The sequence below is a fragment of the Peromyscus eremicus genome, chromosome 8a (genome assembly GCF_949786415.1).
Source record: "Peromyscus eremicus chromosome 8a, PerEre_H2_v1, whole genome shotgun sequence".
Classification (NCBI taxonomy): Eukaryota; Metazoa; Chordata; class Mammalia; order Rodentia; family Cricetidae; genus Peromyscus; species Peromyscus eremicus.
In genome coordinates, this window is record NC_081423.1 from 26,912,942 (window position 1) to 26,981,162 (window position 68,221).

The window sequence follows — 68,221 nt, forward strand, 5'->3', positions numbered from 1 at the left end:
TTAGGGCTGGCGAGAAGGCTCAGCAAGCTCTTGCTGCCAAACCTGAGTTTTATCTCGGGGGCCCCCTGGATGAAGGCAGAGAAGAGACTCTCACACGTTTTCCTCAGACCTACACACACACAATAAAAAATGTTAAGTTATCCAGGTGACTGTGGCACATGCCTTTAATCCCAGCACTCGGGAGGCAGGAGAATGTCTATGAGTTCAAGGCCAGTCTGGTCTACAAAGTGAGTTCCAGGATAGGTTCCAAAAGCTACTCAAAGAAACCAAAAAAAAAAAAAGCTAGCTTTAGGCTCTCTGAGAAGCCAGCCCTATGAGCAACAACCACAATGTGAGGAGGGACTAAAGTTAGCCAGCTTCTGGGGAATGTAGGCATTAAAAAGAAAAAAAAAAGCTGTGTCCATGGTTGGGGGGTAGGGGAGGAGTTCCTCCCTTCCTGGAGTCACACGAAGAAGTGGACAGAGATCGGAATCTTGGAGGTAGTCTCTTACCCCAGATGAACGTGGCCTATGCTGCAGGAACTGTAGACCCACCCTAGCATCACCAGCAAAGCATGGTAGAGAAGAAGGCTGCTGCAGAGCATCCTTGAACGGCAGAGAATGTGGTATCCTTTCCCATCCCATTACCACAGTACTGGGGATCATTGACAGGTGAGGATTTACCTGAACTTAAGACTGCTGCTTCCAAGGCCAGAAATGTTTCAGTGTGGGACACCTGCTACCGTAGCCCCCGCTTGGAGCTTAAAGATCCTGAAGTGGTAGGAGTCTTCCCTGGTTCTCTGAGGTGCTCAGAGTACTGAAAGGACCTCAGGGTTGTGCATGAAAGGGCAGGTTAAAAGGGGGCCCCTTGTGGTGGTTGATTTTTGTCAACGTGATTAGATGAAGAAACGCCTAAGGCATTGGTGAGGACTATTGGAGTGTAACGGAGGGAGTTTCCAGAGATTAATTTGGAGAGACCACCCACTCTAGAATCTAGGAGGCTCCATCCTATTGACTGGGGTCCTGGATTGACTAAAAATGGGGAGAGGGGAAAGCAAGCTATAGGCACTGACAGTTTTTTCTCTGGTTCCTGATCCAGAGATGTCACCGCCACCATAGTCAGGAGCCACTCCAGTCATCGTGCCTTCCCTAGTATTAGACTATAAAACTGAAATGTGGTACCAAGACATGGAGTCATGGCCGTAATAAACCTGTCAACATGGTCTTAATAGACTTTGGGGGATGCGTTCATTTCCTGAACAAAACAGGAAGAGTTTAGAGATGCAGGCTGAGGAAACCCTAGCTTCCTTAAGCACAGCTTAATGGATCATTCTGGTAGGAGTTGAGACTAGAATGCTCCTAGGAAGATGGACACTGAGGTCTGCTCCCTCGGTTATGGGGAACAAGAATTTTTAGTGGAAACTGAAGGCCTCTTGTGTTATATTTGGCAAAGAATGCAGCTTCATTCCAATCATTTTCTGAAAAAGTTGAGTGGGGCTGAACTCAAGTGGACTAATTTAACTGGTGGGTAAAATCAGGACAGCACAATATTCACACTGTGACAATGGTTACTAGCTCGCTTGCTTTACCCATCCTTACAGTGAGAGCGGAAAGTACAGAAAGATGAGAAATGTGCCATTTCACAAGGAGTGGAGTTGGAACCCAGTTAAAGCTGAGGACAGGACAGAGGTGATGCAGACATGACTGCAATCTAGAGATCACTACCACCAAGGAGGAGCCTCAGACTTTACACTCCAATATGAAATGTGTCTTGTTGGGGGATATTCAATCCCACTGTGAACCCCAAGTTTGCATTTGCATTAAATAAAATTAACCTTGGGTCAGGAGGCTGTTAGTAACTAGTTGACAGGAAGTAACCATAGAGTATCAGAGGGCATCTGGAAGAGATAGAGGGATGCACCAGAAGTAGTAGGGAGGGATTTGGAGTGGCTTTTTTTGTTTGGTGGAGCGGAAGGACGCTCTCTTTGAGAGACACCAGCAAGGACAGAGGGTCAGCTAGCTACTACTCAGCCTCTCTGAGCTAGCAGGTTTCACTCCAGCCTTTGAATCTCAAGTCTTATTTATAAAAGAACGAGAGAATTTTAGTTAAACTACCTTTAGCAGCAGCGGCAGAGCCAATGCCTGTGGGAACAGAAATCCCGCCAGGCTGCGGCCTGAGCAGCCAGGGCACTGCCAGAGAAGCAGGCCGTAACTTCAGAGTCGCAATTGCTAGCTGAAATAGCAGTAGATTAAGGCACAGCCACTGTGCCACAGATAAAACAACAGTGTCTCGAGGGCATGACCCCATCCATCCAGAGCTCCACAGAATGACAAAATCCACTTTGAGGGAGAATGCCTGAAAAGGAAAAGCCTTCTAGGTACCCTGCTGAACAATGGCTGTCTAGGAGTGTCTTCCCAGCTGTGGAGCACACCAGAGGACTTCACTTTTCCCTGCCCTAAAGAAGCACCTTTCTCCAGGCTTCCGTCACTCTTCATTCCCACAGGTATCTTATACCATATCCTTAAATGGCATGTGCAGATGTGAGGCTCCTCCCTCCTCAGGACTAATGTAAATAAACTTTCTCTTTTGCAAAACTTGTCACACTTCAGAGACTGGCACACTGTGCCAACAGACAAAACATATTCCCTTCAAAAACAAAGGTGCCAGCTAAATATTATAGACTTAGATGTTAAATGCATTAATGCTTATCAAATACTTATGTCCACTAATGGATAAACAACCAATTCCTATTGGAGGGGAGTGATGTTCTCAGAAGAGTTAGAGCCTTTCAGATTCTGGTTACTGAATACTAAAGGCATTAGAACTAAATAGAACTGGTGATAAAGAATGTGTAACAATAAATACTTAATGAGCTAGAAGTGACTCTTCTAATTAAGAGATCTAATAACTGTCACTAGTCAATAGCCACAAAAAGGCAATAGTGAAGGTTATACTTTCAAATGAAAACAGTGGTACCTTCTAATGCCAAGAAATACCAATGAGTTAGTAAGAATTCACGTCACCCATACACATACACGCACAAATGCTTTATTAATACAATATACATAAACTATAAAGGAGTAAGTTTAAATATCTGCATCGTAACAAACAGGCGGCAGTTCGACATCCAGGGTGGAAAGAATGCTGGAAGGAGATTGCAACGGATCTGGAGGGAAAGGAATTTCTCATTAGAGTTCTGCAGATCCTGTAGCCGTTATCCATAACAAACACTAGCTGCTACTTCCATCCTAGATTCATTTACCTAACGACTCTCATACAACATGCAGATGTCTTAAACGTGGCGGTGGTCTCAGAACTGACCGTCAAGAAGTAGGTCTTGCCAGGCGGTGGTGGCGCACGCCTTTAATCCCAGCACTCGGGAGGCAGAGGCAGGTGGATCTCTTTGAGTTCGAGGCCAGCCTGGTCTACAGAGTGCGAGATCCAGGAAAGGCGCAAAGCTACACAGAGAAACCCTGTCTCGAAAAACCAAAAAAATAAAACTAAATAAATAAATAAGAAGTAGGTCTTAAAAGTATGTGAACCCACTTGTTCTTTCAAGCATCAGGAAAGTCTAAGTCCTAAAATAGGACTGACCACCCACGTCATCAGAGCACATGGTCTGATGATGTCTTCTGACCGCCAGTTCCAGCTAAGACCTTAAGCTTTGGGACAGTAAGGTCTACGCTGCAGCACAGGTGTCCTGGTCCTGGTAGCCATGGATGGAACCTGGATTGCTCAACCCATCATGGTTACCACAGATGTCAACTCATCGCCTAAGAAGCTGTATGTTAAATTTCATCTTCTGCTATAACTAAAGGCTGACCAGATTCCAGAATTACTTCATTTGTGATTAAAACATTAATGGCTGAGGAAAGTTCTTCTTACTCTGAAATTCTGCCCTAGTAGTCCCAAGGACAGAAGCTGCACACAGGCTCACATGTACAACTCTGTCCCCACGGCAATCAAGTGTCATGTAACAAGTTGCTCACAGCTTTTCGAGGACACTGCTCACTTACTAGATTCCCATGGTAGAAAGGGTGTCTTCAGAGGCGAAGGGGGGTCCAGGTGCAGCAGCTTCTCAAGCCCGCTCTCCTCATTCAGGATCATGAGAGGCACTCCATTCAAGGGGAGATGTGCAATCTGGTGCTCCTCAGGCAGGTCAAAACTCTCAAAATCTGTCACAAAGGAAAGCAAGCATCAGGGCCATGCTCCTTCAGCCCAGTCAAGGTAACAGCAGTGAAGTACATTAAGTCAAAATATTCTTCACCGCTACTCGTAATTCAAAAAATAGAGCCAATTTAATAATAGCCAGTTAAATAATTAAATTACTGTCTTAAGGTAAATATTACTTTTACCATACTCAGCAAAAAGTGTAATTGTGCCAGGCGGTGGTGGCACACGCCTCTAGTCCCAGCACTCGGGAGACAGAGCCAAGCAGATCTCTGTGAGTTCAAGGACAGCCTGGTCTACAGAGTGAGATCCAGTACAGGCACCACAACTACACAGAGAAACCTTGTCTCGAAAAAAACAAACAAAAAGTATAATTGTAACAGCTCTTGAAGTCTCTTTAATAAACTGTGTGTTTCAAGTATGGCGGGTAGCACAAGACTATAATCCCAGCACTTGGAAGGCTGACGCAGGAGCATCACCATGAGTTTGAAGTCACCCTGAGCTACAAAGCAAGGTCCCATTCCCTGTCAGAGATTCAGTAATAACCTGAGAACTGCACACCAGAAGAAAATATGCCCGCAGTGAGGTCACAGAAAAGGGATTCGCAATGATCTGAGTTGTAAGTCAAGCCAGGATTTTTTCCTGGAAGACACTTTTCATCTGAAAAGAGAGTGTATTTGTCTAATAACCTCTCAAGGAATGAGGGAAGTCTATCACACTTCAAGGAAAATTTTGTCACCAATGACAGAACTCAGAAACATAAAAAGTTTAGAACTGTGGAACACTCACCTGCAATAGTTAGCATGACGTTAATTTGAAATTTTCTCTTGCATTACTTTAGACTTGCCCTTTTCTTTTTGTTTGAGACGGAGTCTCTCTACACAGCCCTGGCTGGCCTCGAACTCAGATCAGTCTGCTTCTGTCTGGGACTAAAGAAAGCTATCCTTGACCCTTTCTAATGACATCAGAGGTGATATCAAACAATACACTTATTTGAGACAGGTCTGTTTATGTATCCCTGGCTATCCTGGAACTCGCTGTGTAGACCAGGCTGGCCCTGAACTTACACAATGATGACCTTGAGCTTCTGATTTCCCCCAACATCTTTGCTCCCATTCTCCCTCTGACCGTAGGTGATACCCTGGCAAGTGACTCCACCTGAACAAGTCTGTAACCCAGGTCCAGACAGTTTCAGAGTCTGCGCTACACATCACAGTCACAGGGCATTACAGTGAGAATCTCCAGCTGAGAGCGTTTCCGCCATACCAAAGACCTTACCTAGAGGATTGAAGGGGAAGAACTTCTCTATTTCTGGGTAAGTGTCATCAGAAGCAGGAACAGAGCCCTGTGTCTTAGCAACCTTCTCGGAGATAGGGACAGAGCCTTGTGTCTTAGCAACCTTCTCAGTGATCTAGAAAAACCCAAGAGAAAAAGCACCCGTTAGAAGTCTTGCCACCTACATGGTAACATGAGGTTGGAGGGCCTCTTCAAATGATGAGGCCACACTTTACAATTTGTCAATTCCATGTGACAGTTCTTGGTTTTCATGATTCAGTCAGAAGATAAGGAGAGAACTGACTCCTAGCAGTTCTCCGACGTCGACATACATGCCATCCCATGTGCAGACCCTGCCCTCCACATACACTCAAACACACAAGCTAAGGGGCTGGAGAGAGGACTCAGTGGTTAAGAGTACTTGCTCCTCTTACAGAGGACCCAAGTTCCATTCCCAGCACCCACAGGGCGGTCACAGCTGTCTGTAACTCCAGTTCGACGGATGATGTCCCTTTAAAGTCCTCCTCAGGCACATGGTACACTTACATACTACACAGGCAAACAACCATACACAAAACTAAGACTATTGTTTTTCAAGTTAAGCCAGAAATTTTAGCACCTATCCACATGTATTTCCAAGAACACTGAGCAGGGTTAATTTGAGGCTAATTAGCTCGGCTGTTCAAACCCAACAGTAGAGAAGATAGGCTTGAGGCACCCCAGAATAGTAGCTAATCCTGGGAGTCATTTTTACCTTATAAAAGTATGATTGTTCCGTCACTGTTACCTGAATGATTTGCTTGGCTAATATTAACAAGTTTGTTTTCCTTAAATATATGGGATTAAGGAGGAGGAAAACATAAAAACATCTGAAGAATAATACCAGGGAGGCAATCAATAGCAGTAGGCCAAAACAGAAGCCTGGGCGCTCTGGATCTTACCTCATCTATGCGTCGGCCAGAACTGGGGGGGTGGAGGGGGCTAGCTCAGGCTGGCCTTCAACCAGCCCACCCTCCAGCTTCAGCTTCCCCAAGCGTGAGGGTTGCAGGTGTCTATCAGACCCAGCTAAGTACTTCACACATCTGCTAAGTGGCATCTAACCAGCTGCTTCCGGGTACTAGTTAAGGACAGCTGAGGCAAAACCAGCACTAGCTACTTCTAAGAGTTACAATCTCAAGATACTGAGCAACCTGAAGTAGTGCAGCATACCTCTCCTCTGCTCATTTGTTTATGGACCTCGAGCCATCTCCTACATGGAAGAAAGCCAAGTACGAAGTCCTTTTTTAGGCATCAAAAGTGCCACAGTGGGGCTTGAGATGGCTCAGTGATTAAGAGCACTTGTGGTGGTATTGTGTTCCCCAAAATAGTGTGCACCCTAATAAACTTATCTGGGGTCAGAGACAGAACAGCCAGTAGATAGATACAAAGGCTAGAAAATGATGGCACTCACACCTTTAATCCTAGCATTCCAGAGGTAGAAATCCCTCTGGATCTCTGTGAGTTCAAGGCCACATTGGAAACAGCCAGGCATGGTGACACACGCCTTTAATCCCAAGAAGTGAGCCTTTAATCCCAGGGAGTGATGGCAAAAACAGAAAGATATAGAAGGCGTGAAGACCAGAAACTAGAAACATTTGGCTGGTTAAGCTTTCAGGCTTCTAGCAGCAGTTCAGCTGAGATTCATTCTGGATGAGGACTCAGAGGCTTCCAGTCTGAGGAAACAGGATCAGCTGAGGAATTGGCAAGGTGAGGTAGCTGTGGCTTGTCCTGCTTCTCTGATCTTCCAGCATTCACCCCAATAACTGGCCTCAGGTCTGAGTTTATTAATAAGACTCTTTAAGATTCCTGCTACAAGCACTTGCTGCTGCTTTTCCAAAGAAGCTGGATTCGGTTCCTAGTACCTATCTAAGTCAGCTCACAACTGCCTACAGCTCCAGTTCCAAAGGACCCAGCGCCCTCTCTTCTGCCCTCCTAGGGTGCCCCCACACATGCAGAATTCATGTACATTGAAGCCCACACGAATGAAAATAATCAACTTTTTTTTTTTTTTAAGTGCAAAGTACATCATCTTCATATCATTTACTCACCTTTTTCACCGTCAAAGTTGGCTGTTTTTGTTTGAGGGGTCTATTAGTCTTCACTGGCTTTTCTGTAGCTCTGTTGACCGTTCCCAAAGCCTTTCTGCTGGCTTTAGGCAGGGCTGGAGCATTGAACACTTTGCCACCTTGTGGCTTTGAAACCTGCAACTTCCCATCTAAGGCCTTGACTGTTGAAAAAAAAAAAAGTATAATCATAAGAATATCAAGGGCTCAGTGGGTAAAGCTGCCAAAGCTAACCACCTGAGTTCAGCCCCCAGACCCCACATAGTGTAAGGGGAACCGACTCTCACAGGTTGTCCTCTGACCTCCACAGGCACACCACGGAACGTGTGTGCCCCCATGCATACACAAACAAAGGTAACGTATACGGTGTTCTTAAAGATTAGACCAAATAAACACCTCATCAACTTGACCCAATTCTCACCCACAAATCCATACTGCTTTTTTTGGGCAATGTTTTAGCACACTGTTAAATAACCTCTTTAAGACAATAGGCTGACAGCTGGGTGTGGTGGAGCACACTTTTGATGCCAGCACTCAGGAGACAAGAGGAAGGTGGATCTCAGGTGAGTTCGAGGCCAGCCTGGTCTACAAATCAAGTTCCAAGACAGCCACAACTGTTACAGAGAAACCCTGTCTCAAAAAACAAAAAACATAGCCAGGCAGTGGTAGCGCACGCCTTTAATCCCAGCACTTGGGAGGCAGAGGCAGGTGGATCTCTGTGAGTTCGGGGCCAGCCTGGGCTACCAAGTGAGTTCCGGGAAAGGCGCAAAGCTACACAGGGAAACCATGTCTCGAAAAACCAAAAAAGAAAGAAAAAACAAACAAAAAACATGAAGCCAGGCACTGGCATGTGCCTTTAATTCTAGCACTTGGGGAGGCAGCAGAGGCAAGTGGATCTCTGAGTTCAATGCCAGCCTGATCTATATAGCAAGTTCCAGACCAGTTAAAGCAGCACAGGGAGGCTCTGCTTCAAAAAATAGAGCCAGTGGACTTAGCTTAATAGGTAGAATGCTTGCCTAGCATTTGAGAAGCCCCGAGTTCCATCCCCAGCATTGCACAAACCAGGCACTGCGGCCCACACCTGTAATCACTGCACTGGGAAGGGGGGGGGGGGGGGGGCAGAAGGCTCAGAAGTTCAAGATCATCTAGGTAACGTAGGGAATTAAAGGCCAGTCTGAACTACATGACACCTTTTCTAAAATTAAAACGATAATAAGCATGAAAATGTATCAAGCCTGACTCTAATCAACCACAAAGGACACTAAGGCTAGGGGTTCCACTCGTAACCCACCCGCCACTCCTGTATATTTGAAGACAGACCAAGGCTTACCACCAGACCCCAGCTTCAGCCCATCCTTAGATGCCAAACGGCTGCCTGGTTCTTCGTTATCCTTGTCAACAAAGATCAGAGTAGCCATCCTGGATTACTCTAGAGGAGAGAACTACACATCAGATACTGGCATTGGGGAAGGCAGGAAGAGCTAAGTGGCAACCGAGACCGAAATTTGAGGGTACATGTGCACCAAAAAATAATAATAATAATAGAATTAAGATGGAGAAGCCAACAGGCTTCATCCAGATCTGAAATCTTCAAGCCAGGGTCAGAAATACCAAACTCCTACAAGAAAGGCAGTTGAAGCTGGCACCCAACAAAACTATGCCCAGGCTGTAATCTGAGTTATAGGGGGGAGGAGGAGGAGGGGGAGGAGGAGGAGGAGGAGGAGGAGGAGGAGGAGGAGGAGGAGGAGGAGGAGGAGGAGGAGGAGGAGGAGGAGGAGGAGGAGGAAGGAGGTTCAGAAGTTCAAGGTTGGTCTCGCGTACACAACAAGTTCGAGATCAGCCTGGCTGCTTGAGACCCTAAGAGGGAGGCAGGGAAGAAGGAAAAGGAAAAACAGCGTCGTCGCGGGTCGAGCCCGCCAACAGCACCCAGGGATGCGGGACCGAGTGAGGCTCAGATCCCGACCCTGCTTCGGCCTCCGGTCAGCCCCCCGCCACCCCAAGCTCACCCGCAACATCCTAACCGCTAAACTCACCCAAGACTGCTCCACCAACGACCCCGCACACCGCGGTTTAAAACACAACTCGCGCCTCAATTGGTCCATCCGAGAGGAGGCGGGGCCTGGAGTCTGAGAACCAATGAGAGCAGCCGAAGTTTTCAGCCACCGCCCCCGTCCCGCGCCTCTCTCCCAGGAATTAAAAAACTAGGATCCTACATTGTCCAAAACTCCTGATAGGCTTTCTGTTATCCACAGCGTGGACCTTCGAGGAGGCACAGGACAGTAACAAAATCGTCGTTTCCTTAAACTTTAAAGTATTTTTTTTTTTTTGTAACAGAGTTTCATGTGACCCAGGCTGTCCTTGAACTAGCTATGTAGTGGATGGTGGATGATGACCTTGAACTCCTGATCCTGTTTCCTGTCTCCTAACAGCTGGGATTACTGACTATGCCACCATTCCAGGCTTACTTTTATGTTTTTGGCTTTTTTGAGATATGCCGCTCAGGTTTGCCTGGAACCCACTAGCCCAGGGATACTGGGATCAGAGTAGCCAGAGTGGATCCTCCAAGGGACAGGCATACATGTTGTATTTTAAAACGGCGGGAAGGAGTCACACCATACAATAGGGTCCATGTAGGAAGTTTATTAAGAGAGGAGAGAAAAGGGGCAGAGAAGGGCGCAGGGATCCGTCCCTGGGGACGAGGAAGGAGAAGAGAAAGGTGGGCAAAAGCCCGTCTTTTATAAGGAAACGAATACAGACAGGAGGTGCTCTTAGTGGCTGCAGCTGAGGTATTTCCTGTCAGGACCCTAAGGGCAGGCCAGTACATACGCCTAAATGCTAATACACATTAGATATTAGCATTTGGGAAAGGCTAAAAAGGGTAAGTAACCGTAGAGACCAAGCTTCATCCAGGACACATGTGCACTAGAGAAGCCAAGAGGTTTATTCAGATGTAAAATCTTAAAGTCAAAGTCAGAGGCACTCAACTACTGAGAAGATGGTTTGAGTCAGCACCCATCAAAACAGTCACCGAGACTGGAGAGATGGCTCAGCAGTTAAGAGCATTTGCTGCTCTTGCAGAGGACCCTGCTTGCCCTGGAACTCACTATGTAGACCAGAGATCTGCCTGTCTGTGCCTCCTGAGTAGTAGTGATTTCTGCTGATTTTTAAGTATTGTGGAAATTCGGCAGGTTTGAAGACAAATGGAAATCGTTTGAGAACCTAGCCCTTCTCGTTGAAATAAGCATTATTAATATCATTGGAGACTTTCCCTACTCCCTTTTTTCCTATGAATGTTTGATTACATTTAATTAGTAGAAAAGTTCCTTAGTCTGCTTGATGGGCCCATTCCAATGTCAGCAGTGTTGTATATTCCTAAGAACATTCTAAAGTTCCATGATAGTGGGATATACGTCCTAGGATTTTCACCCATTCTTTGCTGCTGGGTACTCAGATTCTTTTTAAAATGGTAGTGAGAGCCTGCAAAGTCCTCCGCCCTACAGAGAGCCGCAAGAGACAATTGATGTGTGAGTGGTGGGTGTTAGTTATTTAGCAGCACTCTTACCCTCCGAGGAAATGTCACAAAACACGACAGACTCCACTAACAAGAGTTTTATTAAGATGAGAGAAAAGGACAGACAAGTGCTCAGGCCTCACCGGTCCACACAGCTGACCTGGACTGTTCTGCCGCAGGGATTCAGTGACAGTCCACACCTATTTGGTCAGGCTCTGGCCCCTGACCTGTTTTCTCTGTCTCTCCCTGGCTCTAAACTAATACAGTATGTAGATGATATTTTACTGTGTAGCCCGTCCTTACAGGTTAGCCAAACTAACACCTCTGCTCTCCTAAATTTCTTATCCAGCCAGGGTTAGAGGGTATCTCCTTCTAAAGTTCAGCTGTCAAGTCCCCAGGTCACCTATTTGGGTCTATCCATTACTCCAACTCACAAGGCTATTACTGTAGACAGGAAGCGTCTAATCCAGTCTCTTACAGTCCCTTCTACTAAACAGGAGATTCTGTCTTTCCTAGGAATAGCTGGCTTTGTACGGTCCTGGGTTCCATCTTTTTCTCTCCTTGCTCGCCCCTTATACGAGGCAGCTCAGGGCTAGTCACATGAGCCCCTCCTCCATCCTGTCACTAAACCTTTCCAAAAGCTCCGACAGGCCCTTCTTCAGGCCCCAGCGCTCCATCTCCCAGACTTAACCCGTCCCTTCTCCCTCTATGTAGCAGAGAAGGAGGGATTTGCCCTGGGAACTCTAGGGCATCAGCTGGGACCCTCCTTTGCACCTGTAGCCTATCTGTCAAAGAAGCTAGACCTTACCAGTCAGGGCTGGGCACCTTGCATCCGTGCCTTAGCAGCTGCAGAGCTCCTTATTCGGGAATCAAAGAAGCTAAGTTTTGGGTCATCCATTACTGTTTTCTCTCACCATAATCTGTCCCATATCTTAACTTATAAAGGCCTACAAACTTTACCTCCTTCCCGGGTTCTTTCTCTCCAGGTGGCATTACTAGAGGATGCCACACTTACTTTCCGGACTTGTCCACCTCTTAGTATTTCAAGACTCCTTCCTCAACCTAACGCTGACTATTCTCCTTCTCATTCCTGCACTGAAACTTTAGAAGAGCTGCTACCTCACCCTTCACACATACAGGAGGGCACATTGCCTCAGGCTACTTATACCTGGTACACAGATGGCAGCTCCTTCTTATATGAAGGGACCCATAAAGCAGGTTATGCCATAGTGTCAGATACTGAGACAGTAGAGGCACAGGCATTACCCACACACACCACTAACCAGCAGGCTGAGCTGATAGCTCTCACCCATGCCTTCCAATTGGCACAGGGACAATCTCTAAATGTTTACACAGACTCCAAATATGCTTTTCATATCCTCCTGTCCCACACTGCTATTTGGAGGGAGCGTGGTCTTCTCACAGCAAAAGGGGGATCAATATCTAACTCAGGCCAAATAATGGCCATGCTGGAGGCTTCCCACCTCCCCAAGGCTTTAGGAATTGTCCACTGCCGGTCTCATCAGACCGATAGCTCCATCATCTCTAGGAGAAACAACCAGACTGACCAGGCAGCCAGAACAGCGGCCCTCCAGGGCCAAGTCTCACCTCACCCACCACAGGGAATTCATACAGTACAGCCTACACCCTCACAGGGAACTCCAGACACTAGACAAATTCTTTCCTATCTACAGCAACTCTTTCATCCTAATAATCTTGCTCTGTCTCAATTCGTAAAAGCTCACCTGCAGCCCACCTCTGAGGACTTACAGTTCTTAAGAACTATTACTGCCTCTTGTGAGATCTGCCAAAAAACAGATCCCAATACTGAGTACAGGAGTCAGCCTTTTCCCACCCACCAGGCTACAGGTTCCCTTCCAGGGACTGACTGGCAGCTCGATTTTATCCATATGCCCACTGTCAGGAAAGTTAAATATCTCCTCGTGATGGTAGACTCATTTTCAAATTCAGTGGAGGCATATCCGGTTTCTAATAAGCGGGCTCAGACAGTTGCAGACCTCCTTCTCCGAGAAATATTCCTCGGTTTGGGGTTCCTGCTTCTCTTCAGTCTGACAATGGCCCAGAGTTCACCTCTCAGATTTCTCAGACACTAGCTAAGGCTCTTAACATTCCTTGGCATTTTCATATCCCATACCATCCTCAGTCCTCAGGAAAGGTGGAGCGTACCAACCGGTCTTTAAAAACTATTCTTACTAAGATGTCACAGGAACTTCATCTCGACTGGGTAAGATTACTGCCTCTAGCTCTTCTCAGGCTCAGGGCTCTTCCTAAAAAGCCTCTTTCAATTTCTCCATTTGAACTAATGTATGGAAGGCCAGTTCTAACACCAGGTCTTTTATCCAACCCATCAACTGTTCCAGATAGCCTGTTAACTCCCCTTTTATGTCACCTAAGGTCTGTCCTATGGAGCTACGCAGACTGTTCATTACCTCAGCCATGTGACAATAATTGTCCACCTCCAATACACATCAGGGATCAGGTTCTTCTCTTCCCAGATTTTTTAAAACTTTCTTATAAAAAGCATTGCAAAAAAAAATACACTGAAATGAACACGATCCAAAGACTATACAATTCAGTGACCCTTCAAGGTAATTCTTGTGACTCCTACAGCTGCTAAACTCGAGGGCTTTCCTCACTGGGTCTACCTGTCTCATCTAAAACCTTTTTTTGTTTTTTTTGTTTTTTTTTTTGTTTTGTTTTGTTTTTCAAGACAGGGTTTCTCTGTGTAGCTTTGTGCCTTTCCTGGATCTCGCTCTGTAGACCAGGCTGGCCTCCAACTCACAAAGATCTGCCTGCCTCTGCCTCCCAACTGTTGGGATTAAAGGCGTGCGCCACCACCGCCCGGCCCAGGAATTACTTTTAATTGGGGGTTGGGGGGACAAATCTGAGTAAGTCATAGACTCAGCTGACCTCTGATCTTCTGTCATCAACTGCCATGAATAATCAAAATTCCTTTTACATTCCTAACTTCAGGCACTTCAAGTTCTTTTAAAAAGATCTCTAACTTCGGGCTCTTTGACTGAGGTGGGGATGTTATGTATATTCATCTATATTTGAAAAGGAATTCCTGTGGAGGAAGTGTAAATAATTGTAAGACAGCAAAAAGAAAAATTTCCAGGGAATGGCTCAGTAGTCAAGACAGCTTGCTGTTCTTACAGAGGACCGGGATTGATTGGGTACTCAGCATCTTCATGGTGGCTCACGATGTGTACACATATATATATATTTCCAGTTCCAGAGGATATGATGCTGATGATGTGCAAACTCAGGCAAACTCATACATCTAAATTAAAACAATAATTTTTAAAAAAGAAAAAAGTTCCACCAAAATCACTTTTTTCCAGTAGTTTGTTTGCTATTTTCTGTTTTATAAGGGACTATTTAAGTTTGTTTGTTTAAGACAGGGTCATATTATGTCACTGGCCAGGAACTCAAAGATCTGCCTATCTCTGCTGGGATTAAAGGCGTGCGCCATTACGCCTACCTTTTTGGGTTTCTTCAGTAAACAGTTTTGCTAAAATTCTACTGTTCTAGAAGGAACAAAGGTTCCCTGCACGGGGCAGAAAGATGCATTACCAACATCTCCCTGCAGGGTGCACTACGAACTACTTGTTTGGACCGCGGTCTTCTTTGAAAAAAAAAAAAAAAAAAAGCCTTAGCCAAGCACTTGGAAATGCGCATGTGCCGTCCTTCCGGAAGTTATTGCTGGGCTGCCGGAAGAAGGCAGGGAACCCGGAAGTAAACATTACCGGATCGCTTCGTTCGTGGCGGATGGTTTTGGCGTGGTCTGTGCCGGGACTGGGTAAGGTAGGGTTCCCAGACTGAGCGGACGAACTGGGGACCTCGGGGAGCGGGCATTCCCTGCAGGGACTCCTCCCGGTGACCGCGGACCCGGAGGAAGACAGACTACCGCCCGGGACGCAGGCGCCACCCTCGCGTCCAGCCGAGGACAGAGGGCCGAGTCCTGGCCACAGTGGGGCGGACTTCCTGAGCGGCCCTTACCCAGGCTGACCCCTCTGACCCCAGACGAATGCCTCTGAGCTTCGGTTTTCTCGTTAATGGGGATGATCTAATTTGGGGGAGGTGATGTGAGGGTCAAATTAGAATGTCTATCTTGCATTCAGTGAGTGGGAGTTGTCACTGTTCCCGACCTGTAGGCCCCTCCGCAGAACAGTGTAATCGAATGACAACAATACTTCAGTCTGTCTTAATCTTGAATGTGGCAGGCCTGCATTCCAATGTCCTGTGGTGTGTAACATGATTTAAAGGACCGACAATAAAGTCAGGTTTGGGTTTGAGATCTGTCTCTCTCGCTGATGTGTTGTTGGCTGGAGTTGTTAACTTCCCCAGACTTGTTTCCTCGCTGTAGAATAGGGTTGCTGTTGAAGATTAGGTGACGGTATATATGGTAAAGAAATGGTAATTGTTAAAACGAAGACGATTAAATCTACAAGTGTCCTCTTTTGCCTCCCAGTATACTTAGGCTACCACTGATTTCTAACACTTCTATTTTTATTTTTTAAATCTATTTTAATTATGTGTATAAGTAGGAGGGTGGGTATGTGCCCTTATAAGTAAGTACATGTGCAGTCTTCTTGGATCCCATGGAGCTGGAGTTACAAACAGTTATGATCCATCTTATGTAGGTGCTGAGAACTGAATTATGGTCCTCTACAGGAGCAGTAGATGCTCTTAGCTCCTGCGCCATCTCTCTTGCCCCTTGCAAAAACTTCTACAGAAGACCAGGCATGGTAGTGGCACATACCTATAAATCCAGTACTTGGGAGATAGAGGCAGGAGGATCAGAAGTTTATCCTCTGCTACATAGTGAGTTCAGGGACAGCCTAGGCTGTGAGATATCCTATCTCAGAACAAACAAACAAACAAATCTATGTATATTTTCAGTGGGTCAAACACAGAAGAGAACACTTTGAGCAGCATCATTGACTTCTGGTCATTAAGCACTTAGTATTGGTAAAGAGTAGTGTAAATATCTATTGACCACAGGCTAAGAAAGGCTAAGAAAACCGGGGAGTGGGGAGAGTTGAGGGCGAGTCAATCAGTTAGTTGTGAGGCTAGAAACCAGGTACTAGACCTTGGCTGATGTTGTCGGGGTTGGCTTTTAGAGTAGGAGTGACAGTATCCATTGGCTCGTCGATGTCTACTGTGGTAGCTGCTAGTTGCTAGTGACTGTTGAGAATGGAAATGTGACTGGTCCAAATAAGTTTAAAACCCATAACAGCTTTTAAAACTAAGTTGATTTTTTTGTTTCTTTCTTTTTTTATATTTTTTTAGTTTTTTTGAATTTGAAATTACCCTGAGTTGAGGAATATTTAGTTAAGAAATTTGCCAGGTGGTGGTGGTTCATACCTTTAATCAATCCCAGCACTGGGAAGGCAGAGGCAGGCAGATCTCTGTGAGTCTGAGGCCAGCCTGATCTACAGAATGAGTTCTAGGACAGCTGGGGCTACACAGAGAAACCCTGACTCAATAAACAAAAAAGGAAAAAAGAGAGAAAGAAATTTCTATGAAAGTTGATTTATTTCCTTTTGTACACATTTGTGGCAGAGTCTTGCTATGTAGACCAGGCTGGCCTTGCAGATACGATCCTCCTGGGTTATAGGCATTTACCACCGTTGGCCCTTTTTATTTCTTTAATATTGTTACTCAGAACCAAAGAACTGCCTATATTGTTGGCATTTAGTTTTCTCTGGGACCATACTGCTTTAGAGAGGTTTTGAGCTTGAGCAATGGGGCGTGTGATCAGATTTGTATTTTGAAAAATTAAACTGTAGTATGAAAAAAATTAATTGGGCCAAATTAGAAGAGACAGGTAAGCCTCAAAAAAATTACAACATGTACTAAAGTGGTAGCATTCAATATGAAAGGAATAGGTAAATAGCAGTGATATCCAGAAAGTAAAAATAATTGTTAGTAAGCTGAAATAGAAGAGCTGTCAATGAAATGAGCCTGGATTTCACAGGGGAGGCCAGGAGTTTTAGGCATGTTGAGCTTCTAGGTAGAGATGCCATAAACCATAGGTTACGTGGATTTGAAGATCAAATGAAAATTCTGTAGCAGAGAAATAATGTGGAACCCCAGCAGTGGGCTACTGTTCCTCCTGAATCCTTGGAAACTGGTATTGTTTAGAGTGATGAGTGAGGCTCTGCGATACCATAAGGAATCAGTCTCTGAATAAATGTGTAAGATAGATGAGCCTACAAAGGAGTCTAGAACAGGAGAAGGAATGCAGGAGTAACCAGTAACACGTTCTAGAAGCCATGGAATTAGAATCTACGACAAAAGGAGCAGAGCTGAAAATGTCCAGTGGGTGTGGTGATATGTTGTGTATCAAATAAAGCTTGCCTGAGGATCAGAGGACAGAGCCAGCCACTGCATTAAACATAGAGGTCAGGCAGTGGTGGCGCACACCTTTAATCCTAGCTCTCGGGAGGCAGAGATCCATCTAGATCTCTGTGAGTTCAAAGCCACCCTAGACTACATGAGATTGTATTGTTAGGAGTTTTTTACTCTTTTTCTCTTTTGGGGAGCCCACCACCCAGCTACCAAATAAACACACACAGAGGTTTGTTCTTACTTAAGAATGCCCGGCCTTAGCTTGGCTTAGCTTCTTGCCAGCTTTTCTTATCTTAGCCTCTGGGCTTTTCTTTTTCTCTTCTGTAAATCTTAAAATCTTACTCTTACTCTATTGCTGGCTGTGTAGCTGGCTCCTTCCACTCTCCCTTTCCAAATGTCTCCCTCTATATATTCTCTCTGCCTGCCAGCCCCGCCTATCCTTTCTCCTGCCTCGCTGTTGGCCAGTTCTTTATTAGACCGTCAGGTGTTTTACACAGGCTCAGTAACACAGCTTCACAGAGTTAAACAAATGCAACATAAACAAAAGTAACACACCTTAAAATATTCTACAAGATTGATTCAGTCTAGGAAAGAAACAGGGCCGGGCAGGGAGTCACACACCTTTAATCCCAGCACTTGAGATCTCCTGCCTTTGCTGCCAGTATTTGGGAAGCACACACACCTTTAATCCCAGCTCTAGGAAGGAAGTGATATGGCTGGGTGGAGAAAGGCATATAAGGCGTGAGAAGACAGGAACTAGAGCTTTTTCAGACTTTCAGTCAGAGGATTCGTGGAGATAGGATCTCGCTTTCCATTCAGCCTGAGGATTTGGTAGTGGTGAGAAGTTTCTCTAGTGGCTTGTCCTTTGTCTCTCTGATGTCTCAGCATTTACCCCAATGTCTGGCTCTAGGTTTTTTATTAAAAGACCATTTAGTAATTCATGCAGCAAGTGGGTATTTAGCACATTGATTAGTATTAATTTAGTTAATGTAGTGGTAGGTTTCATTGGCATGGTTAGGAACAGAAGCTAAGTCAGAGGGACTGGGGGTAAGGAGTGCAGAAGTATAGAAATAGAGACCCGTGAATATAGGTGGCGTGTGTGTGTGTGTGTGTGTGTGTGTGTGTGTGTGTGTGTGTGTGTTGCTAGGCATCTCTGAATATGGACCCATCTATATTTCTTTCTGACAAGGTCTTATGTACTATAACTATAGGTTGTTGTTGAACTCCCTGTAAAGCTAAGGATGACCTTGAACTTCTGATCCTGTATTAACCTCCAGATTGCTGGATCACAGGTGTGTACCACCACACCTGGTTTTTGCAGAACTGGGGAATCCAACTTCCCTGCATGCTAGGCAAACACTATCAACTGAGGCTTCATCACCAGCCCCTAAACATTGGTAATTGTTAAGGCATTGGGCCTTCATTGGAAACAGTGATGGGCTCTGTAATTTTTTTACTGGTAGAAAATTTTTTTACAGGAGGGCTAATTTAGGAATATCTGTATTAAAGTCTTTGAAATTTGAAATTTTATATACATGGCTTTCTCCATTTGTAAATTGGAATTTTGAGAGAACTGGTGCTGAGAATATATAGACTTTTTTTTTTTTTTTTTTTTTTTTTTTTTGGGATACAGGTTCTCACTATGTAGCCTTGGCTAGCCGTGGATGGGTCCAGTACATAGACCAGATTAGCCTCCAGTCCCCAGAGATCCACATACCTCTGCTTTCCAAGTACTGGGATTGAAGTTGTATATTACAGTGCCCAGTTTGTAGAGCCTTTTGAGGAAGAAAAAGAAACCCTTAGAACTAGTGAGATAGTTCAGCAGGTAAAGGCATCTGCTGCCAACCCTGATGACCTGAGTTTCATCCTTGGGACCCACATGATGATTGGAGAGAACCTACTCCTACAAATTGACCTCTTACCTCTCCATACATGCCATGGCATACTCAATCCCTGCCCCACCCCTCCACACACATATACCCACACAATAAATAAAATGTAACTTAAGAATGTAAAGAGCCGGGCGGTTGTGGCGCACGCCTTTAATCCCAGCACTCGGGAGGCAGAGCCAGGCGGATCTCTGTGAGTTCGAGGCCAGCCTGGGCTACCAAGTTAGTTCCAGGAAAGGCGCAAAGCTACACAGAGAAACCCTGTCTCGAAAAAAAACAAAAAAACAACAACAACAAAAAAAAAAAGAATGTAAAGAAACCCTCCTTTACAGGCACTATGGAAAGAATAAGAACTTATGAGACTAGACACTGCTATTTAGTTTGTGCAAGGACCCAGTTTTGATCACAACACCACAAAAAGTTTGAAAAGTAAGAGAGAGGAAAAAAGTGAAGGAGCGAGAATCCCTGATAAAACTCACAGTGTGTATCATTAGGACATGGTTTAGTAGTCTTAGTGAACGTATTCCTGAAGGCCTCCTTTACTGTAAAAAATCCCTTCCCTTTTCAGAGGAAGCCAGTTCATCATGTCGGCGGCAGCTGTAGATACGGTTAATGCCATCCCCCTGTCGGGGTCAAAAGAGATGAGTTTGGAGGAGCCAAAGAAGATGACCAGAGAAGACTGGAGAAAAAAGAAGGAGCTAGAAGAACAGAGAAAACTGGGCAATGCCCCTGCAGAAGTTGACGAAGAGGGGAAGTGAGTTGTTTCTTGCATGATCTGTTCCAATCCATACCCACGTCATCAGGCTCTCATCCTTTGCTTTGGTAGGAAACTGTCCTTTACTAGTTACAGATTTGTATTCCTCTCTCTTGTTTTCTCAAACCCATATCTACATGGTTTAGTAGTCAAATAATACTGGGGAGCTTATAATGAATAGCAATTACCCTTTTTACCCTTTTCACTCTGGTAGTACTAGAGCAGCTACTTTTCTATCTTCTTATTTTGAGTTCTCCCCATCTCTGAATAGTAATGCCTATGTGATTATTTGAATCAGTTGGCCATGGACACGAGTGACTAGTTCAACTTCTAGCTCTGGTAGGGAGCTCTCTCATCCCTCCTATCTTCCCTCTGTCTCCGTGTATCATTAGTCTATCAGGTGTATCATTAGTCTCAGCGTCTTGGTTAGGATGTTCCTCACTGTAATATAAATTGTCTTTACTTTCAGTTCTTCTGTTAGTGGAGAGAGCAACCATCTTCCCTCCCCTTCCCACGCCGGGATTTCTGTTCTTGGCTTCTGTGCCCACTGCCTTCGTGATTGAAATGTCATTTCCAAACTTTCTGCTTTATAACTTTACTTACATTTTATTACAGAGATATCAACCCTCATATTCCTCAGTACATTTCTTCGGTTCCATGGTACATTGATCCATCAAAGAGACCCACTTTAAAGCATCAGAGACCACAGCCAGAGAAACAGAAGCAATTCAGTTCCTCTGGGGAATGGTACAAGAGAGGTGTAAAGGAGGTATGTGGCAACCTGTGTGTCCCTTTGTGGGTGGAGATTTTGTGTGAAGAACTTAAGAATCTTTAGTGTGATGTTGTTTAAAATGGGAAGGAATTATGAACCCTGGTTTGAGATTCACAGTGTGTACATTAGTTACAGTCTCTTCTTACATGAATTGAAATCCTTAAACTTGGTCATCTCGGAACATGAAGCCCTACCTGGTTTTCTTTTTAACAAATAAAATCATTCAGTAGACATGATAGTGAGAGCCAAAGTTATTTCTAAATGACTGATAAATAAGATGTCTGTTTTGTTTGTCTCTGTCCTTTAATAGAATTCTATAACTACCAAATACCGAAAGGGGGCATGTGAAAATTGTGGGGCCATGACACACAAGAAGAAAGATTGCTTCGAGGTAAGCTCAGCCCTGAGCCTGTTAGGAAACTGTCAGCAAGGCTTTTGTTTTCTCCTTGTCAGAGAACTTGTGTTTTCCTAAAATTATTTTAGAAAAATAAAAACTAGTTTGCATGAAATTAGTCCAGCATCATCAAAGTTTCCTGCCCAAAGACTGCCTGAAAATTAAAAATTGAGACTAAAAACCTCACAGTATGTGCACGCCCACTCTGTAAAAGTTGCATGAAATCTTCCTCTGTACTGCAAGTTCTTAGGAAAGATCTGCTGTCTTTCAGAGGCCACGGCGGGTTGGAGCTAAATTCACAGGCACTAACATCGCTCCGGATGAGCACATCCAGCCTCAGCTGATGTTTGACTATGACGGGAAGAGAGACCGGTGGAACGGCTACAATCCAGAAGAGCACATGAAAATCGTTGAGGAGTACGCCAAAGTTGACCTGGTGAGCCAGTCCCCTGTTTTCCTGCTTTTCTAGAGAAGATCCATTCTGCTGTGTGTCTAACCTGACAGTGCTTTCTGAGTCCTGGCACTGTGAAGATATGTTGTTTTTTATAGCAGCTTGTCTAATTCAGTGGTGAAAACAGTGTGGTGCTCTGCTTAGCAGCGGTTTCTCTCTCTTTTCCCTTGACAGAGTCTCTCTATATGGTTCTTGCTGTCCTGAAACTTGCTATGTATACCAGGCTGGCCTTGAACTCCTGCCTCTGTCTCCCAGATTCTGGGATTAAAGGCCAGTGCCACCATGCTTGGCTGGCAGCCATTTCTTGTATCTTTTGTTCTTTCGTCCCAGTGTGACCAAAGGTGCTAGACATGTAAGAACAGGCTGACATTCAGATCTTCTTCTATTTATTTATTTTTTTATTTGAGGCAAAGTCTTACTATGTAGCGCTGGCTTACCTGGATCTGACTTTGCAGATTAGGCTAGCCTAAAACTTAACAGAGATCTGCCTATCTCTGTCTCCGGATTAAAAATATCCTGTGCCGGGATTAAAGGTGTGCAGACTACAGCTTGTGTCTAAGACTGCATTGTGGTACTCTCATATACCATGTAAGAATAGGTAACCTGCTGGACAGTGGTGGTGCATGCCTTTAATCCCAGCACTCGGGAGGCAGAGGCAGGCAGATCTCTGTGCGTTCGAGGCCAGCCTGGGCTACAGAGTGAGTTCCAGGAAAGGCTCCAAAGCTACACAGACTAGGTAACCTATTTCAGAAAACTGGATTTTAATCTAACATCAGTTTTTTTGGTTTGTTGTTGTTGTTTAAACAGTGATTCTACCTTCTTATCCAAATTCCTTCAAAACAGTAGTCTATTCTGTTTTTTTTTTTTCTTAAGAAATTGCAGATTCCCTATCTCGAAAAACCAAAAACAAAAACAAAAAAAAAAAGAAAGAAATTGCAGATTATATTTAAAGTTATGAGTTTTGTTTGGGGGTCAGCTTCTGTCTTGTTTTGTTTTCAGTTTTAAGGGTTACATGTAACCCTGGCTGATCTTGAACTCCCTATAACTCTATAGCTATGTAGTCAAGGATGGTTCTGAGCTTCTACCTCCATTATGCAGGATTATGGACATGTGCCACCATGCCTGGCAAGATCATGCAGTTTCACATAAAGCTCTGGATTTCATGTTTTCTTGAGCATTGAAATATATAGTAGTAACCTGAACCTGCCCGAGAACGGTCCGTCACCAGGAGGCAGCAGCATCTACCGTTGTCAGGACTCACTCTCTGCAGTTTACCATTGCTGCCACCTGGCTCTGCTTACATCAGGGCTTGTTTCTGCAAGGGTCTAACGCCCGCTCGCTCTTTCTTCTCTTCTTTTCTCTTGAGCAGGATCTCCTCTAGCCACGCTTGGCGCTCTAATGCCCATTTCTGAAAGCACTAAAATCACTCACTTTCAATGTTGTAAGTAAATTTTAAATGTCTCTATTCTTTTAGGCAAAACGAACATTGAAAGCTCAGAAACTGCAAGAAGAGTTAGCCTCCGGAAAATTAGTGGAACAAGCCGTAAGTAAAGATACAAGTATTCAGACTCTTTAAAGCAGTAGTTCTCAACTTGTGGGTCATGACCCCTTTGGTGTTTGAATGACCTTTTCATGGGGGTTGCTTCAGAAAACATCAGAAAACACGGAGGTTTATATTATAATTCATAACAGTAGCCAAATTACAGTTATGAAATAGAAGCAAAAATATTTGTATGCTTGGGGGTCACAACAACATGAGGAACTGTATTAAAGGGCTGCAGCGTTAGGAAAGTTGAGAACCACTGCTTTAAAACAATGAAATGACTCGTAGAATAAGACTACGTCTCCAGCCGGGCGGTGGTGGCGCACGCCTTTAATCCCAGCACTCGGGAGGCAGAGCCAGGCGGATCTCTGTGAGTTCGAGGCCAGCCTGGACTACCAAGTGAGTCCCAGGAAAGGCGCAAAGCTACACAGAGAAACCCTGTCTCAAAAAAAACCAAAAAAAAAAAAAAAAAAAAAAAGACTACGTCTCCAATAAGGGAGGAACTGAACTTTCTGTCTCCATCTCCTGAGCACTGGAGTTGCAGGGATGCACTGCATATACTGTGCCTTCACTTTTAAATAGCATTTGTTAGGACCACATTAACAATACTAGCTATCATGTATCTTAGTGATATATTGTAGTCAGAAGTTTTCCTGTGTCCTACCCAGCCCCACTGTTGGGACAAATCTCTCCCACCCATGTCCCTCAGCCACTTGGTCCCAAGTTAACACACAGAGGCTTATATTACTTACAAACTATATGGCCTATGGGTCAGGCTTTGTGCTAGCTAGCTCTTATAACTTAACCTATTTCTATTAATCTATATGTTGCAATATGGCCACAGGGTTACCGGTCTGTAGGCATCTTATTGCTCCTTGGGCAGTGGGCTGGCATCTCCCCCAACTCCACCCTTCTTCATCTCCTCTTCAGTTCAAATGTACTGCCTAACCTTATCCTGCCCTGCCATAGGCCAATGCAGCTTTATTTATCAACCAGTCAGAGTAACACATATTCACAGCATACAGAAAGACATACCACAGCAATATATGAAAAAAAAAGAAGAAGAAGAAGAAGAAGACAATCATAGAAAAAGACCCATAATACCAGGTTCCTTTTTTTCTGACTTGTTGCATATGTGCTGTGGTGGGGTTTAAACCCAGGTTACAAACATCCTGTCTTAGGGTTTTTATTGCTGTGAAGAGACACCATGACCACGGCAACTCTTATAAAGAAAACATTAATTGGGGTGGCTTGGTTACAGTTTCAAAGGTTCAGTCCATTATCATCATGACAGGGAGCATGGTGGTATACAGGCAGAAGTCGTGCTGGCCCCCTTGTTCAATCACATCTTCACCAGCTTTCTGTCCTTCACTACCTAAGCTTGGCTGTCCTGAAACTGGATCTCTAGACCATGCTGGCCTCAAACTCAGAGATCCGCCAGCCTCTGCCTTCCCAGTGCTGTGATTAAAGGTGTGCCCCACCACACCTAGCTCTTAAGCTTTTCTTTAGTTTCTTTCCACAAGTTGGAAACTTAGTTGGGTGACTCTTGCCCTGAGGTCACTGCTCCCTTTATTCCATTTCTTAATCCATGTATCTCCTTGAACACAGGTCTTTAGCGCCATTCCACTTTCTGGCTCTTTTTCTCTTCAAAATTTACTTTTTATAATTTAACCTGCTCAGCTTGCTTCTTTTCATTCTAAATCTTCATTAGCATTACCACTAATATCCACATGACAGTCTATACTAGGCTGAAAACTCTTCACTTTAGCCTCAGACAGACTCTCCAGACAAGGGCAAAAGCAGCCACTTTCTTCACCAAAATATCACAAGAATGATCTCTAGGCAGCATACTAAAATTCTTCTCCTCCGAAACCTCTTGAGTGAGCCCCCAACAGTTCAAATAACTCTTAGCACCTCTGTTTTCCATGCTCCTACTGTTAAGGCCCGTTAAGGAGTGCTCAAAGCATTCCACTGCTTTCATAACCCAGAGTACCAAAGTCCAGATTCCTCCAAACATACACATGGTCAGGCTTATCACAGGGATACCCTAGTCCCTGGTACCAACTTCTGTCTTAGTTAGGGTTTTTATTGCTGTGAAGAAACAGCATGACCATGGCAACTCTTATAAAGGAAACATTTAATTGGGGGTGGATTGCTTATGGTTTTAGAGGTTCAGTTCATTATCATCTTGGCAGCATGCAGGCAGACATGGTACTGGAGAGGTAGCTGAGAGTCCTACCATACATCCTGACAGCATTTTCTATTTGGACTTGATCTTAAAAAACTAGTGAAGTTTGGGGCCAGTGAGATGACTCAATGGGAAGAGGCAGTTGCTATGCAAGCTTGGCAACTTGGATTTGAGCCCCAGAACCCATATAAAGATAGGAGAAGAAAACTAACTTCACAGAGTTGTCCTCTGACTTCCACGTATACACAATGGCGTGTGCTGACTCAGTACTGCATAAATAAAAAGAAAACTAGTCAGGTTTAATGAACATGATGCATCTAATGATTAAACAAATGGAAATGAGTGTTTATTGGGTCCTTTGATCATCTTAAACTTCCTGTTACTTTGTATGACGATAATCCTATAGCAAGAGGCTGGAGAGGTAGCTTAGTGGTTAAGAGCAATTGTTGCTCTGCAGAGCACTTGAGTTCAGTTCCCACCATCCCCATTTCCAACTGCCTGTGAACCCAGCTCCAAGCAATCCAGTGTTCTCTTCTGACCCCCAAGGGAACGCACACACATCTGCATATGCACACACACAGACATGTACACATGAAAGACATCCTATATCAATAAAATGTTTTCTGGTTTTGTAGACACTAATACAATTAAGTGTTCACAATTGCACACTTGTGTCAGAATATATATGTTCAGTACAAGTGAGGAGTATGAGAGCTTATTGAAATGATCCAACCAACCAACCTTCCTGCCCTCCCTCCCTCCCTCCCTCCCTTCCTCCCTCCCTCCCTCCCTCCTTCCCTCCTTCCCTCCTTCCCTCCTTCCTTCCCTCCCTCCTTTACTTCAGTGCTAAGGATCAGACCCAGGGCCTGGTGCTGTACCCCTCATCTATACCCATTTATATTATATGTTTTTAAAGTGCTAAGTAATCAGTAAATTAAGTGAAAAAGAATTACAAATGGTTTTCCTTCTTTCCTGATGCAGAATTCTCCAAAACATCAGTGGGGAGAAGAGGAACCCAATTCTCAGATGGTAATACATGCTTGTCTTTTCTGGCTGCTTTCTCTTTTTCGATTCAGTGGCTTGTGGTAATTGTAGTCATAATAACAGCTCTGAATTACACAGATAAGCCTTTGTTTAAAGGAAAAGGAAATCAAGAACTCAGTGCTGTGACTTTTTGCTTAGTTTTCTCACTCCTCACTCTTCCTTTCAGGAAAAGGATCATAACAGTGAGGATGAAGATGAAGATAAATACGCGGATGACATTGACATGCCCGGGCAGAATTTCGACTCTAAGAGACGCATTACTGTTCGGAATCTCAGGATTCGCGAAGATATTGCAAAAGTAAGTCTTGTCAGCCCGACCTACAGCTTTGACAGATGATGTTTCCACACCTTCCTCTGCTTGTGCAGTGTCTGTACAGTTTGATTGGCCTGATTAGAGTCACTCCAAAGGACAGCATGTTCTTTTTCCATACTAGAAACATACATGGATGTTGGGTTTATCAGAACCCACTCCTCTGCCCTGCTGAACCCTTTCTTGCTATAAATAAATGCTAATTCAGTCTTTAAATATTTTTTCTTCTAGTATTTGAGAAACTTAGATCCAAATTCTGCCTATTATGATCCAAAAACTAGAGCAATGAGAGAGAATCCTTATGCTAATGCTGGAAAGAATCCAGATGAGTAAGTATCCAGTTAAATTTACGGACTTCAGAGTTGGGGTAGGGGAGTTAATGCTTTCTAATTTGATTTTGTGAATGGATTTTTCCTAATGGGGAACAATTTCTGAGACAGCTTTTTAAATGTTTGCTTACAGAGTGAGTTACGCTGGAGATAACTTTGTTAGATACACAGGAGATACCATTTCAATGGCTCAAACACAGTGTAAGTATTAGTTCTATACCAAGGCTTTTTATGTGAGCTTTAGGGACAAGAACCAGAGCGGTGGCTAGAGGTGCCTGCCATCAAGCCTTTCTGTCCCCAGTGTCTACATGGTGGATGGGGAGAACCAAGGTATCCTCTTACCTGACATGCGTTCTATGGCATGAGTGATCACATACATTTGCACGCCCAGATAAATAAATGTAAGAAACAAAATTGGGGGTCATAAAACAAGCATGATGGCATATGTCTATGACCCTATTACTTAGGAGACTGAGACAGGAGGATTGTCACATGTTTGAGAGAACTCTCTAAGAAAAAGCCTGCAGACAAAAAAGAAAAGAGGGAGGGGTGATGGGGAGGCACTGTTAGCAGTTACTTAAAGCTTGCTTTAAAACAAAATGCAGCAACTCATTGAGATGCTTTGAATTACTCTAGTGTTTGCTTGGGAAGCCTATGACAAGGGATCTGAAGTGCATCTCCAGGCCGATCCTACAAAACTAGAGCTGCTGTATAAGTCCTTCAAAGTCAAAAAAGAAGACTTCAAGGAGCAGCAGAAAGAAAGCATCTTGGAAAAGGTACCGCAAAAAAAACGACTTTACTTTCTGCACAAGAAGCATTAAACTTGGTACACAGTAGGGAGAGTCCCTTCTAACCCGTGAGGCATAGTCCTGTCCTTCCGCCGATTGAGTTGGTAGAGACTTTTGCAGTAGTCATGCCCCGCCCTCCAAGATGTACTTAAGATAAATGTCCATTATTTCTCACACTTCTTTGTGTCACCTGGGTCCCTGATACAGGACTGCTCAAGACCGCATCTCATGGTCTGGTCTTCTCACATCCTGGCTCAGATTTCTAAAATACTTTCTTAGGGTTCTGGGGAATAGTTACAAAGTGTGTGCCCCAGTGTACAAAGCACACCTTTGCTTTCACCACATTTGCTAGCTTCCCGTTGGTGGAAGAAGGTAACACAGTCACATCCAGATTCCAGGGATGGAGAAATTGGCTCCATCTCCTGATGAGAGAACCAGTAAAGTCATGAGACAAAGGATATCAGACATGCACCTAAAGAAAGAGGAACTTACAGCCGTCTTGAAACCAATGTCAGTTACCAGTTAACTAACAATGGGAGCATCTTATTTAAATGGGAAGAATTACTGATGCTTTTTCACTGTTTCATCAGGAAAGCTAGTTTAAAAATGTTCATTTATTCTCTTTGAAAATGAGCCCTTTCATAAAGATTTGATATAAAAGCTTTGTTATACAATGGATTTAATAATGCCCGTTGTCCTTTTAGTATGGTGGTCAAGAACACTTGGATGCTCCTCCAGCTGAGCTGCTGCTGGCCCAGACAGAAGACTATGTGGAGTACTCCAGGCATGGAACAGTCATTAAAGGCCAGGAGCGGGCTGTCGCCTGCTCCAAGTATGAGGAAGATGTGAAGATCCATAACCACACGGTCAGTGCTCAGCTCTCTACTGTTTCTCACACAATATCCTGGCTGCCGACCATTGCTTTCTCTTTGTTGTTGTTGTTGTTGTTGGCATTTTAGCTTTGCTTTATGAGGTTTTTCTAAATGAAAAATGAAAAATATTACTGTATTCACCTGCATGCTTACCTAAAATCAAAACACTTTTGTCTGGTGTCGATGTATACTTTGTCTAGGTTTGAATGTACACTAGTATGTAGATAAACACATATATTGTATATACTAATTTTGGGTAGAAATATTTGGAAATCGCAGATAGTATATTTCACTTATAAACACTATCATATATCTCTTAAAAACAAGTTTAGACTGTCCTGCTACCCTATTGTATCTCAGAAACTGACATTAACTCTTTAATTCATTTGGCTTTACTCGTGTGTGTGGTGTGTGTGTGTGTGTGTGTGTGTGTGTGTGTGTGTGTGTGTGTAGCGTGCTCACACATACATACCCACATGTACAGAGGTTAAGTTAGTGGAGTTGGTTTTCTCCTACTTTTATGTGAGTTCCAGGGATCCACTCAGGCCCACCAGCCTATGTGCTGGACATGTTACCCTCTGAGCCATCTCACTGGCCCCTTCCTTCCTTTTTAAAAATCTATTCACAAGAAATACTTTGAAAACTGTATTTTTGGTCAAGTCCAATCAAGTCTGTATTGATTATTTGTTGGTGGTTTTCTCTCCCCCACCCCCAAGAGACAGAGTTTCTATGTGAAACAGTCCTGGCTGTCCTGGATCTCACTCTGTAGACCAGGCTGGCCTCGAACTCAGATCTGCCTGTCTCTGAGTGCTGGGATTCAAGACTTGCGCCACTACCACCCAGGTAAAGTCCCTAATTTCAGGCTCCTTTTCAAATACTCTCTTGTATCTCTCTCTGCAGCACATCTGGGGATCTTACTGGAAAGAAGGCCGGTGGGGATATAAATGTTGTCACTCATTTTTCAAGTATTCCTATTGCACTGGAGAAGCTGGGAAGGAGAGTGTTGTAAGTAATTATTCTCTAGTTTTTGTTGGTTAGTTAGTTTGTTTGTTTGTTGTTTTTCTGGAGGAGATTGGTAAGGGGGTGAGATAGGGTTTCAAGTAGGCTTAGCTAACAGTGAATTCACTCTGGCCAAGGGTGACCTTGGACTTGTGATTGTACTGCCGCCACCTCTCAGATGCTGAGGTTACAGGCTGTGCTCAGGCCTGGCTTTAGGAGACGCTGGAGACGGACTAAGGGCTTTGCAGGCTAAGCAAGGACTCTGGCAACCAAGCTCCATCCCAGCCCTTGTCCTCTAGTTCTTAAAGGTGTAAGACAGCCAAACCCTGCAGGAAACATATCTTCAAATTCTACCCTGTTCTTCAAATGATTCGTAACTGTAGTCTTCAACTCAGAGTCTATTTCTTTTCCCACAGAATTCGGAGGAGTGTATTCTAAATGATGCAACTGGAGAAGATTCTGTGAAGAAACCTCAGACCCTCATGGAGGTCAGTCTGGAATCCTCCATTCTGAATTGTTAAGTCCTGGGCGGGGATGGTCAAACTTGTACCAGAGCTCTGTGTTCATGGGGTGTTTCAATTCTCTCTGTCAGCTGCATCAGGAAAAACTAAAAGAAGAGAAGAAGAAGAAAAAGAAGAAGAAGAAACACCGGAAGAGCAGTTCCGACAGCGATGACGAGGACAGAAAGCACGAGAAACTGAAAAAGGTACTTTGTGACGTCTGGGAAGTAAAAGTGACAGACAGCAGGAGTCATCATCTGTGGGGCTTCAGGGCATTATCATCCTCTGTGTGTGTGTGTGTGTGTGTGTGTGTGTGTGTGTGTGTGTGTGTGTGTGTACATACACCTATACCTATGCAGAGGTCAGACAACTGGCCGGAGCTGGTTCTCCCTTCCCTCATGTGAATTCTCGAGATTGAACTTGAGTCATCAGTCTTAGCAGCAATTGCCTTTACCCACTGAACCATCTTGCCATCCCTCAACTGAATTTCTTTAACTGATTAAAAAATGTCATCAGACATTTTATGCTCTATGGAAATTATCAAATGAGCCAATAGTAACTAGGAATCGTTTCACAGTGCAGGAGCTGACTCCTGTGTTCTTTCAGACAGGGTGGGGTTTGATATAACACTTCATATTCCACGGGGTCTTTCATTGTAGGCAGTTTTCTCCTGTCCTACAGCTGCTCTCAATCACTCAGAGGCTTAATGATTACAAATGCTCGGCCAATAGCTCAGGCTAACTATATAACTATAATAACTAGCTAACTCTTACATTTAAATTAACTCATATTTCTTATCTATGTTGCCACATGGCTCATGGCTTGCTACCTCATTTTCTACATGTCCTGCTTCCTTGATGGCTGGCTGGCATCTCCTCTTACTCTGCCCTTCCTCATCCCATCATTCTCAGTTTGGCTTTCCCACCTAACTTTATCCTGTTCAGCTATTGGCCAGTCAGCTTGTTTATTAAACCAATCATAGCAACATATAGTGATACAGTGTACAGAAGGATTATTGTTCTTTTGAACAAAAGTCATGTGATAGAGATTTGAGAAACTTATTTTTCACCTCTCACCACAGGCACTGAATGCAGAGGAGGCCCGCCTTCTTCATGTCAAGGAGATCATGCAGATTGATGAGCGGAAGCGGCCTTACAACAGCATCTATGAAAGCCGGGAGCCCACTGAAGAGGAAATGGAGGCCTACAGAATGAAACGACAGAGGCCAGATGACCCCATGGCCTCTTTCCTGGGACAGTAGTAACTAGTTGGGATCGAGTCCATACACAGCATGTTCATTCCAGCTCCTGCTGACTATAGATAGGAAACCTCGTCTCTCTTTGTTGCAGCCTGGCATTAATAAAGCTTTCAGAAGTCTGAAATCATTCTCTACAGTAAAGAAACAAAGCAAGCCAGAAAGAGCATACAGTTGTGGGTTAAGGTTAAAATCATCCATTCTAATTAGATTTGGAAGAGACTTTGGCTGTCTTCCCCTCAAGAGCGTCTTGCAGAGCCTGGCACCTAAGAGTGATAAAGGCAAGGGGATCAAGAGTTCAAGGTCAGCCGAGTGTGGTGGTACACACCTGTAATCCTAGCACTCAGGAGATTGTGCAAGAGCCACCCTTAGCTACATAGCTAGCTTGAGACCACCCTGCATTGCATGAGGCTTTGTCTCAAAATAAAAGACAAAGCCTCATGTGACTGTCCTAGGCTACAAAGCAAGTTGGTCTCAAATTTAAGAAAAAAAGAAGCCATCTGTTCCATAGTTTGCTCTCTGTGTGCTGTCTTCTGGTCTCTTGTATATAGCAGCACCATGTTGGAGGCACGTCCTCGCTCTTACAGCCAAAGCTCCAGTTCTTAAGTTACCAGCAATTCCAGTAGTGACATCACTAATAACTCAGTAATTGCAGTTCTTTTATAGGATTCAGTTTTGCCTTCTAAGATTTTGTTGGTTTTAAAAAACAAATATTCTATCTCCATCTGCATCACCAGAAGGAATTCTGCAAAGCATGTAAATATCTGTGTCCCCGTAATCTGAATAATAAATCTATTTTTCACTTGGTTGTTAAATTTTGGGGTTTCGTGCATTTCCTTGTACCTTACATCTAAAATGCTTAGCTTTTGAATGGTCAGCATTGACTGCTTCAGACTTACTTTGCTGAACATGAATTTTTAGACCTAGAACTCCCTTCTTTTATGATAGGAGATGTGGTTTTTACTACTCTGTGTCATTCAATTCTGGTCTTCATAACAGTTACAGAAGATCAGACATCTAGTTACCTAGTCTGCATACCCAGCAGGTGTGACTTGATAAAATTTGAAGAGCAGAAAAACTTGAAGCTGAAGGTTCTTCAAAGCCATGTTAATACTTACCTGGCAGGGGAGATACCATGATCACGAAGGTGGTTTTCCCAGGGCGAGGCTTATTCATTGCACTCCGGATGTGCTGACCCCTGCGATTTCCCCAAATGCGGGAAACTCGACTGCATAATTTGTGGTAGTGGGGGACTGCGTTCGCGCTCTCCCCTGAAAAAAAAAAAAAAAAAAAAAAAAAAAGCCATGTTAAAGAGCTTCCTGGCACATTCATAGCTGATACACTGTGATCTTCAGCCTTCCTAGCTGATGATACTGCTATGATCCTCGGCCTGCCCTGCCTGACAACATGGCAAGGACAATGCGGACACTGTTCGATTGTGAGAACGTGATCTGAGTCCACTGACTCAAATGCCTTCCAAACTGACTTTAGGAGACTCCGAAGTCAGCATCTCAGACATGGCAGAGGAAAAGCAACTGAATCAGATTATCAAATACCTGGCTGTCCATGGTGTCAGTCCTCAGACAGAGACTGAAACCACAATGCAGCCTTGGGGAATTCACTCAGTCCGAGAAGGGCTTCCTTTCAATCCCCAGGATGTGAGTTTGAGCTCCAGGGCCCACATAAAAGAGAGAGAAAGCAGTCCAGCCAGATACAGTGGTGGTGCTTGTAATCCCAGCCCCAGAGAGGCAGACAGACAGATGGCCAGCCAGCCCAGCCAAATCTGCAAGTACCAGGCCAGTGAGCAGCATCCGAGGAACAGGTTGTGTGACCTCTACACACATACCATGATCGTGTATCCACAGAAGTACACAAAACTATAATGCAAATAGATCTCTGATCATAAAGGCCAAAATTGTGTTCTATCCCTACCTCAGCATTGGTGGTTTAACATAATTGGTCCTTGGTGTCTGTTTTGTGTATTGTCTTTGTTAATAAAGATGAGAAACCTGGGTTGACTTCTTTTGAGTTTGTACAAGAAAAATTCAGCCTCCTTATCCAACTTAATGTTTTGGAGGAGGAGAGCAAGGAGAGGAGGTGAGCTACTTGCTATTCAGCCTCTGAAGAGCAGAATTCTGCTTTAACCTTGGAATCCTGAGTTCTTTAGAGGGAGAGGGATTTAGCTAGTTCTCCCTTCTTAGCTTTGCGAGAGTTGGAGCTGGAGAGAACAGATTTCCCTCTGGCTAGAGCCCTTGCAGCCTAACCGATCGATCGATGCTGCTAGTGGCGGAGTTGCGGTTGCTGATTCAGACAGCTGTGGCTTACAAGGCAGCAACCACCAAAAAAGGACAACAGTGGGGTGGGGACTGGGCCCAGCAGTTAGGTCAGAGTGTTCAGTGCGTGGAACCTGGCGGCTAGAGGTCTGGGGGGGAGGGGAGCCTGGCTACTCCTGTGGCTCGAGGGGGTTACAGAGCAAACCTCAGTTTTGTAGGCGGTGTCCTGGTGACAAGTGCCTGAGGATTCAACAGACAATGACCACGATATGAGGTACCTCTCTTTCACATGGGCAACAAATTTCGAATTTTCTCCTAGCAAAAAGGAGGCGCCATCAGTACACATGGAGACACGTGTCAGGTGTCAGGTCGTGTTTCAGAAAGAAATCTCTGAAGAGACGGGACACATTGGCTCCTTTCCCAGATAACCGCAAATGCCACAGAACAGGAACTCCTGTGGCTTCTCTCCCTTTTATATGTACCACATAAATGCTATCAGCTGGCTGCAGCCAGCCATGTCAGTTACCTTAGCAAGCTGAATGCCCACCTTCAGAAAACTGGCTCTGAGACCATCTAGAACTTACTGTAAGATGTCCTGGCTCATTTAATCAATTCTACAATATATAAATTTTAATATATTCTTAATACCATTGGTTCTGGTGTTTGTCACAGCAATAGAAAAGTCAATAACATAGTAATCAAAGACATTGCAGCCAGTAAAGTACCCTGTTCTTTGGCTGTTGGTTCAGTGGCACAAGGAAGCCAGCATTAGTTATAACAGAGCTCACTCACTTAGCAGAACTGCAAATGACAATAATTAACAGATTTTTAGTTTATCATAGGAAAAGGAAACAGGACATTGGCAGCATTGAAATAAAGACATCCATCATAGCCAATGGCTGCCCTGCAGAGGACAGTTGTGAACTCTGATTGCCATCCCTGATCAAGGCTTGCAGTTCGCAGAATAGTGGCCTCTCAAAGGAGTCTACTTCCTGCTGCCAGAACCTTGTGGATACATCACTGCATGATGGAGAGACTTCTCATTGGTCCACTGCCTTCACAGAGACGGAGCAGGAACGCCAATCGATGTGGAAGCAAATGTAAAGATTGGGAACTTGGGGAGAGATATACTCAACCACCTCTGAGGAAAATGGAAGGTGCCATAAGCCACAGCATGCAGACATGCTCCAGAAATTGCAAACAGCAGGAACACAGACTCTCTACTGAACTTCCAGAATGATCTTCCCTGCTGACACCTTGACTTCAGCCTGTGAAACTAAACTTGGACTTTTGAGCCCCCTAGAATGGTAATGTAATAAATACGTGTGATTTTATGGTGTTAATTTTGTAACAAAAAGTCACAGCAGCAATTAGGAAACCAATTCAGGGTCACGGGGCCAAGCTGTCTCCTACCAGGCACCACCAATAAGAGCACAGAACAACCAGGAACTGCAAATGGAGCCTCCATCAGGTGTTTCCTACACTCTGCTGATCATGTGAGCATTTTCTTACCTAGGTTTCCTTTATAACATATTCCAAAATGACTTCTCATGACCACAGATGAGCTCTGGGGTGCATTCACTTAGAGTACAGCTGTCTTTGCATCTCCCCAGATTCACATTCTGAGATCCTAAGCTAATTCTTTACTTACTCTGTAAGGTCTATTTCATACCTATTTGCGAGTCCATGACTACTCATCAGACCTTTTAATACTTGCCCTTAACCGCTGCAGCATACATCGTAATTCTGGTTATTAGTAATTCTGGGGCCATGATGTTGGTCAGAATAAACTGTAGACCAGGCCAAAGTTTCTTCCTTCCAGTCAGCTGCTTGCAAGGAACCCTTCCCCATTTTCAGACAAAGTTATAAATTGAAAGAAGAAAAAGGGGATGGGGAGGAGAAAGAGAAGGAGGAGAAGAGGGAGGGGAAGGGAGAGGAGGAGGAGGAGGAGGAGGAGGAGGAGGAGGAGGAGGAGGAGGAGGAGGAGGAGGAGAAAAGGAAAGAGGAGGAGGCGGCGGCAGCTGCCACCTTGTGGGTGTAGTGTGTCAGAAGAACTGAACTGTTATTATACTACCCAGGTAAATCTTGTGCGTCCCACATCTTCATCCCTGTCTCCTCTCTTCCATGTCCACTAATCCAATTTATGACCCATTGGGTCAAGTAGCATCCAGTCCCGTGGTAAAGGGCTTGGTCTCCACAAGATTTAGCAGCAGACCATGAGCTATTTCTCAGAGTGTGGATTTTCTCAAAAGCCTTGGAGGCTTCAATTCTTCTGTTGACATTTGCCACAGGCTCCATGCAGAATCTCTATTTGTTCATTTACGGGTCGTTTGGACCTGCTGAGTCTGAAGCTCCAGATGGATGAACAGCTAGCACTGAAACCAGGCTTGCTTCAAAACCTTTTATGCTCTGGTCTCTAGATCATGGATTACTTGGTAAATGGGTTGGCTAAATATCACTCCAAAGTGCCAAAGGCTATCAAGCATTGTGTTTCACCACCATGGTAGGGAATGAGAAATAGTAGCTTGCCTTTTGCCGTGAGATGTGTTCTAGAGTGTTGGAACAGCAGACATTTCAACGAGTTTGGTTCTCTGATTCACACACGTTTTACTAAAACATGGAGGCTACTTGCTACTACCTTAGATCCAATCTGCATAGTGATATTAATGAAATGGACTAGCATGATGTTCAATAGAATGACATAATGCTCAGGTTCAAGGTCAGACAGGACTACATTGCAAGACTCTGTCTTTTTAATTGGTTTTTCTTTTGACTTTTTTTTTTTTTAAAGAACATGTTTTACTTTTACCCTGTAACTCACACATGTGGCACACTTTGCAACCATCCCAGGTCCCAAGCTCAGCTTCTCTGTCCCCATGGCAGGGAAGTTATAAATCATTAAAGAGACAAGTATGCGCACATATGTACTTTACTGTGGGCAAATGCATCTGCCAGGTGTGAGTTGAGTAGACCTGACATGCAGTGCTCTCTTCTGAGTGTTACTCAAGGGCACAGAACTCCTCCAGATGCAAACAGCTGCAGCAGAGTCTCTTCCCAGCTGCTAGCTCGATTCACATATACAGTTCACTCCCATCTCACTTCCTGGGGTCGCTGCTTTTCCTTCCCAGCCACAGGGCAGGGGTGGAGACTTGACTTTCCCTTTCCTCTCCCATGATTACATTGGCAGAAACGTGGCAAGTCTTCTCCATACCTGCGCCTCAAAGCTGGATTCTGCAAAGCAGTTTGTGGTACTCCTTCAAACAATGTGTCTGTTTTGTTTTGTGACCCTGGTCTCACTCTGCCACCCCCTATGTAACCCAGGCTTGCCCCAAACCCTTAGCAGTCCTCCTACCTCAGCCTCACAGGTGCTGAAGTTACAGGCGTGAACTAGTAATGCCCAGCTTTTTGGTTTCTGAGCCGTGCATTTGAGAAGCCATCTCAAGGGCCTTTGCTTGCTTGCTTTTTATTTCCTCCCTCCTTCCCTCCCTCCCTCCCTCCCTCACTCCATCCCTCTCTCCCTCCCTCCCTCCATCCCTCCCTCCCTCCCTCGTCCTCCTCCTCCTCCTCCTTCTCTCTCTTATTCTCTCTCTCTCTCTCTCTCTCTCTCTCTCTCTCTCTCTCTCTCTCTCTCTCTCTCTCTTTCTTTCATCAGACTCTAAAAATGAAATTTCTCAAGCCACAGCCCTGCGAGTTACATTTGGAATCTGGTTGGAGCTTTTCTGGCCACTTCCTGTTGAAGAAATGCACGAGGTGTCTATTTTGGTCTAATTTTGTTTCTGTCAGAGCCCCAGCCCTCTTAGGCTTCAGTTTTCCTGAAAACCATTCTGCTATAGAGACTCCGTCTGTCTCTTTCCCTTCCCCTGGGAACTACTCTATCCATGCGCTAAGAGAGGAACTTGTGCCCAGGATCAAGGGGTGAGGTCACCTCAGCTCCCACTCACTAATGCAACCTGGGAAGGACCCGTCACTATGCCCTGCTCCTTTCTACTGTACGATGGAAGAACAAACCTCCATTTTCACTATTTCCCAAATAAAGTGTGTCATTGTGGGGCATTCCCTGTTAATTTCGGAAGTCTCTTCCACACCAACCGATGCAGCCCATCCACAACAGCAAAGGAAGATTCTGCAAGAACTGCCTCACAGTACTTTATTTTTACTTTATCAGAAAGCAGGGTACTGAATTAGTAAAACACTCACATGGCTTTCAAACGCACGTCACTCCAAAACATACAGTGGAAAATAAATGTGCCTCTCTCCAGTTTTCCAGTTACTCTCTCTGGGGAATAAGGTTCACTTCATGAGTAATATTTTTTTTTAAACAGCATTTCAGTTGGTAGCCCAGACTGCACTCAAACTCACAATCCTGCTGTTTCAACCTCCTGAGCACTGAAGCAAAGGTATGCTCCACCACACTTGGATGGAATCTTTTGTGTTCCTCTCTGGGGTTTGTGTTTGTGAACTTTTGTTTGTATAAAAGTGTGCAATGATTTATTTAACTTGCTCCCTAATTGTTTAAAGTTTTTTTTCTTAGTTCAAACGGGTCAAAACACATACAGCGTACTTCCCGAACAAATTCCTGGAAACAGAATTGCTATGTCCAAAACAACACTGGAATAAAATTTATATGTAGTATAAAACCACATACTTTCTTTTGGGCTGACTGACTGTCTTGTTTCATCCTGAATGGCATAAGTAGCTAGTGTCTGCTTCAACTTTGTAGCCTTTTTAAACTTGATTTTTTCCATCAAAGGACATTATAACCATGAGCACAATTTCCCAAGCCGACCAACTCAGAAGTCCATAGAATGGCAACATGCCCATCCTACGAACAGCTGTCTCCCCAACCCTACTTCATTACTGACACCCCATCTAGAATGACCTCATTCTGGGGAACTTCACCATCACTGAGCCCTGTATTGAAGATAAACATCTGAGTCCTTGGGCCTTGGCCACCAGCTTTTGGAGTGACTCAGTGATGATTTGTAGACACCTTGGTGCCAAGAGAGAAGTAAGAGAAGCGTTGAAAAGGGCAGAGAGAGTGATCCATATTTTAGCTATGGGTATAAGTCAAAAGATCTTGGTCTTCATTTTGGCTCCACAATTGTCAAGCCATCAACAGTCTCTGGGCCTCCTGGCGTTGTGCATGGAACGGGGACCTTGGCCTAAATTCTTTCACAGGACCTTTCCTCCTTAGTGAGTCTAAAGACTCCGATACAGCCTGGACCAGGGACTGCTTGTCTACCCAAGGTAAGCAAGACGTACTCAAATCAGTGCACGATTCTAGCCAATGGGTGGAGCAACTGAGAAAGGCTTTAGACAGTGATGTTTCAGGTGAGCAGACTGGAGGCTGGCTCACACTGTTAGCTGATGTCTATGGTGTGTTGCTCCCCCTACAATGTGTCAAGCTTAAAGCATTGTTAGAGTTCAGAAGAGAAGCACAGAGACGTTGTGGGGACCCAAGCTCTCATCAGTCAATAATTCACCAGTTAATAATTCAAAGGAAGCCTTTTGTTCATTCCATCCTGTGTTGAAGGAACTTCCTACAAGAGGAAAGACTTGAGCTAGGCATGGGAGGGTACCGTGGTGGGTCTCCTTCTAGAGTAACTGATGGGAGCTCATTGAAGCTAGTTTAAAAAGAGGAAGAATAAGAGGATGGGACTTTTATCACAACTATTACAGGTATCAGAACAAAGGCTTTAATAAAGTAGCCACAGGACTCTGTACCTTCCAGTTCTTCTGATGTGGGGATGTCACTGTCTCTTGTCACAAGCAGGTTCTTTCCAAGTGGCAGGAAGCTGTGGCTCAAGACAGACTAGGGCTATGCCTCTGAAGTTAATACTTCAGAGGAAAATCGGTACCCTTTCATGGAGACCACATGGGAGGGTGAATTGGCTCATGTGGATTCTGCCTACCATCTAGGCATGTCCAATCTGAGACCCACTGACCTCCACACACGCGCAAACACACATAAATAAATAAATGTAATTTACCTTTAAAATTTGTTGAATAAACATGGAACCCACTGACATATCTTTATGTCACTACTTATTGTATACTACATAACATATATTGCTCTCATATAATATATTATATTATTATTTTATTAGTGTAACATTTATTATCATTGCAAATTATAAATTTATCAATTTATCATTCATGAGTCTCTGCATAGCTTCCTCAATGCCTTGTGGGTGAGCGTCACAGCTACTGGAAGGAAGACAGGTGCAGGTGAGATCATTATTATTCTTCCCACTTCTCGGGAGGTGAAATACAACTGATTCAGTTCACTGACTCGTCCAGGGTGGTGGGACCAGAACTGGACTTTGAAGGTGTGCGTGTCTGCGTTAAAACTCTAACTGTGAACTTCGCATCTCATGACAGCTGTTAGCCAGATGCTCCTACTGCATCTAGCAGCTGGAAGAAGCGAGCAGAGGAAGCAATGGACAGAAGCTAATGACGGGTACCCCTGGGTTTTCTTCTTGTTTTATCTTCTTGTTGTCTAAACGGAATCTCGCTACCTGTGTTGGGGGCTGAGACCATCCAGTGGGGCCCATCTCTCTCTCTCTCTGCATGATTTGAGGTAGATCTGCCAGTCAAGGGATGAGGAAAGAGTCATTCGTTGTCTGCAGAGGAGAGAGATGAGGGCTAGGACACAGAGTCACCTGTTCCCATGTGTGTGGACACTAACATCCAGTGAACACACAGAAGAGAAGGCACTGGACCCTCACCAATGCCGCCCAACACAGATACCTAGCCACTATCGGACACACCCAGTATATAATGCACTCTCCAGTTACATACTAAGCTCAGCCTTCACCATGTACACTTCACATGTGCATACTGGGGTCTGATGCGTGTTTGGGTGCATGACCTATGCACACACACACACACACACACACACACACACACACACTATTCGACATATACGTATAACTTGTAATCACTCTCCAGTACATGAACATTCAGTGTACATGGGAATGTTCTCTACTGACAGTCTCGGATCCACGGAGGGGTAGATGCCCGTGTGTACACACGGATGGTTCTGTAGATACTGGCAAACACACCAATAACCATGGCTCCTGTACTAAACCTCTGCTCTGACAGCCTCTACACACAGACATGCATCGACACACCCAAGTTGTCCCTGCCGCTGGAAGTCTTTCTGAAATCCGAATGGGAAAGAGCGCCAGCTGCTGGCCAGCGCACGTGACCGGGAAGGAAGGCGCTCCCGCCCATGACGGGATGGGAAAACTATGCCTGGGGCCCGCATCTCCCGGAGCAGCAGGCAGGACCCAGCACCGCCAGAGCTGGACCGTGGCGCGGGGTAGAGAGGGTGAGTGTCGTGCCCCGCAGGGCCGAGAGTGGGGCGAACTTGGAGGAACCCTGGATGTTGCAGGCGTGAAATGAGGTAGCAGAGAGCTCGCCCCGGGATGGGGATGGGCAGCTTCTGCCTCTCCCTCTCTGTCTTGGGCATTATAGCCCGAATTCAAACATTTCTAAAGAGCGTGTCATGTGCCAGGCTCTGACTGGTGGCTCACGGGTTAAGAAGGAAAAGAACTTTGTGGTTTACTGAGCACCTATTTGGTGCCAAGCCCTCGGGCCCAAAACTTGTGCGCTTTCGTTTCCATGACGATGAGTTATCGCTGTCTTCAAAGGAGAAACTGACTCAGTCACTTTAAGGACAGGCTCAGGGCTGCACAGATGGCAGAGGCACTTAACCCTTTGTGTCCGAGCTGATACCTGGATTAGGTTAGCATTGATTGGGCCCATTATCTCATTTGCTCTGGACATCCTTTAAATACATTAAAATGAGGGGAAGGGGTGGACTGAACTCAGGAAGATACAGTAAATGACGGTCAGAAAATGACATCAAGTTCTTCACAGTTCTCTTCACTCCCCTCCTTCCCAAACCTTGTCTGTTTAGTTTGAGACAGGGCCTCCTGCAGCCCAGTCTAGCCTCAAATTCACTAGTAGCTGAGGATGATCTTTGACTCCTGATCCTCCTGCTTCTGCCTGCTGGGTGCTGGGGTTGCAGGTATGTGCCACCATATCAGATTTATTCGGCCCTGGGGATCAAGCCCAAGGCTTTGTGCACTCTCTGCAAGCACTCCACCTGCAGAGTCGCATCCCCAGCTCCCAGGCCTCATTTTTATCTATCTTTTGTTCACATTCTCTATTCTCGATGCTCTCTGACCCACTGCAGGACTTTCACACGCAACCAAACTGTTACAGTGGCCGCTAGTGGCCTCCCAGCCCAGTCTCTCCTGTAACACAGGAAGGCCTCTCTGCATCCCGGTGTGGTGCTCCTCTGCTCTGTGACCATAAAAAAAACTGTTTGGTTTGCGACCTCTCAAGAGGTCCTTCCCTTAAACGACCATCTGCCAGAGATTGTCTACAGTAGACCAGCAGCACTAGTAAGGACAATGGCATTTAGCATTATGGTTTTATTTCTGCTCTCCCGTCTGCATGGACCTTCTTTGTTGTTATCGGGTTGCTACTTGCTTTCCACCACCAACTAACTCAGCTCCTCCACACATCTCTCTAGATATCACCCTGCCCTTCTTTCTCATTCAACTAGTATACCACATCCAAATGTGTGACGTCTTCTCAGATCCCAGCAGGGGCATCAGACTTGTTCCAGTAATGTATCAGTTGTTTGGGTGAATTTGAATTCTTTACACAAGTTCAAAGTTGTCTTTGAAGCTATTCTGCCACCATGAAGTCGTCAGCAAGTTACCCCCAAGAAAATCTGTGTGTGCGATTCCGTAGTTGATCTTGGGATGTAAAACCATAAGCAATACAAATGTGTGGTGCTGTTTTGATGAAAACGTAGAGTTTGTTCTTTCAAAAATGTTCAGTTGCACCGAGGTGTCTTCAATAAAGGAAACCGTTGGTTTTTTAAAGTAAAAAAAGAAAGAAAGAAAGAAAGAAAGAAAGAAAGAAAGAAAGAAAGAAAGGAGAAAGAAAGAAAGAAAGAAAGAAAGAAAGAAAGAAAGAAAGAAAATTTGTGTGTGTGTGTGTGTGTGTGTGTGTGTGTGTGTGTGTGTGTGTGTGTTTACATGCACTTGAGTAATGTAGAGGTCAGAGGACAATCTCAGGTGTTGTTCCTTAGGAGCTGTCCATCCTTACCCACCCCGAGTCAGGGTCTCACACAGGCTTGGAGTTCACCAAATAGGCTAGGCTGGCTGGCCAGGGAGTCTCAGAGATCTGCCTGTCTCTGCTTCTCCAGGGATGAAATTACAAGCACATTCCACCATGCTGGGCATCTCTTTCGTCTTGAGAATATTGTCTCAAGTGGCCAGGAAGCCACTTTTTTTCTCTGCATTCCTTCCTGTCTGGTCCTGACCCTTCTGACTGAGCATCTTTTCTATAATCTGGTACTGATGCTTCCTGCTCCCCGGTGTTCCCTAAGGGGTATCGGACTGATGCACATACTTCCCCACCTTTTTCCTGCCAGTCAGAGCCCTGAAAACCACATTTATCTCCAGGAGAGGAACCCTGCACAAATTGAATTGCTCAGTTAATCCCCTTCTATTCTAGGTCCAGTTTTGGAAGCAATTCTATGCCAAGCTTTATCTAAAGCCAGTGGTCCTCCTCCAGATGTGTCCTCTTCCGTAACTGGCTTATTTCCCTGCACACATGCTCAGTCATGCAGATATCACTAGCCTGTTAGGGTCTCTCCTGCTAGCAGAGGGGCTAAGATGGGAAACCAAGACCTCTGGGCCTGGCATCGGCAGGCCTGATTCCCCAGATATGCTTGACATGGGAAAATGGTTTTCCATTTTTCTGAGCTGTGTTTTGTCTTCTGCAAAGTGGAGATGCCAAAACCGGGCTCTCAGGACTGTGAAGAGAAGTACAGGGTCTGCGGGATGCCAAGTCCCCCAGAAAATCGAGCGATTTCCCCTCTCTTTCTCGCTCTCTGCATGTCCACGTGTCTGAGTGTGGGCATACCCAGGCGACAGCGTGCATGCAGAGGGCACAGGACAATCTCAGGGGTCGGCCCCGCCTTCCACCTTGTTAGAGGCTCGGTCTCATGTTTGCTTCTGGCTGTCCTGGGAATGTCCAAGGAGTCCTGTGTCTCCACCTCCTGTCTTACCATAGGAGCACCAGGATTGCAGGCTCACACTACTGTCTCAAGGCTTTATGTGAGTTCTAGGGATGTGGACTCAGGCTTCCACACAGCACAGAAAGTGCTCTACTCACGGAGTCATCGCCCCAGCCCTAGAAATTTTTATTTGAACATGAAAATTACCTTAAAATTAGAAAGTACAGTGTAATGCCGACTCTGGTGGCACATACCTGTAATCCCTACACTTGGGAGACAGAGGCGAGTTTGGGGATTTTTCCTAAGATACATGAGACACTGTCAAAAAAATAAATAAATAAAAGTAGAGATATGCAGGCTGGGCATGTTGGCACACACCCACAATCCCAAAACTTGGGTAGCAAATGCAGGAGGATTACTGACAAGCTCCAGGCCAGCTGACTCTATCTACATAGTCACTTCAGGCTAGCCTGGGCTTCACAAGGAGACCCTGTCTCAAAAAAAAAAAAAAATGTAGTACAATCTGAGGTCCACGTGAGGGCAAATGATTAGCAAACAGCAAGCTCATAGCTTTTTGTATGTATCTGTGTGGTGTCTGTGCATGTGTGTATGGTGTGTGTTCACATGTATGTTAATGTGTATGCATCAGAAGCCAGAAGTGAACGTCAGGTGTCTACCTCTATGGTGTCCCACCTCCAGCCAGGCTTCAGGGACCCACCTGTCCCCAAACCTCCAGCACTGAGGGAGCAAGTGCACATCACCACACCTGGCTTTTATGTGGATGCTGGGGATCTAGCCTCGGGTCTTCATGCTTGTGCAGCAATGCACTTTACCCCCAGAGCCATCTCCCCAGCCTCCAGCCGATGACTCTCGCCGAGATGGAATTTCCTCGGTGACCAAGTTATTTCCCACTGCTTTTCGGCCTCATCAGCTTACATGTTGTCATCTTAAAGAAACTGATCACTAGGTTTGCCGCTGACAACCTCCTTTAGAGTACAGCGTGTCTGGAGAGTAAGGTCTAGAGGATTGTGCTTGAATGTAGGTATGTGTACCATTTGTATGCTATGCCAAGGGAGGCCAGAAGAGGGAGTCGGAGCCCTGAAATGCTAACTACGGAGGGCTGCCATGTGGGTGTTGCCAACCTGAGTTCAATTCCCCAAACCCTCATGGTAGAAGGAAAGAACATACTCCTGGGAGTTGTCCACTAACCTCCACATGGACTCTGTGATATACTTTGGTATGTGCAAACACACACACACACATATACACAAACATACAATCAATCAATCAGTATACATTAATAAATAATACTAAAATTTGAGTCACAAATGTGAAAAACCTCACAGGGTTTCAAAAATTAGTGTTAAGTATTGTGAAATATGGGACTGGAGAGATAGCTCAGCAGTTAAGAGGACTGACTGCTGTCCCAGAGGATTCAGGTTCAATACCCAGCACACAGTGGTTCACATTGTCTATACTCCAGTTCTGATGTATCTGTATCCCTCTTCTGGCCTCCACAAGCACCAGACACACACATGGTGCAAACACATACATGCAAGCGAAACACCCATACACATAAAATAAATTTAAAATACATTTTAAAAATATGTTTCAAAGATTGTAAAGTGTCTCACTAATGATTTCTTTGTAGATTACATGTTCAAATGACATGATACATTGACCTAAATAACATTGACATTAATTCCACCTGCTTCTTTTTACCTTTTTCATGTGACCATGAGATCATTTTAAATGGCATATATGACTTGTGTCCTTTTCCTATTGGACAACGCTGTCCAGTTATTCCCCCCTTCAATACAGGTCTGCCATGCCAAGGCTGACTGACCCTTTGGAGACATGGAGACAGAAGAACAAACACCCTCAGATCTCTTCCCCTACTCCCCACATCCCACTCAGCAACTGCATCCTTCTCCTTGGCCCTCCAGGTGGTACAACAGCCACAGGCAAGGGGGAGCTTGCTGGCTTCCATGTCAATTACCAGAGCCTGGCTCCGCCCCCCCTACCCCCCACCCCACCCCCACCCCTGTAGCCGCCTGTTCAGATGAGGCTCAGATCTGAAGCAGCCTGGGCCAGAGGGCTGCCCTACACTGCCCACCATGTTGAATGTTATGTTTGTTGATTTTGAAGGTCCTGAAGTATATATAGGTGAAAATAGAATCCTTCAATATTAATCTCAGGACTGACTTCCTGTGTGCCGTCAGAAATGCTTGCCGAGACAAGCGCAGCCAGATCCTAGCTCCTGAGACCTCTCATTAGGTCATAATTTATCTTTAGACCTCTGTTCCTAGGCAGAGCCAAGAATGGGGAGGGAGAAAAAAGGGGGGGGGAGAATTAAAATATTTCTCAGCAAGAAGACCCCATGCTTTTCAACTCTCTGTCTTCACTTTGAAATCCTTTGTCTCTCTCTTCTGGGCAGTGCAGTGTTTCCCAGTGGGCCCCAAACTTGAGATCCCAGAAAAGCGGGTGTCCTGAGAGATCCGTAGGAGCTGCAGCCAGCCCCTCTCTTCCAGGCCACCTCAGCACTTCGAGAAACTGGGAGAGGACTGCTTCTAATTTGCTTCCTGGAATTGGGGAAGGCAGGGTGTTTTCCATTAGAGAATGAATTCTCACTGCCATCAAAGCAGATTTTTCAGCAGTCTTCAGCCATCTGCAAGCAAGCTCTCTTTAACCCCAGCCACCCGCCCGTCCCTTCTAAAGCCACACACAGGAGAATTGCCCTGTTGGAGCCGATCCGGAGGTCCTCTTCCGCTGAGAATGAGGCCAGGCATCACTCCGGGGTCTCCTGGTGGCGGTGGGGCAGTGAGCCTCAACTGAACTGCAGTTTTAGAACACGGGTCTCTACATTCTCAGTAGCTAAGTGTGGCTCTGTCAACCACAGATGCATCAGAATCATGTTGGTATTTGATGGATTAGGAGTGACCATTGCATCCAAAGCCACTTAATTCACATTGAACATACACTGTATATGGCACTGTACTAGGCTCCAGTGTTACAGAGAGGGACAGGCAGGGCTCCCACTTCCCCAGATCTCCCAGTAGGAAGAGACAGAGGTGAATCATGACCACAACTGGGTGATGTGAGTTGAAAGGCACGCAGGACAGGGCAGCCCAAGAGCATCGTGGGTCAGATACCTTACTTAGACTGTGGGCAGGGCTCCCCAAGGAGATGAGACTAGACCTGAGGCTTCCAGGATGAGGCGGGCAGCTGAGAGAACTTCTGGGGATCAGGTTAGGAATGGAGGGGGGCGGGTAGTCAACTGCAATGTTTAGAGTGTCCAAGGCTCCACGTTTAGAAGTGTAATCTCATTCTTGACACAGACTCTGTAGGTTAAAAAATGGCATTGTGTCCATGAAATAGTTAAGAAAACACGTGACTGGTTTTCCCAGGGCTCTTTACCACCGAGGAAAGAACTGTTTAGTTTAGTTGAGATCTTCAGATCGTCAAGCGGAGACTGGTCAGCACCTGGACCTCACAGCCACACTCAGAGGCCCAGACAAGCATTCCTGGCATTTGCAACCTACAGACCACATTCCAGAAAAATACAGGCAAGGCCAGTGTCCCCACCTCTGCCCCTTCTCATGTCACAGTCTTGGCAGAAGGACCCCAGGATGACTGTGGCTTATAATAAGCTTTGGTTTTACTCAATCACTGGGCAAGCCTCAATGAAACATCTCACTATTAGGATAAGAATTTATACTGTATCAAGCTGATAATAGAAAAATAAATTAATTAATAAAAAAAACTGAAGAAAAAAAAATGAGCCAGAGGCTGTGTCCTGGGAAGTATGGAGGGAGAAGGCTCTTGCCCTACTGTGGGCTGCAGGCTGGAGCCATGGGCTCCCAGGGCTTTCCTGGAACATGTGTATTCATAAATCACTAGCTACTTTCCTGAGAAGCCAGAAGCCCAGGACTGAACAGATTAAAACCAGACTTCAGAACACATCCAAGTTTAACACCTCATGAATCCATTTCTGGGATTTAACTATCGTTATTTTTCCCTTTAGCAAGAAGACTCTATGAAGCCTTTCTTCCCATCCCATACCCAGAAAGAACAATTTAGATGACAGTGTTTAAAAAGGTAAGGGGGCGGTGATGGTTAATTTCTTTCTTTTTTCTGACCAATTGAACCTCTCTTTGTGGAACTTTTGCTGTATGTGTAGTATTCTGCAAGCTCAGCCCCAGAGACAGGGACAGAAAGACAGACCTTTGTCTGAGCAATCCGAAGGACAGTTTCTGTCTGGACCAGACACGAAAAAAATGGGTGGAAGAGAGAAAAATTGCTTGAATTAGTGGTTTCCATGTCCTCTGGCTCTTAGATCCCTTTTTCTCTCCCCACAGACTCTCTGAGTCTCCAACATGTATTAAGTAGCTATTATTTTTAAGGTGTGTGTGTGTGTGTGTGTGTGTGTGTGTGTGTGTGTGTGTACACCTCATATATGAGGGTACTCTCAGATGCCAGATGAGGATGTCAGATCCCCTGCAATTACAGATGATTGTGAGCTGCCCAGTATAGATGCTGGGAATTGAACCCATGTCCTTTGGAAGATCAGAAGGCACTCTTAACCACTGCGCCATCTCTCCAGCCCCAAAGTAGCTAGTTCTTAAATATCTGAATATGCTTGAAAGTTTGTAAACAGGTGGCCAGCTGCGGTCCTGTGCTGATGGGATTTGGGAATGGCAGGGGTGATAAAGCCAACACCGACAAGTGGTTGCCAAAGCAAGGGAAGAAGCGAAGAGCCAGGACTGAACTGGGAGCTGTCTCAAGGAGGGGGTCAGGGAATGCCTGCAAGAAAGACCGAAAGTTGAGCCCGGGGACAAGGTACTAAGTTAGGAGCAGAGGGGCTGGACCCTGTCTCGGGCCAACAAGCAAAGGAAGGGAGGGGCAGAGGCTGGGGTGAGGCTGAGGCCCGGTCATTTAGGGCCTCGTGGAGTCTGTTAGGGGTCCCTGTGTTTGCGGCCTGCAGCCAAAAGCTACTGGACCAGCTTGAAGAATGAGGTGTCTGCTGCACGGTTTTCAACTCTGGCTGCGGCATATGGAAAAGGCTGGAAGTCGTGGCGTATGCACAGGAATGGAGGGTGTTGAAAGTCCACGTGAGGAATGAATAACGGGATGAGGGGGGCTTTGCAAACCCCAACCCTAACGTCTTGGCTAGGATCCTAGCTAGACCCCACACCATGAACACTCAAGAGGGGTTTGCGGTGGGAGTCAGGGCCCTGAATGATCCTTTCCATTGAAGCAGACACTTTTCAAAGAAAAGGGGATATTTTGTTGTTTTGTTCTCTCTCTCTCTCTCTCTCTCTCTCTCTCTCTCTCTCTCTCTCTCTCTCTCTCCTTCTCTCCCCCGCCCCGTGTGTGTGTGTGTGTGTGTGTGTGTGTGTGTGTGTGTGTGTGTAATTTTATTTTATGTATATTGGTATTCTACCTGCATGATATGTTTGTGTGAGGGTATAGGATCCCCTGGAAATGGAGTTACAGACAGTTGTGAGCTGCCATGTGGGTGCTGGAAATTGAACCCGGGTCCTCTAGAAGAATAGCCAGTGCTCTTAACCACTGAGCAAACTCTCCAGCCCCCTTTTTTGTGTGCCTTTGAAACAAGTTTCCATGTAGCCAAAGCTGGCCTTGAACTTGCTATGTAGCTAAGGATAACTTTGAACTCCTGATCCTTCTGCCTCCACCTGAGCGCTGTGATTACAGGTGTGCACCACCACACCCCAGAGGACAAGAGGTTTTCCTCAAGCATCTGATTACCAAAGTATCCTGAGAAAGCAGAAATATCACTTAGCCGTTTTCAGGGTCATGTGGTATGCATGTGTATAAAGCTGTAAAATAGAACACAACATATCAAAGAATGCTATGTGTGGCTTTGGCATGTGCTTCAAGGTCTCTTCTATAATCTGGGATGCTAGGAAAAACATCTCAGCAATGCTGACAGCATGGGAAGCATTTTTATATCAGGGCAGCCAATGCCAAGTTCAAACAGAACTTCTGCCACTAACTAGTTGTGTAAACACGAGCAAATTGCCTCTCTAGGAGGAAGTTACGGAAGGGAGAAAGGCAGTGTGGGGTGAGCGTGGTCACTAGCAATAGTTGGCCACCGGTAAAGCCTACTCCCTGGGTATGACAGTGGGCAAACAACTTCACCGCTTAGAGCCTTGGTTTCTTCCTTTGAAAACTAGGGTGACTTTTGCCTTTGTCGGGCATATTGTACCTTTCCGATAACGCAATGCAGGTAAAGAGCTTCATGCAGACCCTAGAACATTGCGGGTGCTTAATAATGCCAGTTTGTCTCTGCCTCAGTATCATCTGTAACTGAAGGAGTTGGAGTTGACACCCTCCCCAGGTTGGTTCTATGTTTATGTAAAAGGCTGTGGGAGAGTTAATCCATCTAGATGATCAGAGGCTTGCTATCTTCTAAGCATGCTGCTCCCATCCCGTTTTCTCATCAGGGCCATCATGTGGGTGGTGGTGTGAGTGTGGAGCTCACGGGGGAGCAGAGCTATTTGGAGTCTTGTTTTTCTTGGAGGTGCCTAGGAAGCAAGGAAACTCTCCTCTCCCTTGAGCTCTGGAAGCAAATCTAGTCCTCTGCCTTTCTTTCCAAAGCTATTCCTGGCTCCAGCTGCAGGAATGTCTCTGGGGCTGTAGGAACCTTCAGGCTCCAGTTCTAGAAAAAAAAATAAAACTAAAACATCTCCCTGTGTGTCCCAGAGCAGCCCGCCCCTTAGGCTCTGGGGCCTGCCCAGGCAGCTGTCACTGAGAGGCCATTGACCCCTCTCTGTCAGAGAACATTAGACAGGAAAGAGCAAGTGCCCCCCCCCCCAGGCCCTGTGGATGTACTTTGGGGCAGAATAGAGAACACTGTGATAGATATGTCCCTGTGCCCACTCCGGTCTGTTTCTTTGCTGTGACTTTAGCTGTTCTTGGAGTTCCCATCTACTTGTAAAAGTCACTCCGCCTCCCTCCCTTCTCCCTTCCTCCACCTTCCCTCCCTTCTCCCACCCTCCCTCCCTTTCTCACTAATCTGAAATGTTTATAGGTCACAAATTTCCAGATCATTTTAAAACTGCTTGGAAAATTAATTTCCATTCTGTAAGACTTCCAGGTCTGTTTCGGCTCCTAAATAACAGGGCTGGGGAATGTTGCTCAATGGCCGAGCACTTGTCTAGAACACATGAGGCCCAGGGTTCAATCCCTAACTCAGGGGAAAAAAATCCAAATTACACCAGCCCATTTTTCACAACTCTCATCTCGTTTAGCAGGAGGAGGAAAGAGAAAAAAGGGACCTAAGGTGTGCCATTTTTCCAGAAGCATCTGTCACTGGTGTGATACTAACACACACGATTTATTATGCTAAGCAAGCCTGGTATAAGAAGTACAATCAACTAGGCAGTAGTGGTCATGCCTTTAATCCCAGCACTTGGGAGGCAGAGGCAGGCAGATCTCTGTGAGTTCAAGGCCAGCCTGGGCTACAGAGTGAGTTCCAGGAAAAGGCGCAAAGCTACACAGAGAAACCCTGTCTCAAAAAAACAAAAAACAAAACAAAACAAAAGAAGTACAATCAAGTATGGTCACCAATGTTTGAGTCCCTCTGTCCCTTTATAAACAAACCCCAGTCAGTGAGGGGAGCTCGGGCTAGCCTGAGAAACTTAGTGAGACCTTGTCTCAGAAGAAAACGTAAGAAGGGAGCTGGAGGTGCAGCCTAGTGGTAGAGCACTTATCCGGTATGGGTGAAGCCATGGGTTCACTCTCTAGTACTGAAAAAAGATCTCCGGACCTTGTTCCAAGGGGAACATCCAAAGACAGCCCAAAAGCCTTTGCAGTTATCAGCATCAAGACCAAAGCAGGGTGGGAAGCAAAGGGGGTAGGGGAGGGGCTGGGGGGCAGGTAGTAGGTTCTTTCTGCGTTTCAGCTGCTTGGATGAATGACAGCCTAATGGTTAATGGCTTGCTCTCAAGACCCTGCAAAGTGTATCTGAGCACAGGATTCAACCTTAAGATACACAGACACTGCTGGTTGGTGGTGGTACACACCTTTAATCCCAGCACTTGGGAGGCAGAAGCAGGCGGATCTCTGAGTTCAAGGCCAGCCTGGTTGGTCTACAAATCAAATTCCAGGACAACCAGGGCTACACAGAGAAACTCTGTCTTGGAAAAAAAATATATATATATATATGATGATACTGTCTAGATTAGTGTTCCTTAACCTTCCGAATGCTACAACCCATTAATACAGTTGCTCATGTTATGGTGATGCCCAACCATAAAAATATTTCCATTGCTACTTCATAACTGTAATTTTGCTACTGTTATGAATTGTAATATAAATATCTATGTTTTTCTAAGGTCTTAGGCAACCCCTGTGAAAAGGCTGTTCAACCCACCACCACCCCCACTGGGGTTACGACCCCCAGGTTGAGAACCGCTTGTCTAGATGCATGTTTGTGATGCAGGGAAGAGAGACAGACAGAATTGCAATTGCACCCATGCCTCCTTCTCCTGAGGCCTTTGGACTGACCAGTAGCGTGTCAGAACCACGTCCACCCTCGTCTGCCATGGCTCTTTTGTCGCCCGCAGGTGACCACCATGATCTCCTGGGTGCTCTTGGCCTGTGCCCTGCCGTGTGCTGCTGACCCGCTGCTTGGCGCCTTTGCTCGGAGGGACTTCCAGAAAGGTGGCCCTCAACTCGTCTGCAGTCTGCCTGGTCCCCAAGGCCCCCCTGGCCCCCCAGGAGCACCAGGATCCTCAGGAATGGTGGGAAGAATGGGTTTTCCTGGTAAAGATGGCCAAGATGGCCAGGACGGAGACCGGGGGGACACTGGAGAAGAAGGTAAGAGACCTATACCTGCCCTCTTGTCCACCCAGAGTTGACAACGTCTGTCGTGAGGGATGATTCAGAGCTCCTAAAACTAATACCCATCGATACCTCTTCATTACCAAATGGAAGAGAACAGACGGAGACTCTCAGTCCCGTGTTCCTGCCTCTGCGGAGGATTTCAATTGCTAAGTGGGAGGGTGAGCAAGCCTGTGAGCTGTTATTCCAAGTGTCTGGTTTGTAGGTGACAGCAGCCAAACTAACAGGCCTGAATAAGAAGATTACTTGACTCATGACTGCGAAGACTAAAAGCTGAGCTTTAGGAATGGCTTGACCCAGAGTTTGAACTCTTTGTATCGGGGCTTGTCTTCTTCCTGTGTGTTGATTTCATGCCCCCAGAAGCTGGATGTTCCGAAATAGCACCTGATGCATTCAGGTCTCCCTTTCTATGGCTTCATCTATACCCATTTTTCACCTTTTTTAAGGGAGATGTGGTACCATTTGCCTAGGTTGGATCCTATGCCACCCCTGGATGCTTTTGAGTGGGGAGTGAAAGTACTTGGTCATTGTAATTGACAGCTCCATGGGGACCCACCCAGAGCAGTGATCCGTAGGGGATCAGAGTGACACATTTTCACAGTAGACAGTAGGGGATCAGGTAGGCAAGAGACAGATTGGATACCCTCTTCAGGTTCCTTCCACTTTGATATTCCTTCTAGCTATGACTTTTCCCCTCTGCTCTTTATCAGCATCCTCAAATGTACATCTGAAACATAGGGAAATTATAGCAGTTTCTTTCTCAGTGCTAGCAAGTAAACCCCAGATCTTGTGCAGGTTAAGTGTATGCTCCACCCTGCCAGCCCCACGATAACTTTTACTTACATGGTGTTTTAACACTGACAAGACATTTTGAGTAAGTCATTCATCAGATCATCAATACTGTCCCATCCTGTAAAGCAAATGTACTTGTTATTCCACGTTTCAAATGAGGAGACGAAGAGTCAGGGTAGCAAGGTTGAGATGAGCATGTCATAGCTGCTAGCGCTTAAACTCTGGGGACAACCCTGAATACTAATTTTGATGAGTGTCTTAACCTCCCCTAATGGCAGTGTCCCCATATCTACAACAGTGGTGCCAACAGTACCTACCTCACCAGAGCGGGAGGTAAGAACTGTATGAAGCTCTAGTCTTGAAGTCCTTGTTACAGTGTTACTCACCCCAACCTGATTGCTGAACTTAGATTCCAAACCCAAGGTGTTTCCTATCACACAAAACCAACTCCTCCAAGTGCACCTCTTCCTAGGAGAAGACCTCAACATTAATGGAAATGCTTGGACCCAAGGAGGTCCTGCAGGGTGCCAGGCACTGGATGGCATCATCCTGTATCCTTTGACCCCATGGCATATTAGGGTCAAGCAGGGCCAGCCAGAGCCTTCCTGGAGATGTGCCTGTGGGTTCTGTGGGAGATGGTTTCTGTCAACCTCTCTCCATCAGGAGCAAAGAGAGAGCAGGCTGGGGACTCTTTAGGTGATCTCTCCTGCCAGAGGTCAAGCGACCGAAAAAGAAGGCAGTGTTGAGAGGTAGAGAGGGAGCAGCCAGATGTGTGTAACCCGATCAAATCCAGGTCACCTTCGGACCGCAGCAGGACAACGTCTAGCCACGCCGCACTGCTGTGGATATTGCTCTGTATAAATAAAATGCCGATTGGCCAGTAGCCAGGCAGGAAGTATAGGCAGGAGAAGCAGAGAAGAAAATTCTGGGAACAGGAAGGCTGAGTCAGGAGTCGCTGCCAGCCGCCATGAGTACAAACATGTAAGACACTGGTAAGCCATGAGCCATGTGGCAAGGTCTATATTTATAGAAATGGGTTAATTTAAGATAGAAGAACTAGATAACAAGAAGCCTGCCACAGCCATACAGTTTGTAAGCAATATAAGTCTCTGTGTGTTTACTCGGTTGGGTCTGAGCGGCTGCGGGACTGGTGGATGAGAGAGATTTGTCCTGACCATGGGCCAGGCGGGACTGGAGAAAACTTCAGCTACACCCCACAACTGACAAACACAAACCCATCTCTAGAAAGGTCTCAGGAAGGAAAGTTGATGTTTCCTGAAGCCTTTCAGAAGGTAATGAAGGAGGCGGATCACACAGCCCGAGTTGGAAGTTCCTGCCAGCTTCCTTAACCGCATCCCTGGGAAAGAATGCCTAGCCAAAGTGGTCGTCTCCGTTCTTCCTGTTCCCTCAGCCCCATCTCCTAGCTTTTGTTCATCTTAGTTTTTAAAATTTCACTATTTATATGTGCCTATGTATGTGTGAGTGCTCATGTATATGCATGAGCGCTTGTGCGTGTGTGTGTGTGTGTGTGTGTGTGTGTGTGTGTGTGTGTGTATGTTCCTATGCATGTGAGTGCCCATGGAGGCCAGATGAGGACACTGAGGTACTTGGAACTAGAGTTACAGGTGTTGATGGACTTTTCTTTGGGCTGCCGGCTCACAAAAAAATGAGACTTTTTTGTTTTGTTTTGTTTTTCGAGACAGGGTTTCTCTGTGTAGCTTTGCGCCTTTCCTGGAACTCACTTGGTAGCCCAGGCTGGCCTCGAACTCACAGAGATCCGCCTGGCTCTGCCTCCCGAGTGCTGGGATTAAAGGCGTGCGCCACCACCGCCCAGCCGAGACTTATTTTTAATTCACAGAGACTTATTAATTATGAAAGCTCAGCCTTAGCTTAGGCTTGTTACTAACGAGTTCTTATAACTTAAATTAACCTGTATCTTTTAATCCACATTCTTTTTTTTTTTTTTTTGGTTTTTCAAGACAGAGTTTCTCTGTGTAGCTTTGCGCCTTTCCTGGAACTCGCTTTGGAGACCAGGCTGGCCTTGAACTCACAGAGATCGCCTGCCTCTGCCTCCCAAGTGCTGGGTTTAAAGGCGTGCGCCGCCGCCGCCGCCGCCGCCGCCGCCGCCGCCGCCGCCGCCGCCGCCGCCGCCGCCGCCACCACCACCACCACCACCACCACCACCACCTGGCTTAATCCACATTCTTTTACATGGCTCAGTTACCTTTATTCTGTACTGCTCTTCCTGCTTCCTCTCCATTGGCTGGCAACTCCACCTTCTTCCCAGCACTCTCTCTGCTCCAAAAGTCCTGTCTTGCTATTGGTCATTCAGTTTTTGTTGATGGTTTTTTTTTTCTTTTCTTTCTTTTCTTTCTCTCTTTTTTTTTTGTTTGTTTTTGGTTTTTCGAGACAGGGTTTCTCTGTGTAGTTTTTGTGCCTGTCCTGGATCTCGATGTAGCCCAGGCTGGCCTCAAACTCACAGAGATCCGCCTGGCTCTGCCTCCTGAGTGCTGAGATTAAAGGTGTGTGCCACACTGGGCTGGCCATTCATTTTTTTTTTATTAAACCAATCAGAGTGACACATTTTCACAGTGTACAAAAAGATCATTCCACAACAGACAGGTGGTTGCGAGCTGCCCAATGTGGGTGCTGAGACCCAAACTCTGGTCCTCTGCAAGTGCTCTTGACGGCTAAACCATCTCCCCAGCCCTTAATTTCCACTGTTATCAAGGTCTTGACTAGTTTTATTTGCATTTTCTCTCCATTTGTCATTTATCTTCTTTTGGTGTTAAGCGTGTGCTCTACCACTGACCCACATGTCCTGCCCTCAATTCATTTATTAATTGTACATGTAAACGGCTTTGTATATTAGTTGTATAAGTAAATGCACCTTGTATTTTTAGATACCTAGAGAAAAGTCGGGAAGGGTGCACACCTGGATGATGTACACTTGTGTCTAGAAAGCAAGAGGGAGATGAGAAGTGTTTAAGGAGGACTCCTCATGTATCGTGCCATTTGAATTTATCACCATGACACTGTATCTGTGTCCCACTCATACCATTTAAAAATGGTTCCTGGCAGGAGAGATGTTTCCATGCTTGAGAACACTGGTTGCTCTTCCTGAGAATCCGAGTTTGGTTCTCAGAACCCATGTGGCGGCTAACATCCATCTGTAACTCCAGTTCCAGGAGATCCGATGCCTTTTTCTAGCCTTAGGCACCACATAGGCTCCAGGCACACAGGTGGTACACAGACCTACATGCAAGCAAAGCATTCATAAACATAAAATAAACATTTTGAAAAATGGCTCCTGAAAATTAGATATTCAATCAGAAAATGCTATTTGGAAATCTATTTCCCAATTAATTAAAGTAATAAAAGTTTAAATATATGACAGTAAACTCAGAACTAAAAATATAGTGTGTTTTAGGGTCCTCTAGGGGAACATATATTACTGTCTTAGTCACTGTTCTATTGCTGTGAAGAGGCACCATGACCAAATGTGCTGGCTAGTTTTATGTCAACTTGACACAAGCTAAAGTCATCTGAGAGGAGGAAACCTCAATTCAGAAAATTCCTCCGTAAGATAGGGTTGTAAGGAAGTCTGTAAGGCATTTTCTTAATTAGTGATTGATGGGGGAGGGCCCAGCCCACTGTGGGTGGTGCCATCCCTGGGCTGGTGGTCCTGGGTCTATAAGAAAGCAGGCTGAGCAAGCCATGTGGATGGAGCAAGCCAGTCAGCAGGACTCCTCCACGGCCTGTGCATCAGCTCCTGCCTCCAGGGTCCTGCCCTGTTTGAGTTCCTCTTCCTTCAGTGCTGTGGAAGTATAAGCCAAATAACCCCTTTTCTCCCCAAGTTACTTTGTCATGCTGTTTCATTGCAGCAATAGAAAGCTTAACTAAGATACCAAGGTAACTCTTCTTAAAAAAAAAAAAAAAAAAAAAAAAAAAAAAAGCATTTAATTGGGGGTGTTCCAGTTTCGGAGAGTTAGTCCATTATCATCACAGCAGGGAGCATGGGCAGGAGGTGTGGTGCTGGAGAAGCAGTCAACAGCTCTACATTCGGATCCACAAACAGAGAGAGAGCCACTGGGGCTGGAGTGGGCTTTTGAAACCTCAAAGCCGTCCCTAGTAACACTGCTCCTCCCACAAGGCCACATCTTCTAACCCTTCCCTGACAGCTCATCACCTGGAGACTAAGCATGAAAATATATGAGCCTAGGGGGGCCATTCTCGTTCAAACCACCACATTGCCCTCTCTGGCTCCCATAGGCTTAGAGCCATATCATAATGCAGAATGAATTCAGCCCAACTTGAAAAGTCCCTATAGTCTATCAGTTTTAAGACTGTTTAAAAGTCCAGAGTCTGCTGTGAGACTCCAGGCCATCTCTTAACTGTAACTCCCTGTAAAATCAAAATCAAAAGCACACTACATATTTCCAACATGCAGTGGCACACGGAATATACATTCCCATGCCAAAGTGAAGGAAGGGGAGCACAGTGAGGAAATACTGGACCAAAGCAAGAACAGAACCCAGCATGGCAAACTCCAAATTTTTCATCTCCATGTCTGATGTCAAAGTGTTCTCCAACGCCTTCCAACTTTGTTGACTGCAGCCATTAAAAACAGGATTTTTTGATAGGCTTACATGATACGGGCTGGACAGTCATGACCATATGCATGACGGAAAGGCTGATAACTCAGTAGCTGCTCAGTCCACGAGGCTGCATACCTCAGCAGTCCCAGTCTGCAATGAAGGCCTGGAGGATTCCTGGAGGGCCGCAAGTCCTCAGTCCACACTGGACGGCTAGAGGGGCTGGTAATGTCAGCAAAGGGTGGCTGCAGCAATAGGAACAGGGTGGATGCTCTCACCAGCTGAGAATAAAAGCAGACAGACAGAAGAAGCAGCAACCTCTCCCTCACATCTCTTTCTGTCTGGGACACAGCCAGGAGGTGCTGTCCACTCGAGGACAGTGTCCTCCTCATTCACTTTACTCCTTCCCTCGCAGACCTGCCCGGTGGCATGTCTCGTAACTGATTCAGATCCAATCGGGTTGACAACCAAGATTAGCATCACACAGTGAAATGCCTACATACTACATAGAAGAAACAAAGTACCTTGTCAGGAGGAAAAAACTAAAAAGTCTCCCCCACCCCCACTTCAGTATATGTGACCATCGTTGCCCTGTGTCCGGCGATGCTCAGATGTTCATTAGCGCCAGCCCCTCTCAGAACCAAGGCCTTTGATGGGCGTTTGACATGCCTTCTACAACCCTGCCACTCTGCCAGTGCACAGCTGTGTTAAGATAGAACCCCAACCCCCTTCCATACCTGTTTTGCTTAAAATGGGTTGAAGAGCCAGGCCTGATGGCTCTACTGGAATCCCAGCATGTGAGAGGTAGGAGAAGAGTCAGCAGAATAAGGCCAGCCTTGGCTTTGCAGCATGTTCACACCAGCCACAGGCCATGTGAGACCATCTCAAATGCAATACATAAAATTTTGTGTTCAAGAGTCTATAAGTACAAATGTTTCCTATGGAATCACGGGCCCAAAATATGCTGTTTGTAAGGAAAATGTGTATTTTATGAAATATCAGTCTTAAAAACCAAGAGGTGTTCTCTGAGTAAATATTTGGGGATGTTCTGCAGGGTTTATCAGCTGACGTTTAACATTTAGACGGTGTTTGCCAGGCACTGTCCTGTGCACTGAGAGAACCCAGGCACTGCTGGCACTGTTGTTCTCTTGTCACCTGGAAGTTTCTGGCACCCACTGCTGTTTCGGCTCCGTGGACTTCACAGTGGTCTTTACGTAGCATGTAAATCCACCTCCTTCTTCTTGTTTTCCTGAAACAGTCTCATGTAGCCCAGGCTGGCCTCAAACTCACTATGTAAGATGATCTCGAACTCCTGATTCCCTCCTCCCTCTCACACTCACACACTGTGCTAGGAACACAGGAGTACACCACCACGTCTAGTTTTATGCAGCATTGAGGATTGAACCCCGTGAGTTCACACATGCTAGGCAAGCACTCTACCACCTGAGCTACAACCCCAGCCCAAAATCAGTCTGCTGCCCTGATTCCCAGGGCTTCTGAAAGGCGTCGCAATCCTGGTTTTCCTGAAGAGACCAGGAGAAGCACCTCTGGTCAAGCCTTCGGCGTTTGTCCCCTCCTGTGTGCCCCAAAGCCCTCTCACTCTCCCCAGCCACGGGCCCTGCCCAGGTTTTACAGGTCCCTTATAAAACCAGCTGTTCTGTCTTCCAGGTCCACCTGGCCGGACAGGTAACCGTGGAAAGCAAGGACCAAAGGGCAAAGCTGGGGCCATTGGGCGGGCTGGCCCTCGAGGACCCAAGGGGGTCAGCGGTACCCCAGGGAAGCATGGCACACCAGGCAAGAAGGGACCTAAAGGCAAGAAAGGGGAACCTGGGCTGCCAGGCCCCTGCAGCTGCGGTAGTAGCCGGGCCAAGTCGGCCTTTTCGGTGGCGGTGACCAAGAGCTATCCACGGGAACGACTGCCCATCAAGTTTGACAAGATTCTGATGAATGAGGGTGGCCACTACAATGCATCCAGTGGCAAGTTCGTCTGCAGCGTGCCGGGGATCTACTACTTCACCTATGACATAACGTTGGCCAACAAACACCTGGCCATCGGCCTGGTACACAACGGCCAGTACCGTATTCGGACTTTCGATGCCAACACCGGCAACCACGACGTGGCCTCGGGCTCCACCATCCTAGCTCTCAAAGAGGGTGACGAAGTCTGGCTGCAGATCTTCTACTCAGAGCAGAATGGACTCTTCTACGACCCTTACTGGACCGACAGCCTCTTCACAGGCTTCCTCATCTATGCTGACCAAGGAGACCCCAATGAGGTATAGACACGCTGGAGATGAGTTTCTGGAGATGGGTGCTGATGGAGGAAGACCTCTGGACTGGGGCTGGGGTCTGGCAGTCTTGGGAGTTTCTCTCCCCAGGCTGGCCTCCTCTGTTGCTGCTTTAAAAAAAGAAAACATTAAATCCAAGCTTTTGTTTCATTATTTATCTGTTTGCTCACTAATTATCTGTCGAGTAACAGGCACTGGGCTCTGTGAGTTACATACACCAATGGTCAAGACAGAGTTCCTATCCTCATGGGAAATACAGTTCGCAAATAAACAGAAAACAATATAATTATTCTACCACATGGAAACAGGCTTAGGGAGGTAGCTGAAATATTTATCTTTTTTTTTTTTTTAAATTTGGAGCTGAGGACCAAACCCAGGGCCTTGCACTTGCTAGACAAGCACTCTACCACTGAGCTAAATCCCCAGCCCCGAAATATTTATCTTAATTTAGAGTTCATCACTTAGGTCTACTTATACACAGGCATACTTTTTTTTTTTTTTTTTTTTTTTTTTTTTGGTTTTTTGAGACAGGGTTTCTCTGTGTAGGTTTGCGCCTTTTGATGCCTGTCCTGGAACTTGCTTTGTAGACCAGGCTGGCCTCAAACACACAGAGATCTGCCTGCCTCTGCCTCCCGAGTGCAGGCATACTTTTTAAGTGGAAAGCTTACAGATTTCGACTTACATACATACCCTGTCCTGTCGCACAGCTCAGGAACAAACCGGTACCCATTCCCACCCCTGTCTGCTACAGCTCTCTGGGACTCCTTCAAGCCAGAGCAGATGCTCCTCCGCTTGCTTACATTAGGATTATGTCTGAAACACAGTGAGTTTAAAATATTGTTCAGTTAAAGATACATTCAACAGAGCACGTCAGGGTCTAGCCACACAGCACGTGTTAGAGCAATTGTTACCCCTGATGGGTTGCCCACTGCCAATGCCCTGCATTGCGACAGCCACTGTCCTATACATCCTGATAATAATTTTTTTTTGAGACAGTCTCACATTCAGCCTAAACTGGCTTTGAACTCAATGCAATCCTCCTGCCTCAGCCGGAGGGAAAAGATCAAAACTCCAGGTAGTTTCTACTGAATGTGTATTAGTTTTTGCACCATCATAAAATCAAAACTTCATCGGTCAAAGCATTGTAAGTTAGAAACCATGTGTGCACGGAAAAGCTGGGCACTGAAGCAGGACACAGGGCAATGGGAAAACTTGAAGGGATTGTTCCCAAGCAAACGACCTACCTGCAGGTACAAATGCCCTCTCTGCTCAGGCAAGAGCTGGGCACACTTGAGGCCAGAAGAATTGGGATGTTGGGAGGATGAGACTCTTGAGACTAGGAGATCACACAGACCCTCACAGGCATAGCCAAGCTCCTTCCACTTAAGAAAACAGATTTACCGTGAGTATAGTAGCTTATACCTGTAATTCCAGCATTCACTCGGCTGAGGCAGGAGGATTGCATTGAGTTCAAAGCCAGTTTAGGCTGAATGTGAGACTGTCTCAAAAAAAAATTATTATCAGGATGCAGATGGAGTGTAGCATTAAAATGGGGGCAATTTCCCCCCGAAACAGGGTTTCTTTGTGTAGCCATGGCTGTCCTGGAACTTGCTCTGTAAACCAGGCTGGCCTCAAACCACAGAGATCTGCCTACCTCTGCCTCCTGAGTGCCAGGATTAAAGGCATATGCCACCACTGCCCAGTGGGGATAACCTTGAACCTTCTCAGAACGTGAGTACTGTCCTTCAAGAACCTGGGCATTTTAATTGTCCCACTGCTCAGTCAGTGATGTGGAGCAGGATATCCCTGCATGCCTGCTGACAGGAATGAATAGCACTGAGGTAAGTCTACCCTGGTCCAACTGTTGTCAGTGTGCAGGGCCTCCATGCAAGAGGCTGGTGTAGGCCCCAGGATCAATTGCTGGAGCTTCCTGATAGAGCCTCAACTCTCAAGCAGTTGGCTCTCACTGCCCCCTGGTGGATACTCATGGAAAAGCAAGTACCCCTGGGTTGGTCCTGGGGAGTGTTAAGTTAATAAAAGTTAATAAAACAGAATTTACTTAATTGTCCTCACTGAGTCACAAATGGTATGTGAATAGGAACGGTCTAGAAACCGGGCAGGACTCTGTGGCCCATACAGATCAACATGTGGTCAAGGATCCTGTCCAGGGCCCTCATAGATGGGTCAGCCTCTGAGATGGAGCGGCACCCCCATTTGTAAACAGGTTTTTTTCCTTTCCTTTCTTTAAAAAATTGTTTTACCAGACATGATGGTGAGCACCTTTAATCTTAGAACTCAGGAGGCAGAAGCAGGTGGATCTCCATGAATCTAAGGACAGCCGCTGAGCTAACATAACAAATTCCAAGCCTGCTAGGGCTACACAGTGAGACCCTAATCCTTCATCCTAACCCTGGCTGCTTCTTGAGGGACTGGTGAACCAGGGACTGACTTTGGGTCTTCCCATTATGTAGGCACTAAAGAAGAAGCAGAACAGTGCATCTTTGTGCCATAAAAATGGTCTTTGGTCCAAAGGTCTTCTCTCATTCAGTACACTCTTTGACGGGCAGCTACCCCTCTGGAGAAGCTTGGAGGACCCCAACTCTGATCAGGACATTGCAGGGAGCTTCCAGCCCAGATGGACAGACAGACAGATGTTGGGTTTCTCCTGATGAATGCATGTTGTACTCCATGTACTAGGCCTCTTCCTGTGCAGGATTATGATCAAGATTATGACAGGAGAGAATGAGACATCTATCTCACACACAAAGTTTAAATGAAAAAAAAAGCTCAATACTCAATACCGAAAATATTTTAATACAGAATGTTAATAAATCAAAAACAAAGAGAAAAATTCAAAGTTTCAGTAAAGATACGATCTGACAGGGCTGGGATTCTGGTGAGGTAAAGGAGGGGGGAGGAAGAAAGGGAGGGGGACAGAGAGAGAGAGTTCTACACGTACAGACTGCATCGAAGCTGCATTGAAGCTTTAACATCCCACCCACCCCCACCCCACCCTCCACCCCCACCATAATAGGAAGAAACCGCCTCCTTGCTGCATGTGATCCTTACTTGGGTCACTAGAGGGCGCACACCTACCACACAACCTCCAACAAGCCGCAGGCAACTGGAAGAACCAGCAGGCCTCTGCAGCAGGCAGTTTCTCAGATTCAGAGCCCCAGACAAAAGCCAAGGTTCTAGGGTGGTCATGATCTTGTGCTGGAAAAAGAAAAAAAGGAAAAAGAGTAAAACTAGTCCCACCTATATAAAATTAGTCCCACCTATTCCTAACATTTGCACTCCGGGCAGAGTTTGGGGCACCCTGCGTGTGGCAGAGACAGCCTGAGACAGTGCAAGAACACCTACCTGCTATTGCAAAGCAAGAATGAGATCCAATCCTGAGTGTCTTTGAGTCCCTCATGTGGTTTGGGCCATGTTATTAATATTTGTGGATTCAGCAAAATGAAGGGTTGGTCCAGACGATCTCAGATGTAATTTGGGCAACAAATCTTAATTTCTATCCCCAAAGCAGAGTCAGAAAAGGAGCCTAAAGGAGCCTAAGATTCCTAACTGGAGGAAGCTGCTGGCACATTGAATCTTCACACCTGGGCCTCTGCTTCACTGAAGACTCGTGTGTGTGTGTGTGTGTGTGTGTGTGTGTGTGTGTGTGTACACTCACGCGCACAGAGAGGCCAGCGAAGGATGTCAGGTGTTCTGTTCTATCATTTTCCATCTTACTCCCTTGAGTCAGAGTCTCTCACTGATCTTGGATCCAGGCTGGCGGCTAGCGAGCCCCAGCAATCCTCCTGTCTCTGTCCCAATAGCGCTGGGGTAACAGACTTGTGCTCAAACATGCCAGGCTTGTATGTGGGCTTTGGGGATTTTCATTTAGGTCCTTGTGTTGTTTGCTTGTTTGTTAACTTTTTATTTATTCTTTGTGGCTTTTGCATCATGCGTCTCTATCCCATTCATCTCCCCATCCTTTTGTATCAGGCCTCTGCCCTTGCAACCTCCCCTCAAAAAATAAAATGAAATAAAATTTAAGAGAAAATGAAAAAGAAAGGAAAGAAAAAAATCTCATTGTGGAAGCTGTAGTGTGACACAGTGAGTCACACAGCATACTCTTTAGCCCATATACCTTTACTTGCAAGTGTTCATTGCAATGAGTCATCGGTCTGGTTTGAGGCCTCTGGCTTCTGCTACACTCTAGGCCCTCACCAGGACTCCTCTTGGATATCCTGTTGTTGCCCTGTGTTGTGGAGATCCTGCAGCTTTGGATCTGCCGGTCAGGCCCCTTCACATGCACATCATAGATGGGGTGGATGTTGGACTGGGCCAACTTAGAGCCATGGATCTGGGCCTGGGTGGTAGCAGGGTGGGTCAGCCTGCCAGCTCTCCCCCATCCTCATCACCAGGGTGAGCTCTCCAGCATTGTCCCAGCTAGTTCACCTCATGCAGCAAGGAGCAGGAGGCAGAGCTGGTTCTCCTGCTTTCTCACCCTCGGGGCTAGCTCACCCACACTTACACCACCAAGACCAGCACTACTGTGTTGCCCAGATGAAGTGCAGGGGCCACTCTCCCGAGTGTTGCAGCTGGTGAGGGCCAGGGACAGCTAGCTCTCTCTCATGACCTCAGGGCCAGCTCTCCCACCTGCCATAGGCAGTGAGGTGGGGGGGGGGTATCTTTCCCTTGCCCATACCACCCCATGACAGATGAGTGGCAGGACCAGCTCCTTCACGCTCACATTCTCAGGGCTGGCTCACCCACGTCCCTGTCAACAGGGTCAGCTCTATTGTGCTGCCCAGCAGAGTACAGGGTCCGATTTCCCAAGAGCTGCCGCTAGTAAGGAGGAGGGTCAGCTCTCTTGCGGGCTTCAGGTGTGCAGGGGTGAGGCAGGGGGAGGGCGTCTTTCCTTCACCCTTGCCACCACATGGCCGGTGCAGGGCGGGGCCAAGCTCTCCCACTCCCATACCCTCAAGGCCAGTTCACCCTCGCCCTTGAGAGCAGGGTCAGCTCTATTGTGCTGCCCAGGAGAGGGGTAGGACTCACTCTCCCTAGCGCTACAGCCAGTGAGGGCCGAGACCCACTCTGTGCAGCCCGATCCTCTCAGCCTTCGGTGGGAACAGGAGCCAGTGCAGACCACAGCTGTGGCAGGGTCACCAGCCCACACATGGGACTGGGCTGCATCACCATGGCCCCAAGTGGCAAGCAGGCCACCCACCTCTTCAGATCTGCCTCTCTCCACAGAACATGATCCATTCTGTCTCTCTCCCATACCCCACCATATAGCTGTTCACCATAATAGTGCCTGACTGCCTGGAGCCACAAGACACCAGGTAGGCCCATGTTTTCTCCTCATCACCTGTAACAGGCCGCAGATCCTTGTGCTTTTTTTGGCCAGTGTTCTTACACCCTGAACCATCTTACTATCCCTCACTGAAGATATCGGTTATAACAAATCACTGCTAAGTTCTACGTAATGGGTGTTTGGTTGTTGTTGTTTAATATCTCTAGTTCTCAAATAATGACATGGAGACTTCTTATTAAGTGTGAAAGTTTGGCCTTAGCTTAGGCTTCTTCCCAAATAGCTCTTAAAACTTAAATTAACTTGTTTATATCAATCTATGTTCTGCCATGTGGCTTGCTACCTCTCCTCAGTACCATACATCCAAATTCCTCCACATCTGGCTGGCGAATCCCCCACCTCAGATTCTTTCCCATTTATATTGTAGCTCAGGAAACTATTGGGATAATCTTTTTGTACACGGTGTAAAGATGTGCCTCTGTTTTACATCACCTGCCTACGGCACCTTCTGATTAGCCGGTCAGCTCTTTATTAAGCCAATCAGAAGCCATATTGCACCACAACCTACCCAGGCTTTCAGAGCAGTCTGCTGAGGGTGGATTGCCTCTCTGGGACCCTCTGATTCCATAGTCAGGGTCACAGAGCCAGCTCCCCGCCCACAGGCTCTGAGGGCAGGAGACCCCAAGTTGGTGTGGCTCCCTTACTCTTCGGTAGCTACTTCCCCTCCCTGCAGTAGTGATAAAAGCCTAAGAAGAACTTTCCAGAAAGGGCCACGGATGGCTCTAGGCAAATGCCTTTTTTTCTTCCTATTTAAGACAGTCTTCATCTACTCTGTAACTTTTCTCACATTAGCATTAATTTAAAAACAAAGTCATCACTGACGCCTTCCTAACCCCAGCAGGCCCCTTGTGTCTGCCTCACGTGGAATTTTCCAGCCCAGGCTGACAACCCTCCAACATGGTTTCCTAATGTGAAACATTCAGGCTATGAGCATATCTATACACGGGGGTCTCAGTGGCCAAAGGCTATCCAAGACATTCACCTGAGATGGGGGGGTCATCTTCCCAGCTGATCCACCATCCCTCAGCAAAGCTGTATGTGCAAATGTGCAAATTTCACAACGCCCTACACTATCGAGGGCTGAGTGCTGTTCAGCCTGAACCTGGCTGAGGACTCAGGAAAAACCTGCCTGTCACAAGAATGAGATAAAAACAAGAGTCCCGTGGACTCCCCTGCCACCTCCTCCTTGGTGACCTTGGGGTAGAAGGCCACCTTTGCTTTGAGGAGCTCTGGAGAATAACCCCTAAACAGCTGCTAGCCTTTACCAAATTTGAATAGTCAATAAATCATTAATTGCAACTCTGCCAAGCTTCACGTTAGGCATTGGGGACCCTGTGGTCAGAGTAGGGTCTAACACAGGTGACAGACATTGGCTAAATGTCCACACAGATAAAAGCAAAATGTCCACTGTGACACGAAGCCACAAGAATGAATGGCAAGATGAGGACTAGTCTGACAAGGTCGACCTTTACTGGTAGACTCCCAACAGAGCCGAAGGGAGAGTGGGAGGTAGGCGGGGGAGCCAGGTAGAAAAGGCAGCATGTGTTGGGGGAATAGGGGTGTTGACATGCAAAAGCCCCGTGGGAGGAGAGCACAGCAGGTGGGAAGAATCAAAGACATCCTCCCTCTCTCTCTCTCTCTCTCTCTCTCTCTCTCTCTCTCTCTCCTTCTCTCTCTCTCTCATGAAGCAAGATGAGAAAGAGAGGCAGCTGAGCCCAGACCTCAAAGGCCAGGATGAAAAATGAAAGGCCCCTTGACCCTGAGAATAGCAGAAAACCATGGAATGATCTGAAGTGGGCAAGTGGCATATACCAACATGGCTTTGGAGGTCACTCCGGCAGCTATAAGAACAGTTCAGTCTAACCCGAGGAAGGGCTGTCTCCTGAAGTACTGGGCCTAGAAAAAGCCGTAACAATCAAAGCTGGTACTTACTGGAGTTCTCGGTAGGGTTACCTTATCCTTCAAATTCATAGGCCTATTGTCCATACAAGTTTGAAGGTGTAAACAAAATAAAAAGAGATATTATAATGCTTGAACAGATTATTGACACATGACAGATTTTTTCCAAAATAAATAATCTTGTGTAACTGAATGTAAGCGTGTCGGCTAAAGATCATACCAGTTCACATATATTCAGAATTCCTTTGGTGTGAGTTTTTTCAGATCCTCAAAGTCCACTGTTATACTCAAAGGTTTGAAGAGACCAATTACACACTAAAAGTTTTACAGTTATAGAGTTGCTTTGTGTTGTGACTAGGCCTTACCACACTGATTACATTCATAGGGTTTCTCTCCAGTATGTGGTCTTTTATGTGCTTGAAGATGCCTGGGCTGAAGCACAGCCATTATTAAACATCACCTTTGTCTTTGTTCTGGGTTTGTTGGTTTGTTTGTTGTTTGCTCAGGCCTAGAGATGAACTCAAGGCCTCTCACATGTTACCAAAACTACTCCACCACTGAGTCACACCCCAGCTCTGGGCTGTCTTTTCAAAACT

General features: G+C 45.9%; 3 protein-coding genes and 1 non-coding gene across 5 annotated transcripts; 3 read left to right on the forward strand and 1 right to left on the reverse strand.

Moving 5' to 3' along the window:
• Positions 1–3,011: 3,011 nt before the first annotated feature.
• On the reverse strand, positions 3,012–9,683 carry Pttg1 (PTTG1 regulator of sister chromatid separation, securin). Its single transcript, XM_059269258.1, has 6 exons — positions 9,560–9,683; positions 8,857–8,955; positions 7,512–7,690; positions 5,428–5,560; positions 3,996–4,154; positions 3,012–3,145 (listed from the first exon to the last, which is right to left on the reverse strand). Exons 2-6 carry the CDS (start codon positions 8,942–8,944, stop codon positions 3,066–3,068), a joined length of 639 nt encoding a protein of 212 aa, XP_059125241.1. The 5' UTR covers positions 8,945–8,955; positions 9,560–9,683; the 3' UTR covers positions 3,012–3,065.
• A 5,073-nt stretch (positions 9,684–14,756) lies between these two features.
• Slu7 (SLU7 homolog, splicing factor) lies at positions 14,757–31,630 on the forward strand. 2 transcript variants are annotated; one of them, XM_059269259.1, is made up of 16 exons: positions 14,757–14,865; positions 19,873–20,058; positions 20,674–20,827; positions 21,141–21,221; positions 21,496–21,660; positions 23,150–23,218; positions 26,388–26,435; positions 26,617–26,748; positions 26,992–27,089; positions 27,223–27,290; positions 27,726–27,865; positions 28,582–28,743; positions 29,650–29,754; positions 30,165–30,236; positions 30,341–30,454; positions 31,330–31,630. In XM_059269259.1, exons 2-16 carry the CDS (start codon positions 19,889–19,891, stop codon positions 31,507–31,509), a joined length of 1,758 nt encoding a protein of 585 aa, XP_059125242.1. In that variant the 5' UTR covers positions 14,757–14,865; positions 19,873–19,888; the 3' UTR covers positions 31,510–31,630. The 2 variants fall into 2 exon arrangements, with proteins under 2 accessions (XP_059125242.1, XP_059125243.1); XM_059269260.1 differs by having other exon boundaries at positions 14,777–14,860.
• A 983-nt stretch (positions 31,631–32,613) lies between these two features.
• LOC131918154 (U1 spliceosomal RNA) lies at positions 32,614–32,777 on the forward strand. Its single transcript, XR_009380892.1, has one exon. It is a non-coding gene; the product is annotated as a U1 spliceosomal RNA (small nuclear RNA).
• An 8,226-nt stretch (positions 32,778–41,003) lies between these two features.
• Positions 41,004–60,497, forward strand: C1qtnf2 (C1q and TNF related 2). The gene is made up of 4 exons (XM_059269261.1): positions 41,004–41,109; positions 47,846–47,919; positions 52,413–52,665; positions 59,745–60,497. The coding sequence occupies exons 2-4, from the start codon at positions 47,902–47,904 to the stop codon at positions 60,356–60,358; spliced, it is 885 nt and encodes a 294-aa protein (XP_059125244.1). The 5' UTR covers positions 41,004–41,109; positions 47,846–47,901; the 3' UTR covers positions 60,359–60,497.
• The last annotated feature ends 7,724 nt before the right edge of the window (positions 60,498–68,221 follow it).

What these genes read in the sequence shown, in the direction of transcription:
- C1qtnf2 (XM_059269261.1), top strand. An exon ending in GGGGGACACTGGAGAAGAAG is followed by an intron (nt 52,666 to 59,744) that starts GTAAGAGACCTA and finishes TCTGTCTTCCAG; the next exon opens with GTCCACCTGGCCGGACAGGT.
- Pttg1 (XM_059269258.1), bottom strand. Translation starts at nt 8,944, where the DNA reads ATGGCTACTCTGATCTTTGTTGACAAGGATAACGAAGAACCAGGCAGC. An exon ending in CAACTTTGACGGTGAAAAAG is followed by an intron (nt 5,561 to 7,511) that starts GTGAGTAAATGA and finishes GGGTTTTTCTAG; the next exon opens with ATCACTGAGAAGGTTGCTAA. An exon ending in CTTCCCCTTCAATCCTCTAG is followed by an intron (nt 4,155 to 5,427) that starts GTAAGGTCTTTG and finishes CCTTTGTGACAG; the next exon opens with ATTTTGAGAGTTTTGACCTG.
- Slu7 (XM_059269259.1), top strand. Translation starts at nt 19,889, where the DNA reads ATGTCGGCGGCAGCTGTAGATACGGTTAATGCCATCCCCCTGTCGGGG. An exon ending in GAAAATTAGTGGAACAAGCC is followed by an intron (nt 23,219 to 26,387) that starts GTAAGTAAAGAT and finishes TTCCTGATGCAG; the next exon opens with AATTCTCCAAAACATCAGTG. An exon ending in AGGAACCCAATTCTCAGATG is followed by an intron (nt 26,436 to 26,616) that starts GTAATACATGCT and finishes TCTTCCTTTCAG; the next exon opens with GAAAAGGATCATAACAGTGA.